A 63,878-nucleotide genomic window follows, 5' to 3' on the forward strand; every position below is an offset into this window, starting at 1 on the left:
AATGCTTTTCAAGTTCACATAAATTTACTAATCTTTGGTAAATAAGCTGGTTTTAAAAAAATTATTGGTAAAACAAAAATAAAAATGTCCATTACACCTGAAATATGCTGGAATAAAACAAATTAAAAAAAAAAAAAAAGAAAGAAGAAAATGTCTTCAAAATTGTCAGGATATATTTTTGTCTGGTCATTTTCATATCTGAATGTGTCACGGTTTGACACAAAGTTGTAAAACTATAAACCCAGCCAAAACAAAATTATCTATAGTTGTGTGATTTTTGGTAGCTAAGACTACTTTAATATTGTTAGTATGATAAAAACAGTTAGATCTCCGGAGTTAATGGCAAAAATACCCATGTGTTTAAAATCAGAGGAGGCCGTGTCCCCAAACCCATAACTGACACCACTCACGAGCTGCCCAGTGAATAGCTTCCTGCATTGCACCCACCACACCCTGTGTTACTTTGGTAAACTTCCCTCAGACACCTGGTAGACACTATGAATGCCCTTAGTGACTGACTATATCTCATGACATCCCTGAGAAGTTTAGGGCTGGAAAAGATAATGTTTTCTACACCATTGGAAAACAAAGGCAGGAGTCACCATGGGTCTCTAGAGAAGACTGGCCCCAGAGAAAAGGACGACCTAGCACAGGGCAGTCTCCTAACACTGCTCTCCCTCTAGAGCTGGTATTTGATTCTTATTGAGCAGAGGAGCAGGGCCCACTCCCTGAAGGATCTGCTTATAATCCCTCCATCCTCCTGTGAACACTGAGATCTTCACCCTATTTCTGCTCCTTTGTTCCTTGATGGTTAATGTAGACAAGACCACCTCTCCTCTCCAAGAAAACCAGACACTGGCAGAGAAACTTCAAGTTTGGATTCCCACCTTTTCCATGAAAGGAGATGATATAATGAACAATGTTTCCAAAATTGGTAAAGTATGAGTTATATTTCAAACCCTAGTATTCTTACCCCAAATCCATTGCTTTTCTACAATGCCATAGCTGCCTAACACTTCTCCTAAAAGGGAAAATTGTTCTCCTTTTCAAGGGCTTTGAAGAAATTGAATGGGTGTGACAGTCTCTGGTCCACACCAAATGAAGACAGATGTGCTATTGTGATCAGGCCAATAATGCTTCTACATCATTGTGCCCTTTTGGACTATCCTTGGGAAAAAAATAAATTATCAGAGAAATGCCTTTCTCTCATATATCATACCACAGGATCTGGCTAAACTAAACTAGGTGTATCCCAACCTTTCTGCAATATGATGAGGATGAAGCCGTTGTTTTCTTGTTTGGAAAGTTAGCTAACTGCTTCCAAGCATCCTGTATACATAAGCACAGCTTTGACACCACTATCCCCATATTCACTCTCACTTCTGCAGCCAGCTCAGGGGCATCTGCCTGGCACGTTGGACAGCTCCAGCTTAGCCTTGTGCCAGGTAAACACCACTGCTGCTCTCTGTGCAGAGGAGCTGAGGAAGAAAAGGTGAGTAACAACATGCTCTTCTTACAAATATCATTTCTTCTTCATGTACTGTTAATCTAGTTAGATCAAGCATCAAATGGTGATAATACACAGGGAATCATTTTCATAACCATCTTGTTTTAAAGGGAAGCTTTGTTGGAAAATTGCTAGAGCAAGAGCTGGCCTGAATCTTTTGACTTCACGTATAAGTGAGAAACTGTTCAACTAATGTTTTCCTCTTAGAGATAAACATAACTAAAACATCACTTCTAGACCCATAAAGTCTTGATATCATGTAGACTTGTGCAATACTTAAAATAGAAGCAAGCATTTTATAATGAAAAGAGATTAAAAATCATATAATCCAACTCCCATTTCATGTAAAGAAAATGAAGCTTACACAGGTTAAGAGACCCCATAGAGCCACTAAGCGACTTTGTCACAACACTGAAGCTAGAATTTCCATCCAGCTCTCCCTCTCTTACTTCTACACCCAAAAATGCAAGACCACATTTATCTTTAACAGTCAGAGAGGAAATTACATGGGGTGGGACATATTCTATCACCCAGAACATTCAATTTCCCATTGCATTCTTTGAATGGAATTCCTCTCAAGTCCAGGCCAACACTTCTAGTACCCTCAGGTCCTTCGGACCTTTTCTTGTATATTTCATTTCCTCAAATTTCATCTCACAAGTTTTTTGAAGTTCAAGTGAAGCAATTGATAAATCTCTATTATCGATGTATATTCTCTGTTTTTAACAGTGCACATAATCACTTCTTTAACAGATATTTGTGAAATAGCTACTATCTTTGTCAGACTGTCCAGGGTACAAGTGATAAAGAGTGAACATGAAAGACAGGAGCACGGACTCTGAGTCCTGAAAGTACTTGGCTCCTTCAAGAAACCAAAATGCTAATGTTATATTGCTGAAGTGCTGTGTGAAGGAGTGAGGTTTGTGGGTGCCTGTGCACATACACACGTGTGCGTGTTTGTGCGCCATTGTTCCACAGTCAAATGGATGCTCTTACTCTCCTTCCCCTAAAAACATGCAGGGCAGGGGTAGCAAACTACGGCCAGTGAGCCAAATCGGCCTATTTTTCCATGGCCAGAGAGCTAAGAACTATTTTTACATTTTCAATGTAAGTTTAAAAATCAATAAAAGAAAAGATTTGTGACACATGAAAATTATATGAAATTCACATTTAAGTGGACATGATGAAGTTTTATTGGAACACAGTCACATGTATTTATTTAGGTATTGTCTGTGGCTGCATTTGCAGTAAGACGGCAGAGCTGAGTAGTTTCAACAGAGACTATATGGCCCACAAGCTTAAACTGTTTAAGGAAATGTTTACTGACCCCTGGTGAAGACCATTACAGAGGTGGATCCCTTTCGACTGAAATGTTGGCTAATGTGTGTTTATTCCAAATATGTCCACTCCTCAGTGGGACCAGGAGAGCTCGTGGGATGATGTACACTCTGTTACCCCTCTGCCTGCCAAGTGTTTTCTCCAATGAACCCTATTTTATATTTGAGTGTTTCCATTAGTGGAGTGTGGTGTGCCCCCCCCCTTTGTGCAACAATGTGTGTGTTTGCAACTGTGTGTGTGCAAGAGAGATAGACTTTGATTAATAGAATCATGAGATGAAGTTGGACATATTAAAGGGGTCAAATCAAAGACCACAGTTTAGAGGGTTTATTTTATTCTAAGTGCATTGAGAAGCTGATTGAAATCTCTGTGCAAGAAAAGGGACAGATCTAATTTCCTTTTCTAAAGACTCACTCTGGCTGTGGCAAGTAAACAAGTTGTAGAGGAGCAAGAGAGGAAACAGGAGGCTTGTTAGGCCAGCATCACATGGTCCACGGGAGAAACGATGGTGGCTTGAACTGGGATGTTGGCAGTGCAGATGAGGAGAAGTAGGCAGATGTAAAAATTGTTTTGGAGACAAAACTAACAGAAATTGTTGATGAACTAGATGTGAAGGTAGAGGAAAAGGAGGAGATACTACACTGAAATAAGTTCCTCCCAAAAAAAAAAAAAAAAAAGAGGTCACTAAGCATTTAATCCAAGGGGTCAAGTTAATTGATTGTTAAACATATGTTTACTCCTAAAATGAAATTTTAGGAACACCAGCAAGAAGAAAACCCTATCCAAAAATACCTAAGCGTTACGAGTAACAGTTGGTTTTAATTGATCATAGTAAAGTTATATTCCTCCGAATTAGTACTTGTCATATAGACTTAATCTTTTTAAAATCCATCCAGGACCTTCACACATCTGAGCAGAATTCTTCTTTTGTGTTTATATTCATCAGTAAGTCATTAAGTTTATTCACTGGACTCTTGTGATGCCAACATAACTTTTAAAACACCCTACAAAGACTAAGGACTGCTGCAGAAATGACTCACGGCCTAATGTCCTTGGTCATGAGTGAAGCTGGTACAGAGCGACTTTAAAAAGAAAAAAGTTAGACTCTTCTGCTGTCAGCTTGCAACTCCCCTTCATGAAAGATAAACATGTGCTCTCAGAAACTTACTGGGCTCCTAGACTAATACCTTTAAAAGCAGAGAAGAAAATAAAAAGACACAGAACATGGAAGTTTATGGTGCAGGTACCAGAATTATCCCACCCTATTCCCACAAAGAGCCAAGTCTACTAAAACCCTGTTTCAGTTATATGCATTAAAATAGAGTCTGGCAGAACCTGTGGAAATTATATTCACCCCAAGCATCTTTCATGCCATGAGAATTAGGTAACCCTGAATTTAAAATTACCCAGAAAGTGTTTGTTTTAATAACATATTGTGTTATAATTACTCCTTCTGTCCATCCCACACCAAGCAAAACTGCATTCCTCTTCCAACAGGAAACTCTAAGCACTCACATCCATGCTTGAGAAGGATGTCAGCTTAACTGCTGTCACCTTTTGCTCTTGGTTCTATAGGTTTTACAGAACTTATATATTCCTACCAAGAAATTAGTAGACTCTAGAGGGGAGGAAGAAATCTTTTTCCCTCAATTCTTCTAGGTTCTTCCGCTGTGGCCCTATTAATTAGACTGACAAAATACAGATTACCAAGAGAAAAACAGAAGTTTCTTAGCATGTGCATCACTAAAACACATGGAAGCACTCCGAGATAAGTAATTCAAAGGGCTGGTTACAAGGTTACAAGTTGGTCTTCCAGAGTATCCTAAGTAAAGAACAATAAATTTTTAGACAAGTCAGAAAGCAAAGAAAAAGGACTTCCTGTCTTTAGGGCAAATTATGCGAAGGTAAATAGTATGCGAGAACTAATGGAAGATAAGGATTAGTTAGTACGATTGTTACATAGACTCCTCCAGTGACATCTCTAGGCTGATAAGGGTTTAGAGTTGTCTCTGGGAATTAACTTCTGTCCTTCCTGGTAGAGGGCGGGGTAGGCTTTATAAATTTATGTCCCGCTTTTAGGCAAATAATAGAGGGATAAAAGAGAGCTTTTCTTGTGTCTTCTTTTTCTCAATTGCCTTCGGTCAAAATAATCTTCTGCCAAAGTGGTATATTTTGAGGTGGCAGGTTCTGCCACTCTTCAACTCCCTGGGTCCCTGTGCCAAACTTTAAAAAGCAAAATAAGGATTTTACATAGAAGGGGGGGCACAGACTTACTTTAGGTCGCTGATTTATGCACTTATTTAGAGAAGGCTCTAACCCATTCCAAGGCCTGGGTACATGATTGTTTAACAAAGGTATTCTAACTCACTTAGAACAAAAGAAAGGCAGTATGCAGATATTTAGCTTTTAAAAGCCACTCTAATTGCTTCTTGCCTGTGGTAAGATCAATTGTAGTAAAAGCCACTCTGCCTTGACATATTCCCAAGCACTTAGTAGGAAATGGACAAAGTTTTAGTTTAACATCCGGTACAAAACCACTGCTATTTAGAATTCCATGTCATCAGTAATATCCATAGTTTGTATTATTGGAATAGAATTATGTCTATAACTGTGGTCTAAGCAGATTCGCATCTCTTTTCCAGGCAAGCACAGACATGTTTCAGCATGACCAGTTAATAATTCTTCCAGCCTGTTCCGCTGTGGATGGCTAGGACTGCCATAATGACACAAGAGAAACTAACCACAGCTAACTTTCTCCACATGATTTGACTGTTTTATTCATGAAATCAGTGGACAATATTATTAAACTGGTAAGTTAACCATTTAATTTGGAATAAGGCCAGTGTCAAAAGTTACATAAAAGAAGTAATTCAGAAAGTTCTATGGGTTCATGTTGCATGGCTACACAGTCTGAGGCAGCCTCTGACACAAACAGCTGCAATGGCGTTGCCTCTTCTGAACATGGAAGAAATCCCACTTTTGTAAAGATATATATTCTGTATATGTGAGTGCATACATATATACATATATGTATACGCTCTTGAAGGAGAGTGCAATAAAGATGCTTGATGATTTTAATAGACATTACACTGAATAGAATACATATAAGAGCTTATCGATTTTAACCAAAAGTTTTCTTAAACTTATGGTGAAAAACTGAATGATCACAGAGAATCAACCCAGGTCATCATTTCAGTTTTGAAGAAAAAAAGTGGCTACTGATATATACATATATACACACACACATATACACACACACACACACACACACACATATATGCATTTTCTTTCCCAAGATGACTTTTTTTTTTTTTTTTTTTTGAGACAGAGTCTTGCTTTGTTGCCAGGGCTAGAGTGAGTGCCGTGGCATCAGTCTAGCTGACAGCAACCTCAAAGTCCTGGGCTTAAGCGATCCTACTGCCTCAGCCTCCCGAGTAGCTGGGACTACAGGCATGCGCCACCATGTCCGGCTAATTTTTTTCTATATATATTTTAGATGGCCAGATAATTTCTTTCTCTTTTTTAGTAGAGACAGGGTCTCACTCTTGCTCAGGCTGGTCTCGAACTTCTGACCTCGAGCGATCCACCCGCCTCGGCCTCCCAGAGTGCTAGGATTACAGGCATGAGCCACAACGCCCAGCCCCGATGACTTTAAATGTAACTCTGAGTCCCCACTGCCTTTGCACTGTCACCCAGTAATTGCTGGTGCTTTTACAGCTCACAGACACATGAAGATCTTCAACACCCCCAGCAACTCCAGCACCATCTCTGGCTTCCTCCTCCTGGGCTTCCCTTGTCCCAGGGAGGGGCAGATCCTCCTCTTTGTGCTCTTCTCTGCTGTCTACCTCCTCACCCTCATGGGCAATGGTTCCATCATCTGTGCTGTGCACTGGGATCACAGACTCCACACACCCATGTACATACTGCTCGCCAACTTCTCCTTCCTAGAGATCTGGTATGTCACCTCCACAGTCCCCAACATGCTGGCCAACTTCCTCTCTGATACCAAGGTCATCTCCTTCTCTGGGTGCTTTCTCCAGTTCTACTTCTTCTTCTCCTTGGGTTCTACCGAATGCTTTTTCCTGGGGGTTATGGCATTTGATCGATACCTTGCCATCTGCCGGCCTCTACACTATCCGACCATTATGACTAGACGTCTCTGCACCAATCTTATGATCAACTGCTGGGTACTTGGTTTCCTCTGGTTCTTAATCCCCATCATCATCATCTCACAAATGACCTTCTGTGGATCCAGGATTATTGACCACTTCCTGTGTGATCCAGGTCCTCTTCTAGCACTCACTTGCAAAAAATCTCCTGTGGCAGAGCTTGCCTTCTCCACCTTAAGTCCTTTGCCTGTCATTATTCTCTTTCTCTTTATTATGGGGACCTATGCTCTGATCCTGAGAGCTGTGTTGAGGCTCCCTTCAGCTGCTGGAAGGAAAAAGGCTTTCTCCACCTGTGGGTCTCATCTAGCTGTGGTGTCTCTGTTCTATGGCTCAATAGTCATCATGTATGGGAGCCCAGCGTCTGAGCATAAAGCCGGAATGCAGAAGATTGTGACTCTCTTTTATTCTGTTGTGACCCCACTCATAAACCCTGTGATATATAGTCTTAGGAACAAAGATATGATAAAAGCAATGCAGAAATTTCTGGGAATATAAAGTATTAACAAAAAGGCCCTTGGACAAGTAAACTTGTACTTAACTTCTTTTCAGGTTGAAAACACCTGGTTTTATTCAGATAATTGTTCGCCTTAGTATTGACAAAAAGCTGAAACACCTATGAGCATGTTTCTGTTATTTCTTCTTTTCGATCTTGATCATATCCCGCTGCTTAGCATGATTCAATTATTTTTAATTGACTCCTGGACATCGTATTTTAAAAATTGTAAAGACAATGGATATAGTAACTCAAAAATGGTTAAGTTTTCTTCTGTCAAGTAGACAGACCAAAGGCAGATCCCTTTGATTCCACTTAAGGATTATTTTTAGGTGTTTTTAAAATGGTCTATGCTAGTTTGAGTCTTACTCCTAGGCTGTGGCTCTTACTCCAGGAACATGGTCTTTCTGAGATCTCAGTTGCACACCTGGACTGTTTGGAGGCCCCTCCACTTTAGTAGGTCCTGACCTCCTATTTGTGTACTACTCGAACCCCTCTGAGACAGCATAGGGACAGAACTTGGACCTCACTTCTGACCAAGGGGGGCAACATGGGGCAGAATGACTCAGCCTATTTAACTATAGAAGCGAAAAAAGCAAATGACCTCCTAGGCACTGGAATTCAGACCATACCTATGTAAGGAGGGGGCCAAATTGTCTGTCTCTTGAGTAATGTCTTCCAGGACCACTGAAGCAAGATGCTGACATCAGCTCATGAGGAACCTGGCTGCAAAGAAATCCAACCACCTCAAGCCAGAAAAAAAAACCCATACTGACTTTACTCTGACTTTTCCCTCATTATAATCTCATTTTAATGCTAAAAAACACATCCTGGGCTGGAGATGTAAAATGCTAATGACACCTGTGACACATGAAGAGCATGACTGTCAAGTACACAGCTGCCAACATAACACTGCCTCTACATGTGATGACTTCAAAGCTGACACCTACTTCCCTCTCTACCACCTTGTGAAAGGTCCGCACCCCTTTGTTTGGAGAACCAGTGTGCTTGCCCCCTTAACCAGCACTGCCTCCCTTGTTGTTTGAACAAAAAGCCCAAGTAATAGTCTTGCCTGTGTAAATCTTCCTGGTCTCATGCCAATTTCTATTCACTTGGGTACCAAGAACCTGAAGTCCAGTAGCACCTTTACTCCTGAAACTTCTGCTTAGCTTTTTTTTTTTTTTTTAATTTCAGCTTATAATGGGGGTATAAACGTTCAGGTTATATATATTCCACACCCCCCATCCCCCCGAGTCTGAGCTTCAAGCGTGTCCATTCACCAGACAGTGCACATCGCACTCATCATGTAGGTATACACCCATCCCCTCCCCCACCCCCCACCTCTGTCTTATACTCAATTGGTGTTATTCCCAAAAGTGCACTTAGGTGATGATCACGGAAACCAATTTGCTGGTGAGCACATGTGGTGTTTATTTTTCCATTCTTGGGATACTTCACTTAATAGAATGGGTTCCAACTCTCTCCAGGAGAACAAAAGAGATTCTACATCACCGTTATTTCTTATAGCTCAGTAATACTCCATGGTATACATATGCCACATTGGTGTGGATGTGGAGACACAGGAACACTCATACACTGCTGGTGGGACTGCAAACTAGTGCAACCGCTGTGGAAAGCAATATGGAGATACCTTAAACAGATTCAAGTAGACCTATCATTCAATCCAGCAATCCCATTATTGGGCATCTACCCAAAAGAACAAAAGTTATTCTATAAGAAAGACACCTGCACCCAAATGTTAATAGCAGCACAATTCACAATTGCAAAGATGTGGAAACAACCCAAATGCCCATCAATTCATGAGTGGATTAGTAAATTGTGGTATATGGATACCATGGAGAATTACCCAACTATAAGAAATGATGATAATATGGAATCCCTTTTATTCTGGATAGAGTTGCTTAGCTCTTTAGACTCCTAGCTTCTGCTAGTTATTTTGAAATCTCATCTTTCACATGAACAGTTTAGAAATTCAAAATGCCTTAAAGGGAGATTGCGTCAGGGTTTGAACCTCACTTCTGTGTTCCTCCTCTATTTGTTTCTCAAACAACAGCTGCTTTGGCAGCTACAAACTCCAAAGCCTTTATCGCCTCAGTTCAGTGCTTTCTGCTGTGAGGGAGAAGGTAAAACTTCCCCTCTGCACCTGGAAGCTTCATTGAAAGATCAACTCCCAATAAGGCAGATTAATAAGAAACAGGGATTACAAATTTATTTACCATGCACACGGGGAGAATCACAGAGTGATTACCCAATATCCAAATGGGGTCCAGAAGTTTATATACTCTCATTTTAGAGGCGGGAGGAGGAGATGAGGAATATAGGTAATTCTGTTGAGGGGCAGTAAGTGATCACTGGGGAGGATGAATAGATACTTAGGAGAATGAATGGATGGGGGAAACAGATTGACTTGTCAATTATTCGTTTTGGAAACTAAATTAACCTGAGAGACAGGAATTATTTTTTAAATGGACTGGACCAGGTCTGGTTGTATTCTTGATCTTCCTTCCTGCAAAAGATAGACGAAGGAAAGACAATTGTTTTCCTTGGTAGGTCTGGATCTCAGGCAGATATAGAGACTTCAAAGATTTTGGGAGAGCAGGTGATGGGGGTAGAGGAGGTCACACAGATCTGGAGGCTCTTTCAGTCAATCCCGTATGTCAAAATGACATATTTTGGAGTAAAACTATTACTAATTTCCTTCACTGCTCAGCCTCTGTTCCCCCCTTCCCCAATTCTTTCCCACATGCCTCCACATCCTCACACTTCCCCTGCCCAGTGAGTTCTCACATGTCCTCAGGGAGAAACACGTGATGAGTGTGGAACTCACCTCCTTGTTCTTCCCTTCATCTTGGCATTGTAACCCCTGAAGTCTTTCTATGTCAGTTGCTCCCCAGAACCGTCGAATAGTTGCCTTACGTGTTTTGTCCAGATTTTATAGTTACTTTTGATGGAAGTTACTTTGGGTTTAATACAAGCTGCTCAGTCATGACCATAACCAGAGAGTCTTTTCTATTATATCTAAATTCCATACATTCTCACCTCTCCCCTCACTTTCAGAAGATGATCTTGTAACAGAAGTGTGCAAAAATGCACAAATCAGAGAGACAGGTGGAGATAGAGGCTGCTGTAAACACAAGTCTGGGATGTAAACCTGCTTTGCTTTTCATTGCAACCAGCAAAGAATCCCTGAGGACACTTAACCCTGCAAGCCGAGAGGGAAGGTCACTTACAGTAAAACAAGGGGTAAAACCCAAACCACAGATTTATACCTTTTTTGTTATAGAAGGTAACCAGCAATTGTAGATCAGTAAAAATATCTACTCAGAACTTGTATTAGAAACCTGGGGTAGTTCTCCTTGAACTGTCTCCTAGGCCTTGACTGAAAAGGGCTATGATTAAAGTGTCTTCACTCATCCAAATACCTACTTTTCAGGTGAAGAAAATCAGGACTGGAAATCAGTGAGCAATTTCCTGAGGATAATAAGTGTAAGGATAAAAAAAAAATGTTCCATCCACCACCCTTTTGACTAACCCAAGTTGTTTTTTCTTTACTAACTAACCCTGTATTTCTATCCTTAGGACTTGTCACTTATTTGCCAATCATGTCACAATAAGTTTGTTCCCTTAACGTACATAAAGCTCTATAACACGGTAGAAGAACAACATCCCAGTAGGAAAATAAGCAAAAGGATATAAACAAATAACATCCAGAAAAGACCCTTGAACATGTACAAAGAGCACTAACTCATTCATAAAAAGATAAAGGTAGAATAAGCCTATAATAGTATCTCATTTTTAACCTATTAGATTGAGAAAGATCAAGAAGTTTGGTAATACGTTATATAGTTCAGGATGGTGAAATGGGCTCGCTCACACTTAGCTGGTAGGAGTACACGTTCACAAACTATCTGGGGTGACCAGGCAACCGCTGTCAAAGTCCCGAAGACACACACTCTTTAACCCATCAGTTCAACTTCTAAGGTGTTTAGCCTACAAATATCCTCACTCATGTAGCAAATAATGAAAGTACAGACTATTCACTGCAGAATTGCCGTAATAGCAAAATATTGAGACTAACCTCAGTTCCCATGAATACAAGGCTACATAAATAAGATTTGGTCAGTCATACAATGGAATACTATGTCTTCAACTTATAAAATATGAAGCAATTCCATATGTAATGATATGTAATATCTCCAAGACATAATAAGTGAAAATAGAAAAGTGATTTGTAGTGTACTGTAGCTACCTTCCATGTAAATGTGTGTGATATCTTCTGAAAGAGCTCCAAGAAACTGATAACAGGGGCAATAAACATGGGCAAACTACAGATACATATAACAACAGGAATTTCAAAACCTTACTGTTGAACCAAAGAAATCATTCAAAAGGACAACACTACGATTTCATTTGTGCAAAGCACGAAAACAGGCAAAACTAGATATTGTTTTATTCTTTAGGGGTGCATATTTAGTTGTTAAATTATAAAGAAATTCAAGAGGTGATGATAATAAGGAAAACAGAATATTATGATTGGAGACACAGAGAGGCAGACATAGTGATGAGGATGGAGCATATGGAAAGATTCTAGGAGTCAAATGATATTCCATTTCTTGACCTCAGTGGTATTTCCTTCATACTCATTTATTAAACTGTATATGTACATATTATGCCTGTTTCCATACATTTCCCAATAAGGAAACTTCTGTGTCTACCCACTGATACAGACTTCTCGTGAATTTTATAGACCAATGACTATTGTCCAATAGCACAATATTTCAGGATTACACAAAAATAGTTACTATTGATGTGTGTGTTTATTCCATTCCCCAGGATGGCTTAAATGTAACTCTGAGTCCCCACTGTCTTTGCACTGTCACCCAGTAGTTGCTGGTGCTTTTACAGCTCACAGACACATGAAGATCTTCACACCCCCAGCAACGCCAGCACCATCTCTGGCTTCCTCCTCCTGGGCTTCCCTTCTCCCAGGGAGGGGCAGATCCTCCTCTTTGTGCTCTTCTCTGCTGTCTACCTCTTCACCCTCATGGGCAATGGTTCCATCATCTGTGCTGTGCATTGGAATCAGAGACTCCACACACCCATGTATATCCTGCTCGCCAACTTCTTCCTGATGATCTGGTATGTCACCTCCATGGTCCCCAACATGCTACCCAACTTCCTCTCTGACACCAAGGTCATCTCCTTCTCTGGGTGCTTTCTCCAGTTCTACTTCTTCTTCTCCTTGAGATCTACTGAATGCTTTTTCCTGGGGGTTATGGCGTTTGATGAATACCTTGCTATCTGCCGGCCTCTACACTATCCGACCATTATGACCAGACGTCTCTGCACCAATCTTGTGATCAGCTGCTGGGTACTTGGTTTCCTCTGGTTCTTAATCTCCATCATCATTATCTCCAAAATGACCTTCTGTGGATCTAGGATTATTCACCACTTCCTATGTGACCCAGATCCTCTGCTAGCGCTTACCTGTCCCAGAGCCCCTGTAACAGAGTTCACTATCTCCACCTTAAGTTCTCTACTTTTATTTATTCCCTTTCTCTTCATTGTGGGGTCCTATGCTCTGGTCCTGATAGCTGTGTTGAGGGTCCCTTCAGCAGATGGCAGAAGAAAGGCTTTCTCCACCTGTGGGTCCCAACTGGCTATAGTTTCTCTTTTCTATGGCTCAGTGATGGTCATGTACATGAGCCCAACATCCAAGCATAAGGCTGGAATGCAGAAAATTGTGACTTTGTTTTATTCTGTGATGACTCAACTCATTAACCCTGTAATACACAGTCTGAGTAGCAAAGATATGAAACATGAAATGAAGAAATTACTGGGCACATAAAATTAAGAGTCTTAGTTTAAAAGATTTTGAGAGACAGAATGTATTTTTAATTTCCTTATTTAAAAAAAAAAAAACTAATTGGCCTGGCGTGGTGGCTCACACATGTAATCATAGCCCTGTGGGAGGCCAAGGCAGGAGAATCCCTTGAGCTCAGTAGTTTGAGACCAGCCTGAGCTACAGGGAGTCCCTATCTCCACTAAAAATAGAAAAATTAGCCAGGCGTGGTGTCATGGGCCTGTTGTCCCAGGTACTCGGGAGGCTGATGCAGTAGGATTGCTTGAGCCCAGGAGTTTGAGGTTGCTGTGAGCTAGGCTGACACCATGGCACTCTAGCCCAGGTGACAGAGCGAGACTCTGTCTCAAAAAAAAAAAGAAGAAAAAAACTAACATATTACTCAGTTACTCATATTATTTTTGAACTTTATATACTATAGTAGATTTTTTCCCCAGAATTTTTAGGGCTTAAGAGATCTCTTCATCTTCCTAATATTACAAATGATAAAGCTATAGATTGAAAAAAATTGAGTTAAGTTTGCTGGGGAAATATAATTAAAAACAAATCTGCCAACCCAGAAAACTTTTCCATAAAGGTAAAAGAGAAAAAATAAATGTTACTGCATAAACATTAAACCAGAATGTCATGTGCATCACAGACAATCTGCTAAGACATTGCAAAGATAGAAGGACATCTGGTCTGCAGCCATACCACCCTGAACTCAACTGATCTCATCTGATCTCAGAAGCTAAGCAGGGTTGGGCCTGGTTAGTACTTGCATGGGAGAAGGACAGCTGACCCTTTCTGTAGCAAAGCAAATACAACCCATGACCTACATATTCTCAAGAAAAACAATAACTAGTCCTCAAAAGGACTTGACAGCATGATTTGTCACACATAGTTCACTCAGTAGTTGGGTGGCCATCTATATTTTCTAGTTGTCTTTATACAAAGGAAAAATAAATTCATATCTTTATGACAGGAAATAATTTTGCAACTTGGAAGTGAGGCCACCAATGTTAGGCACTTACCCTTTCACAGAAACTGAGAGGTGGGAACACTGTGTTCTCTGTTCCCAAATCCTTGAGAAAGATATTCCTCGGTCAGAAAGCTGGCAAGAGGCTTATTTAGTTTTTAAAAGATTTATATACAGCTTTTGAAGAAACAGAAAGAACTTAATTACAAGTTTTCTAAAGCAAATACTCTAAGCAAAGGGAGAGGAGAAAATCTCTTCCCTAATTTTGAACAGGGATAATTAGGCCTCTTATTTTTTACTTGTATTTGCCCTAACAAGTTACACAAGGTCACAATCCTAGAGCAAAACCTGAAGTTTTCCATTACCCTTTCAACAATAACAAATTGTCTTTACTCCTTTAGTTAAGCTTATATTTCTGTCTTCCAGAACATTCTTCATGCTAAGATCAATTATAAACAACAGAATATCTCTGATACAAATATATATATATAATCTTCAGATCAATAAGAAAAATATCATTGATACAATAATAAAAGTGCAAAATATATGAAAAAGTCAATAATAATGGCTACTAACATGTGAAAACATATTCTATTTTATTGATAAAAAGAGAAATATAGGTAAAACTATGATAAATATACCTTTTTCCCCCAATAACCTCAGCCTACTCTACTTTTTGGTTTTTTTTGTTTTTTGTTTTTTTTGCCTACTTTAAATTTGCTGCTGATAGTATTATCAGCAAAGTCCAAGGTCTGGGGGGTTGAAATCACTTCCAACGATACTTTCTCTTGTGGCAGGTTTTAAGGTATGAAAGGTTAAAAGATACCTCTGTCCCAAGGTCTGGGAGATTGAAAGACATCTCCATCCATGGAGTCAACCTGGCCAAGATTGGGGGATGCCTGCTGTTGGAAAGGGAAACAGAAGAACGGAAACATAATGATTCATATTTATGAGGAACTTCAGAGGATTTTATGAGTGGAGTTCTGAGATAAAAGCTATTGAAACTTTGTGTATATGAGTATGTATTTAGATGTGTTTTGGGTGTGTAAATGTATTATGTGTTAAGTCTACATGGTACCAAATTGGTTTATGAATACAAGGAGCTCTCATAAATTAAATAAACACAAATGCTTTTCAAGTTCACATGAATTTATTAATCTTTTGTAAATAAGCTCATTTTTAAAAAATTATTGGTAAAACAAAATAAAAATGTCCATGACATCCGAAATATGTTGGAATAAAAAAAACTTAAAAAAAAAAAGAAAAATGTCTTCAAAATTGTAAGGATATATTTTTGTCCGATCATTTTCATATCTGAATGTGTCAGGATTTCACACAAAGTTGTAACACTATAAACCCAGCCAAAACAAAATTATCAGTCGTTGTGTAGTTTTTGGTAGCTAAGACTACTTTAATATTGTTAGTATGATGAAAACAGTTAAATCTCCGGAGTTAATGGCAAAAATACTCATGTGTTTAAAATCAGAGGAGGCCGTGTCCCCAAACCCATAACTGACACCACTCACGAGCTGCCCAGTGAACAGCTTCCTGCACTGCAGACACCACACCCTGTGTTACTTTGGTAAACTTCCCTCGGACACCTGGTAGACACTATGAATGGGCTTAGAGACTGCCTATATCTCATGACATCCCTGAGAAGTTTAGGGCTGGAAAAGGTAATGTTTTCTACTCCACTGGAAAACAAAGGCAGGACTCACCATGGGTCTCTAGAGAAGACAGGCCCCAGAGGAAAGGACAACCTAGCACAGGGCAGTCTCCTAACACTGTTCTCCCTCTAGAGCTTGTATTTGATTCTTATTGAGCAGAGGAGCAGGGCCCACTCCCTGAAGGCTCTGCTTATAATCCCTCCATCCTCCTGTACACACTGAGATCTTCACCCTATTTCTGCTCCTTTGTTCCCTGGTGGTTACTCTAGACAAGACCACCTCTCCTCTCCAAGAAAACCAGACACTGGCAGAGAAACTTCAAGTTTGGATTCCCCCCTTGTCCATGAATGAGATGATGTAATGAACAATGTTTCCAAAATTGGTAAAGTATGAGCTATAATTCAAACCCTAGTATTCTTACCCCAAATCCATTGCTTTTCTACAATGCCATAGCTGCCTAACACTTCTCATAAAAGGGAAAATTGTTCTTCTTTTCAAGGGCTTTGAAGAAATTAAATGGGTGTGACAGTCTCTGGTTCTAAACAAATGAGACGAATGTGCTATTGTGATCAGGCCAATAATGCTTCTACACCATTGCGCCTTTTTGGACTAACCTTGGGAAAAAAATAAATTATCAGAGAAATGCCTTTCTCTCATATAACATAGCACAGGATCTGGCTAACCTAAAATAGGTCTACCCCAACCTTTCTGGAATATAAGAAGGTGAAGGTGTTATTTTCTTGTTTGGAATCTTAGTTAACTCCGTCCAAGCATCCTGTATACATAAGCACAGCTTTGGCACCACTGTACCCATATTCACGCTCACTTCTGCAGCCAGCTCAGGGGCATCTGCCTGGCACGTTGGACAGCTCCAGCTTAGCCTTGTGCCAGGTAAACACCACTGCTGCTCTCTGGACAGAGGAGCTGAGGAAGAAAAGGTGAGTAACAACATGCTCTTCTTAGAAATATCATTTTTTTCTCATGTTCTGTTAATCTAATTAGATCAAGCATAAAATGGTGATAATACAAAGAGAATCATTCTCACAACCTTCTTATTTTCAAGGGAAGCTTTGTTGGAAAATTGCGAGAGCAGGAGCTAGGCTGAATCTTTTGGCTTCATGCATAAGTGACAAACAGTTCAACTAATGTTTTCATCTTAGACATAAATATAACTAAAACATCACTTTTAGATCTATAAAGTCTTGATATCATGTAGACTTGTGCAATACTTAAAATAGAAGTAAGCATTTTATAATGAAAAGAGATTAAAAATCGTATACTCCAATTCCCATTTCAGGTAAAGAAAATGAAGCTTACACAGGTTAAGAGACTCCACTAGAGCCACTGAGCAACTTTGTGACAACGCTGAAGCTAGAATTTCCATCCAGCTCTCCCTCTCTTACTTCTACACCCAAAAATGCAAGACCACATTTATCTTTAACAGTCAGAGAGGAAATTACATGGGGTGGGACGTGTTCTATCACCCAGAACATTCAATTTCCCATTGCATTCTTTGAATGGAATTCCTCTCAAGTCCGGGCCAACACTTCTAGTACCCTCAGGTCTTTTGGACCTTTTCTTGTATATTTCATTTCCTCAAATTTCATCTCACAAGTTTTTTGAAGTTCAAGTGAAGCAGTTGATAAATATCTATCATCAATGTATATTCTCTGTTTTTAACAGTGCAGATAATCACTTCTTTAACAGATATTGGTGAAATAGCTACTGTCTTTGTCAGACTGTCCAGGGCACAAGTGATAAAGAGTGAACATGAAAGACAGGAGCAAAGACTCTGAGTCCTGAAAGTACTTGGCTCTCTCTAGAAACCAAAATGCTAATATTATATTGCTGAAGTGCTGTGTGAAGGAGTGAGGTTCGTGGGTGCCTGTGCACATACACACATGTGCGTGTTTGTGCGCCATTGTTCCACAGTCAAATGGATGCTCTTACTCTCCTTCCCCTAAAAACATGTAGAGCAGAGGTAGCAAACTACGGCCAGTGAGCCAAATCGTCCTATTTTTCTATGGCTGTAGATAGAGCTAAGAATTATTTTTACATTTTCAATGTAAGTTTAAAAATCAATAAAAGAATAAGATTTTGTGACACATGAAAATTATATGAAATTCACATTTCAGTGGACATGATAAAGTTTAATTGGAACACAGTCACATGCATTTATTTAAGTATTGTCTGTGGCTGCATTTGTAGTAAGACGGCAGAGCTGAGTAGTTTCAACAGAGATTATATGGCCCACAAGCCTAAACAGTTTACGAAACTCTTTACTGACTCCTGCTGAAGAGCATTACAGAGGTGAATGCCTTTCTACTGAAATGTTGGCTAACGTGTGTGTATTCCAAATACGCCCATTCCTCAGCGGGATCAGGAGAGCTCGTGGGATGATGTACACTCTGTTACCCCTCTGCATGCCAAGTATTTTCTCCAATGAACCTTATTTTATATTTGAGTGTTTGCATTAGTGGAGTGTGTATGTGCCCCCTTTGTGCAACAATGTGTGTGTTTGCAACTGTGTGTGCAAGAAAGAAAGGGAGTTTGATGAGTAGAATCATGAGATGAAGTTGGAGATATTAAAGGGGTCAAATCAAAGACCAAGTTTAGAGGGTTTATTATATTCTAAGTGCATTGAGAAGCTGATTGAAATCTCTGTGTAAGTGTTAGAACTGGTTCCCCTCGGCCCCAGGAACAGAGAGGCAGAGTCACCAAGGCTGCAAAAAGGCGAAGGAGTTTATTGACTAGCTTGAGGTAGGGTCCGAGTCCCAGAGCACCAACGCAGTGGCCTCTCCACGAACTAGGACCCCGCCCTGGGGTAAAGGTTAAGCTTTTTACTTTTCTGTATGCTAGTTTTCACACGACACGTTAGTCTGCACACGACATACTAGTCTGCGCACGACACACTGGTCTGCACACGACACCCTGGTCTGCGCACGACATACTGGTCTGCACTCCATCCCCCTTTAGTTTATTTGTTCTTTTAGAAGTGGCTGATCGCGTTGGTTCCTGATTGGTTGACTCTAAGCTTCTGGCTTTTCGCGCCAGCACCAGTTGTAGTTAATGTCATTTAGGGGAAGAGGAGAGTCTCTGACGGGGGGGAGGGGGAGGGCTGTTGCTGCATACCTTCTAGTTTTTGGTTACAAGCGATCCTGGGAACACACGCCCTGCACAAGCCGTTCATGCGCTGATCATGTCTTGCCCTTCTTATCTACTTAGTTGGTTGGAGGGCCCCTGGACTCTCCAGCCCTTTATCAGGAAGTAACTTGCGGTTACCTCCCCGGGGTCTTGTTTTCTTTAACTTTAGGGAAGCCTGCCATGGCTCCACTTAAGCTAAGCACCAAGCCAGCAAGCCATATATACAGAAGCAGAACTAGGCTGTTAGCTTCTCACATCCAGGAAGCCTAGCCTATCATGGAGTTACCCTTGCTCTTATAACCTGTTTTTCATTCTGATTAACTATATTTATCAAACAACTAAAAGCAAGCACAGTCAGAGAAGCAAATAGCATCAGTTAGAATCAAAGAGAGCATACATTTTCCTACTATCAATTCCTGTTCTTCACAAGGAAAGGGACAGATCTAATTTCCTTTTCTAAAGACTCACTCTGGCTGTGGCAAGTAAACAAGTTGTAGAGGAGCAAGAGAGGAAACAGGAGGCTGGTTAGGACAGCATCACATGGTCCATGGGAGAAAAGATGGTGGCTTGAACTAGGATGTTGGCAGTGCAGATGGGGAGAAGTAGGCAGGCGTGAGAATTGTTTTGGAGACAAAAGTAACAGAAATTCTTGATGAATTAGAAGTGAAGTTAGAAGAAAAGAAAGAGATACTACACTGAAATAAGTTCCAACCGAAAAAAAAAAAAGAGGTGACTGAGCATTTAATCCAAGGGTGAAATTAATTGATTGTTAAGCAGATGTTTACTTCTAAAATAAAATTTTAGGACCACCAGCAAAAAAAAAAAAAAAAAGCCTATCCAAAATACCTAAGCATTATGCATAACAGTTGGCTTTAATTGATCATAGCAAAGTTATATTCCTCCAAATTGGTACTTTCATATAGACTTAATCTTTTTTAAAATCCATAAAGGACCTTCACACATCCGAGCAGAATTCTTCTTTTGTGTTTATATTCATCAGTAATTCATCAGTAAGTCATTAGGTTTATGCACTGGACTCATGTGATGCCAAAATAACTTTTTTTGGAGAGGGCGGGGAACAGAGTCTCACTCTGTTGCCCGGGCTGGAGTGCCATGGCATCAGCCTAGCTCACAGCAACCTCAACCTCCTGGGCTCAAGCAATCCTCCTGCTTCAGCCTCCAGAGTAGCTGGGACTACAGGCATGCGCCACCATGCCCGGCTAATTTTTCTATATATATTTTTAGCTGTCCATCTAATTTCTTTCTATTTTTAGTGGAGACGGGGTCTCACTCTTGCTCAGGCAGGTCTTGAACTCCTGAGCTCAAACAATCTGCCTGCCTCGGCCTCCCAGAGTACTAGGATTACATGCGTGAGCCACCACCCCCAGCCCCAACATAACTTTTAAAACATCCTACAAAGCCTAAGCTCTGCTGCAGAAATTACTAACTGCTTAATGTCCTTGGTCATGAGTGAAGCTGGTACGGAGTGACTTTAAAAAGAAAAAAGTTAGACTCTTCTGCTGTCAGCTTGCAGCTCCCCTTAATGAAAGATAAACATGTGCTCTCAGAAACTTACTGGGCTCCTAGACTAACAACTTTAAAAGCAGAGAAGAAAATAAAAAGACATAGAACATGGAAGTTTACGGTGCAGGTACCAGAACTATCCCACCCTATTCCCACCAAAAGCCAAGTCTATTAAAACCATGTTTCAGTTATATGCATTACAATAGAGTCTGGCAGAACCTGTGGAAATTATATTTATCACAAGCATCTTTCATGCCATGAGAATCAGGTAACCCTGAGTTTAAAACTACCCAGAGAGTGTTTTTTACAATTACATATTGTGTTATAATTACTCCTTCTGTCAATCCCACACCAAGCAAAATTGCATTCCTCTTCCAACAGGAAACTCTAAGCACTCACATCCTTGCTTGAGAAGCATGTTAGCATAACTACTGCCACCTTTTGCTCTTGTTTCTATAGGTTTTACAGAACTTATATATTCCTACCAAGAAATTAGTAGACTCTAGAGGGGAGGAAAAAATCTTTTTCTCTCAACCCTTCTAGGTTCTTCCCTGGGGCCTTGTGAATTAGACTGACAAAATATAGATTAGCAAGAGAAAACCGGAAGTTTATTAGCATGTGCATCACAAAAACACATGGGAGCACTTGGAGATAAGTAATTCAAAGGGCTGGACAGAAGTTGGGCTTACATAGTATCCTAAGTAAAGAACAATAAATTTTTAGAGAAGTGATAAAGCAAAGAAAAAGGACTTCCTGTCTCCTGGGCAAATTATGGGAAGGTAAATAGTATGGGAGAACTAATGGAAGATAAGGATCAGTTACTAGGATTGTTACATAGAGTTCTCCAGTGACATCTGCAGGCTGATAAGGGTTTAAAGTTCTCTCTGGGAATTAACTTCTGTCCTTCCTGGTAGAGGGGGGAGGAGGGCTTTATAAATTTATGTCTTGCTTTTAGGCAAATAATAGAGGGATAAAAGAGAGCTTTTCTTGTGTCTTCTTTTTCTGAATTGCCTTCAGCTCAGAATAACCTTATGCCAAAGTGGTATATTTCGAAGTGGCAGCCTCTGCCACCCTTCAACTTCCTGGGTCCCTGAGTCAAACTTTAAAAAGCCAAATAAGGATTTTACATGGAAGAGGGGGGCACACACTTACTTTAGGTTGCTGATTTATGCACTCATTTAGAGAGGGCTCTAACCCATTCCAAGGCCTGGGTACCTGATTCTTTAACAAAGATATTCTAAATCATTTAGAGCAAAAGGAAGGCATTATGCAGATATTCAGCCTTTAAAAGCCACTGTAGTTGTTTCTTGTCTTTGGCTAAGATCAACTGTAGTAAAAGCCACTCTGTCTTGACATGTTCCCAAGCAGTTACTAAGAGATGGACCAATGTTTCAGTTTAACATCCTGTACCAAAACCACTGCTATTTAGAATTCCATGTCATCAGTAATATCTATAGTGTGTACTATGGGAACAGAATTATATCTATAATTGTGGTCTAGGCAGATTCGCATCTCTTTTCCAGGCAAGCACAGACATGTTTCAGCATGGCCGGTTAATAATTCTTTCAGTCTGGTCCGCCGTGGATGGCTAGGACTGCTGTTCTGACACAAGAGAAACTAACCACAGCTAACTTCCTCCACTTGATTAGACTGTTTTATTCATGAAATTGGTGGATAATATTCATTAAATTAATAAGTTAACCATTTAATTTGGAATAAGGCCAGTATCAAAATTTACATAAAAGAAGTAATTCAAAAAGTTCTATGGGTTGACGTTGCATGGCTACACAGTCTGAGGCAGCCTCTGACACAAACAGCTGCAATGGTGTTGCCTCTTCGGAACATGGAAGAAATCCCACTTTGGTAAAGAGATATATATCCTATCGTGTGTATCTATGGACATATGTATAGGCTATTGATTCACATGTTTGCTGATTATATTAGACTCTATACTTTATAGAATATATATAAGAGCATATTGATTTTAACCAAAAGTTTTCTTGAGGTCATGTTGAAAAAATGAATAACAGAGAATCAACCCAGGTCATCATTTCAGTTTTGAAGACAAAAAGTGGCTATTGATACACACACACACACACACATATATATGCATTTTCTTTCCCAAGATGACTTTAAATGTAACTCAGAGTCCCCACTGGCTTTGCACTGTCACCCAGTAATTGCTCGTGCTTTTACAGCTCACAGACACATGAAGATCTTCAACACCCCCAGCAACTCCAGCACCATCTCTGGCTTCCTCCTCCTGGGCTTCCCTTGTCCCAGGGAGGGGCAGATCCTCCTCTTTGTGCTCTTCTCTGCTGTCTACCTCCTCACCCTCATGGGCAATGGTTCCATCATCTGTGCTGTGCACTGGGATCAGAGACTCCACACACCCATGTACATCCTGCTCGCCAACTTCTCCTTCCTGGAGATCTGCTATGTCACCTCCACGGTCCCCAACATGCTGGCCAACTTCCTCTCTGACACCAAGGTCATCTCCTTCTCTGGGTGCTTTCTCCAGTTCTACTTCTTCTTCTCCTTGGGTTCTACCGAATGCTTTTTCCTGGGGGTTATGGCATTTGATCGATACCTTGCCATCTGCCGGCCTCTACACTATCCGACCATTATGACCAGACGTCTCTGCACCAATCTTGTGATCAACTGCTGGGTACTTGGTTTCCTCTGGTTCTTAATCCCCATCATCATCATCTCACAAATGACCTTCTGTGGATCCAGGGTTATTGACCACTTCCTGTGTGACCCAGGTCCTGTCCTAGCACTCACTTGCAAAAAATCTCCTGTGATAGAGCTTGTCTTCTCCACCTTAAGTCCTGTGCCTCTCATTATTCCCTTTCTTTTTATTATGGGGTCCTATGCACTGGTCCTGAGAGCTGTGTTGAGGGTCCTTTCAGCCACTGGGAGAAGTAAGGCTTTCTCCACCTGTGGGTCTCATCTAGCTGTGGTATCTCTGTTCTATGGCTCAGTGCTGGTCATGTATGGGAGCCCAATGTCTGAGCATAAAGCTGGAATGCAGAAGATTGTGACTCTGTTTTATTCTGTTGTGACCCCACTCTTAAACCCTCTGATATATAGTCTTAGGAACAAAGATATGATAAAAGCAATGCAGAAATTTCTGGGAATATAAAATATCCCCAGAATATAAAATATTAATCAAAAAGGCCCTTAGGCAATTAAACTTGTACTTAACATCTTTTCAGGTTGAAAACACCTGGTTTTATTCAGGTAATTGTTCACCTTAGTATTGACAAAAAGCTGAAACACCTATAAGCATGTTTCTGTTATTTCTTCTTTTCGATCTTGATCATGTCCTGCTGCTTAGCATGACTCAATTATTTTTAATTGACTCCTGGACATCGTATTTTAAAAATTGTAAAGACAATGGATATAGCAACTAAAAAATGCTTGAGTTTTCTTCTAGCAAGTAAACAGAGCAGAGGCAGATCCCTTTGATTCCATTTAAGGATTATTTTTATGTGTTTTTAAAATGGTCTATGCTAGTTTAAGTCTTACTCCTAGGCTGTGGCTCTTACTCCAGGAACATGGTCTTTCTGAGATCTCAGTTGCACACCTGGACTGTTTGGAGGCCCCTCCACTTTAGTAGGTCCTGATCTCCTATTTATGGACTACTTGAACCCCTTTGAGACAGCACAGGGACAGAACTCAGAACTCACTTGTGACCAAGGGAGGCAACATGGGGCAGAATGACCCACCCTAATTAACAATAGAAGAGAAAAAAGCAAATGACTTCCTAGCCACTGGAATTCAGCCAATACCTATAGAAGGAGGGGGCCAAATTGTCTGTCTCTTGAGTAATGTCTTCCAGGACCACTGAGGCAAGATGCTGACATCAGTTCATAAGGAACCTGGCTGCAAAGAAACCAGACTTATCCACATCTAACCACCTCAAGCCAGAAAAGATCCCCATACTGACCTTACTCTGACTTTTCCGTCATTATAATCTCCTTTTAATGGTAAAAAAACACATCCTGGGCTGGAGATTTACAATGCTAATGACACATGTGACACATGAAGAGCCTGACTGTCAAGTACACAGCTGCCAACATAACACTGCCTCTACATGTGATGACTTCAAAGCTGACACCTACCTCCCTCTTTACCACCTTGTGAAAGGTCCCCAGCCCTTTGTTTGGAGAACCAGTCTGCTTGCCCCTTAACCAGCACTGCCTCCCTTGTTGTTTGAACAAAAAGCCCAAGTAAAAGTCTTCCCTGCCTAAATCTTCCTGGTCTCGTGCCAATTTTATCCACTTGGGTAAGTGCTATTTGAAGATACAGCCCTCTCAGTGTGGGGAATTTCAAGGGAATTCCTGTGTGTTTGGGGTTTGGTAAGTGCCCAACCAGTTGTGAGAGTGCAAACTGACCTAATTCTTTTGCTTTGGCACTCCGAGAGTTTATTAGTTGGATGGCAGTTCATTTGTTTGAAACCTCTTAAATTTGTCTTTATAATGAGTGTTTTTCTGTATTGGTGTGTGGCATGTAAATGTGGAGTCTGTTAAGCCCTTTGTCTCTATTTTCTTTTTGCCTACTTTAAATTTGCTGCTGACGGTATTACCAGCAAAGTCCAAGGTCTGGGAGGTTGAAAGACACTTCCAATGGCACTGTCTCTTTTGGCAGGTTTTAAGCTCTGAAACGTTAAGAGACAGCTCTGGCCTACGGTCTGGGAGATGAAAAGACATCTCCATCCATGGAGGCAACCTGGCCAAAATTGCGGGATGCCTGCTGTTGGAAAGGGAAAGAGAGGAACAGAAATATAACGGTGCATATTTATGTGGAACTTCGGAGGATTTCATGACTGGAGTTCTGAGATAAAAGCTATTGCAACATTGTGCATTTGGTTATGAGTTTACATGTGTTTTGTGTGTGTATCTATTATATGTTATGTCTGCATGGTACCAAATGGCTTATAAATAAAAGGAGTGCTCATCAATTAAATAAGTCCAAATACTTTTCAAGTTCCTGTGAATTTAGTAATCTTGGGTACATACGCTCATTTTGAAAAAATTATTGGTAAAACAAAAATAAAAATGCCTTCAAAACTGTCAGGATATACTTTTGGCTGGTCATTTTCATATTGGACTGTGTCAGGCTTTGACACAAAAGTTATAAAACTATAAACCCAGCCAAAACAAAATTATCTACAGTTGTGTGATTTTTGGTAGCTAAGACTACTTTAATATTGTTAGTATGATGAAAACAGTTAAATCTCCTGAGTTAATGGCAAAAATACCCATGTGTTTAAAATCAGAGGAGGCCGTGTCCCCAAACCCATAACTGACACCACTCACGAGCTGCCCAGTGAACAGCTTCCTGCACTGCAGACACCACACCCTGTGTTACTTTGGTAAACTTCCCTCAGACACCTGGTAACACTATGAATGGCCTTAGAGACTGCCTATATCTCATGACATCCCTGAGAAGTTTAGGGCTGGAAAAGGTAATGTTTTCTACTCCACTGGAAAACAAAGGCAGGACTCACCATGGGTCTCTAGAGAAGACTGGCCCCAGAGGAAAGGACAACCTAGCACAGGGCAGTCTCCTTACACTGTTCTCCCTCTAGAGCTGGTATTTGATTCTTATTGAGCAGAGGAGCAGGGCCCACTCCCTGAAGGCTCTGCTTATAATCCCTCCATCCTCCTGTACACACTGAGATCTTCACCCTATTTCTGCTCCTTTGTTCCCTGGTGGTTACTCTAGACAAGACCACCTCTCCTCTCCAAGAAAACCAGACACTGGCAGAGAAACTTCAAGTTTGGATTCCCCCCTTGTCCATGAATGAGATGATGTAATGAACAATGTTTCCAAAATTGGTAAAGTATGAGCTATAATTCAAACCCTAGTATTCTTACCCCAAATCCATTGCTTTTCTACAATGCCATAGCTGCCTAACACTTCTCATAAAAGGGAAAATTGTTCTTCTTTTCAAGGGCTTTGAAGAAATTAAATGGGTGTGACAGTCTCTGGTTCTAAACAAATGAGACGAATGTGCTATTGTGATCAGGCCAATAATGCTTCTACACCATTGCGCCTTTTTGGACTAACCTTGGGAAAAAAATAAATTATCAGAGAAATGCCTTTCTCTCATATAACATAGCACAGGATCTGGCTAACCTAAAATAGGTCTACCCCAACCTTTCTCCAATATGATGAGGGTGAAGCCGTTGTTTTCTTGTTTGGAAACTTAGTTAACTCCGTCCAAGCATCCTGTATACATAAGCACAGCTTTGGCACCACTGTACCCATATTCACGCTCACTTCTGCAGCCAGCTCAGGGGCATCTGCCTGGCACGTTGGACAGCTCCAGCTTAGCCTTGTGCCAGGTAAACACCACTGCTGCTCTCTGTGCAGAGGAGCTGAGGAAGAAAAGGTGAGTAACAATATGCTCTTCTTACAAATATCATTTCTTCTTCATGTACTGTTAATCTCGTTAGATCAAGCATAAAATGGTGATAATACAAAGAGAATCATTCTCACAACCTTCTTGTTTTCAAGGGAAGCTTTGTTGGAAAACTTCCAGAGCAGGAGCTAGGCTGAATCTTTTGGCTTCATACATAAGTGACAAACTGTTCAACTAATGTTTTCATTTTACAGATAAATATAACTAAAACACCACTTCTAAATCCATAAAGTCTTGATGTCATGTAGACTTGTGAAATACTTAAAATAGAAGTAGGCATTTTATAATGAAAAGAGATTAAAAATCATACAATCCAACTTCAATTTCATGTAAAGAAAATGAAGCTTACACAGGTTAAGAGACTTCACTAGAGCCACTAAGCAACTTTGTCACAACGCTGAAGCTAGAATTTCCATCCAGCTCTCCCTCTCTTACTTCTACACCCAAAAATGCAAGACCACATTTATCTTTAACAGTCAGAGACGAATTTACATGGGGTGGGACGTGTTCTATCACCCAGAACATTCAATTTCCCATTGCATTCTTTGAATGGAATTCCTCTCAAGTCCGGGCCAACACTTCTAGTACCCTCAGGTCTTTTGGACCTTTTCTTGTATATTTCATTTCCTCAAATTTCATCTTACAAGTTTTTTGAAGTTCAAGTGAAGCAATTGATAAATATCTATCATTGATGTATATTCTCTGTTTTTAACAGTGCAGATAATCACTTCTTTAACAGATATTGGTGAAATAGTTACTGTCTTTGTCAGACTGTGCTGGGCACAAGGGATAAAGAGTGAACTTGAAAGACAGGAGCACAATCTCTGAGTCCTGAAAGCACTTGGCTCTTTCTAGAAACCAAAATGCTAATGTTATATTGCTGAAGTGCTGTGTGAAGGAGTGAGGTTTGTGGGTGCCTGTGCACATACACACCTGTGCGTGTTTGTGCGCCATTGTTCCACAGTCAAATGGATGCTCTTACTCTCCTTCCCCTAAAAACATGTAGGGCAGGGGTAGCAAACTACGGCCAGTGAGCCAAATCGGCCTATTTTTCTATGGCCAGAGAGCTAAGAATTATTTTTACATTTTCAATGTAAGTTTAAAAATCAATAAAAGAATAAGATTTTGTAACGCATGAAAATTATATGAAATTCACATTTCAGTGGACATGAAAAAGTTTTCTTGGAACACAGTCACATGCATTTATTTAGGTATTGTCTGTGGCTGCATTTGCAGTATGATGGCAGAGCTGAGTAGTTTCAACAGAGACTATATGGCCCACAAGCCTAAATTGTTTAAGGAAATGTTTACTGACCCCTGGTGAAAACCATTACAGAGGTGAATGCCTTTCTACTGAAATGTTGGCTAACGTGTGTGTATGCAAATATGCCCACTCCTCAGTGGGACCAGGAGAGCTCGTGGGATGATGTACACTCTGTTACTCCTCTGCCTGCCAAGTGTTTTCTCCAATGAATCCTATTTTATATTTGAATGTTTGCATTAGTGGAGCATGTGTGTGTGCCCCCTTTGTGCAACAGTGTGTGTGTTTGCAACTCTGTGTGTGCAAGAGAGAAAGGGAGTTTGATGAGTAGAATCATGAGATGAAGTTGGAGATATTAAAGGGGTCAAATCAAAGACCACAGCTTAGACGGTTTATTTTATTCTAAATGCATTGAGAAGTTAATTGAAATTCATGTGCAAGGAAAGGGACAGATCTAATTTCCTTTTTCTAAAGAGTCACTCTGGCTGTGGCAAGTAAACAAGTTGTAGAGGAGCAAGAGGGGAAACAGGAGGCTGGTCACATGGTCCACAGGAGAAAAGATGGTGGCTTGAACTAGGATGTTGGCAGTGCAGATGGGGAGAAGTAGGCAGACATGAGAATTATTTTGGAGACAAAACTAACAGAAATTGTTGATGAATCAGATGTGAAGGTAGAGGAAAAGGAGGAGATACTACACTGAAATAAGTTCCACCCGAAAAAAAAAAAAACAGTTGATTAAGCATTTAATCCAAGGGGTCAAATTAATTGATTGTTAACCAGATGCCTACTCCTAAAATGAAATTTTAGGAGCACCAGCAAAAAAAAAAAAAAAAAAAAAAAAAAAACCCTATCCAAAAATGCCTAAGAATTATGAATAACAGTTGGTTTTAATTAATCATAGCAAAGTTATATTCCTCTGAATTGGTACTTGTCATATAGACTTAAACTTTTGAAAACCCATCTAGGACCTTCACACATCTGAGCAGAATTCCTTTGTGTGTGTATATTCATCAGTAAGTCATTAGGTTTATTCACTGGACTCATGTGATGCCAACATAACTTTTAAAACACCCTACAAAGCCTAAGCTCTGTTGCAGAAATTACTAACTGCTTAATGTCTTTGGTCGTGAGTGAAGCTGGTACAGAGTGACTTTAAAAAGAAAAAAGTTAGACTCTTCTGCTGTCAGCTTGCAACTCCCCTTCATGAAAGATAAACATGTGGTCCCACATTGTATAAGAAATAATGTATACATTATGAGGACATACTGTATCTAACAAGATTTACTGTTAGACTCTTTGATTCTGTAAAATTAAATTGAAAAAAAAATAAAATAAATTATAATCTTTCTGCTAAAAAAAAAAAAAAAAAATGTGGTCCCAGAAACTTACTGGGCTCCTACACTAATAACTTTAAAAGCAGAGAAGAAAATAAAAAGACACAGAACATGGAAGTTTACGGTGCAGGTACCAGAACTATCCCACCCTATTCCCACCAAGAGCCAAGTCTATTAAAACCATATTTCAGCTATATGCATTAAAATAGAGTCTGACAGAACCTGTGGAAATTATATTCACCCCAAGCATCTTTCATGCCATGAGAATCAGGTAACCCTGAGTTTAAAATTACCCAGAAAGTGTTTTTTAAAATAACAAAGTGTGTTATAATTACATATTGCATTCCTCCTCCAACATGAAACTCTAAGCACTCACACCCATGCTTGAGAAGGATGTCAGCTTAACTGCTGCCACCTTTTGCTCTTGGTCCTATAGGTTTTACAGAACTTATATATTCCTACTAAGAAATTAGTAGACTCTAGAGGGGAGGAAAAAATCTTTTTCCCTCAACCCTTCTAGTTTCTTCTGCTGGAGCCCTTTTAATTAGACTGACAAAATACAGATTAGCAAGAGAAAAATGATGTTTCTTAGCATGTGCATCACACATACACAAGGGAGCACTCAGAGATAAGTAATACAAAGGGCTGGTTACAAGTTGGGCTTACAGAGTATCCTAAGTAGAGAACAATAAATTTTTAGACAAGTCATAAAGCAAAGAAAAAGGACTTCCTGTCTTTAGGGCAAATTATGGGAAGGTAAATAGTATGGGAGAACTAATGGAAGATAAGGATTAGTTAGTAAGATTGTTACATAGACTCCTCCAGTGACATCTCTAGACTGATAAGGGTTTAGACTTGTCTCTGGTAATTAACTTCTGTCCTTCCTGGTAGGGCGGTGGGGGAAGGCTTTACAAATTTATGTCCTGCTTTTAGGCAAATTAATAGAGGGAATAAAGGGAGCTTTTCTTGTATCTTCTTTTTGTCAATTGCCTTCAGCTCAAAATAATCTTATTCCAAAGTGGTATATTTTGAGGTGGCATGTTCTACCACCCTTCAACTCACTGGGTCCCTGTGCCAAACTTTAAAAAGCAAAATAAGGATTTTGCCTGGAAGCAGGGGCACAGACTTACTTTAGGTTGCTGATTTATGCATTAATTTAGAGAAGGCTCTAACCAATTCCAAGGCCTGGGTACATGATTGTTTAACAAAGGTATTCTAACTCACTTAGAACAAAAGAAAGGCAGTGTGCATATATTCAACCTTTAAAAGCCACTCTAATTGCTTCTTGCCTTTGGCTAAGATCAATTGTAGTAAAAGCCACTCTGCCTTGACATATTCCCAAGCAGTTAGTAGGAAATGGACAAAGTTTTAGTTTAACATCCTGTACAAAACCACTGCTAGTTAGAATTCCATGTTATCAGTAATATCCATACTATGTATTATTGAAATAGAATTATATTGGCCAGGCGCGGTGGCTCACGACTGTAATCCTAGCACTCTGGGAGGCCGAGGTGGGCAGATCGTTTGAGCTCAGGAGTTCGAGACCAGCCTGAGCAAGAGCCAGACCCCATCTCTACTAAAAAATAGTAAGAAATTATATGGACAGCTAAAAATATATATAGAAAAAATTAGCCGGGCATGGTGGCGCATGCCTGTTGTCCCAACTACTCGGGAGGCTGAGGCGGTAGGATCGCTTGAGCCCAGAGGTTTGAGGTTGCTGTGAGCTAGGCTGACGCCACGGCACTCACTCTAGCCCGGGCAACAGAGTGAGATTCTGTCTCAAAAAAAAAAAAAAAAAGAAGAAAGAAATAGAATTATATCTATAACTGTGGTCTAGGCAGATTCATATCTTTCCTCCAGGCAAGCACAGACACATTTCAGCATGGCCAGTTAATAATTCTTTCAGCCTGGTCCACCCTGGATGGCTAGGACTGCTGTTCTGACACAAGAGAAACTAACCACAGCTAACTTCCTCCACTTGATTTGACTGTTTTATTCATGAAATTGATGGATAATATTATTAAATTGATAACTTAACCATTTAATTTGGAATAAGGCCAGTGTCAAAAGTTACATAAAAGAAGTAATTCAGAAAGTTCTGTGGGTTCACGTTGCATGGCTACACAGTCTGACTCAGCCTCTGACATGAACAGCTACAATGGCGTTGCCTCTTCTGAACATGGAAGAAATCCCACTTTTATAAAGAGATATATATCCTATTGTGTGTGTATCTGTACACATATGCATGGGCTCCTGAAGGAGAGTGCTATTAACATGCTTGAAGATTATTTTAGACTCTACACTGAATAGAAGATACATAAGAGCTTATCCATTTTAACCAAAAGTTTTCTTGAGCCCATGGCGAAAAAGTGAATAACAGAGAATCAACCCAGGTCATCATTTCAGTTTTGAAGACAAAAAGTGGCTATTGATATATATATATTTGCATATATATGTGTGTATTTTCTCTCCAAAATGACTTTAAATGTAACTCTGAGTCCCCACTGCCTTTGCACTGTCACCCAGTAATTGCTGGTGCTTTTACAGCTCACAGACACATGAAGATCTTCAACACTCCCAGCAACTCCAGCACCATCTCTGGCTTCCTCCTCCTGGGCTTCCCTTGTCCCAGGGAGGGGCAGATCCTCCTCTTTGTGCTCTTCTCTGCTGTCTACCTCCTCACCCTCATGGGCAATGGTTCCATCATCTGTGCTGTGCGCTGGGATCAGAGACTCCACACCCCCATGTACATACTGCTCGCCAACTTCTCCTTCCTGGAGATCTGCTACGTCACCTCCACGGTCCCCAACATGCTGGCCAACTTCCTCTCTGACACCAAGGTCATCTCCTTCTCTGGGTGCTTTCTCCAGTTCTACTTCTTCTTCTCCTTGGGTTCTACCGAATGTGTTTTCCTAGGGGTTATGGCGTTTGATCGATACCTTGCCATCTGCCGGCCTCTACACTATCCGACCATTATGACCAGACGTCTCTGCACCAATCTTGTGATCAATTGCTGGGTACTTGGTTTCCTCTGGTTCCTAATCCCCATCATCATCATCTCACAAATGACCTTCTGTGGATCCAGGGTTATTGACCACTTCCTGTGTGACCCAGGTCCTGTCCTAGCACTCACTTGCAAGAAATCCCCTGTGACAGAGCTTGTCTTCTCCACCTTAAGTCCTGTGCCTGTCTTTATTCTGTTTGTCTTTATCATGGGGTCCTATGCTCTGGTCCTGAGAGCTGTGTTGAGGGTCCCTTCAGCCGCTGGGAGAAGAAAGGCTTTCTCCACCTGTGGGTCTCATCTAGCTGTGGTGTCTCTGTTCTATGGCTCAGTACTGGTCATGTATGGGAGCCCAGCGTCTGAGCATAAAGCTGGAATGCAGAAGATTGTGACTCTCTTTTATTCTGTTGTGACCCCTCTCCTAAACCCTGTGATATATAGTCTTAGGAACAAAGATATGAAAAAAGCCATGCAGAAATTTCTGGGAATGTAAAGTATTAATCATAAGGGCCCTTGGGCAATTAAACTTGTGTTTACCTTCTTTTCAGGTTGAAAACACCTGCTTTTATTCAGATAACTGTTCACTTTTGTATTGACTAAAACCTGAGACACCTATGAGCATGTGTCTGTTACTACTTCTTTTGGATCTTGATTATGTCCTGCTGCTTAGCATGACTGAATTGGTTTTTTTTAATTTTATATTATAAAATGCTTTATTTTATGAGTGGCAGCCTCTACCTTCCCACCCAACACATACGTAAATCTTGTCTTTGTCTTTGTCACATTTCCAAAAGGGAGAACATGTCAAGATGTCATCCATCCCCAGACATCTGACTCACATAGAAAAGAGACAAGAGGGGCCTATCCCAGACAGCAAGCTATTAAAACACTCCTTTTACTATTTCTGCTCAGTCTAGAAAACTCGGCCTGGAATTATTTTAAGATTTTCTGTTATTTGCAATGTTACAAAAAAGTAAATTACTGGCATTCACAAGGTGATGAGCTGCAAAGAACAAGTTTGTTTTGTTTTCCTTTTTTAATTTAGAATTTTGTTTACAATACATTAGCATCCTTAATTAAAAAAAAATTTACACAGTAACTCAAAAACCAGCCACTTAAGAAAATAATGTAGTAATCAACCACTTTCAGAGAAAACAGGTCCTCTCGTTTGAGTCTACTGGCAAGCCCAGGTGTATCCTGAACTTTGAGAGCATCTCTGTCCTGAATGGACAATGAAGCATTCAAGTAAAAGGTAAGGAGTTACAAGTATGAGTTTCCAACAGATACTGCCCCAAAGGAGGTTCAGGAGTAGCCACAGTCTTCCATTTTACTCCAGCATTGGGATGTTCCTGGGATGACCAGCATAGCTTGCTTTTGAAGAGTTTGGACAATTCATCAGTCTCAAGATTCAGGTCTTATAAAACATTCTTCCACATTAAAAAAAGACTTTGTCCCACAGAAACAAGTTTTTCATCATTTCTCCACCTTCTTATACTTGGTTTCCAGGTTTGTTTTTGTTTTTTTTTTAATATGCATCCAACTTGTAAGCTGCCTGCTCAAGAGCTACTGCCTGCTCTTCAATGACATTGATCTGATCCAGGTAAGGCTGCAGTCCAGCATACTTCGGGTTTAAGGCTTTTAAGTTTCTACTAATATTTATAGCAGTATCTTTCATTTCAAGATACTTCAAGCTGGTTAGTTTAATCATATTTTCCAGGAGCTTATAGTCTTCACTGGTGGCCGTCAGTTCCCCAGTCAGGTAGGTGGCCAGTTTGGAGAACATGTCCCGGCAAAGTACAGTGATTCAGCTTCAGCAGGCTCCTTTGCTTCCCCAGCAGTCTCCACTGCGGCATCTGCTCGAGCAGGCTCCTCCCTGACTCAATTGTTTTTAATTGACTGCTGGACATTGTATTTTAAAAATTGTAAAGATAATGGATATAGTAACTCAAAAATGGTTAAGTTTTCTTCTGGCAAGTAAACACAGCAGAGGCAGATCCCTTTGATTCCATTTAGGGATTATTTTTACATGTTTTTAAAATGGTCTATGCTAGTTTGAGTCTTACTCCTAGGCTGTGGCTCTTACTCCAGGAACATGGTCTTTCTGAGATCTCAGTTGCACACCTGGACTGTTCGGGAGGCCCCTCCACTTTAGTAGGTCCTGACCTCCTATTTATGGACTACTTGAACCCCTCTGAGACAGCATAGGGACAGAACTTGGACCTCACTTCTGACCAAGGGAGGCAACGTGGGGCAGAATGACCCAGCCTAATTAACTATAGAAGAGAAAAAAGCAAATGACTTCCTAGCCACTGAAATTCAGCCCATACCTATGTAAGGAAGGGGCCAAATTGTCTGTCTCTTGAATAATGTCTTCCAGGACCACTGAAGCAAGATGCTGACATCAGCTCATAAGGAACCTCGCTGCAAAGAAACCAGACTTATCCACATCTAACCACCTCAACCCAGAAAAGATCCCCATACTGACCTTACTCTGACTTTTCCCTCATTATAATCTCATTTTAATGCTAAAAAAAAAACATCCTGGGCTGGAGATTTACAATGCTAATGACACGTGCCATGCATGAAGAGCATGACCATCAAGTACACAGCTGCCAAAATAACACTGCCTCTACATGTGATGACTTCAAAGCTGACACCTACCTCCCTCTTTACCACCTTGTGAAAGCTCCCCAGCCCTTTGTTTGGAGAACTAGTCTGCTTGCCCCCTTAACCAGCACTGCCTCCCTCTTTGTTTGAACAAAAAGCCCAAGTAAAAGTCTTCCCTGCCTAAATCTTCCTGGTCTCGTGCCAATTTCTATTCACTTGGGTACCAAGAACCTGAAGTCCAGTATCACTTTTACTCCTGAAACTTCTGCTTAGCTCTTTAGACTCCTAGCTTCTGCTAGTTATTTTGAAGTCTCATCTTGCACATGAACAGTTAAACAAAGAACAATTTTCTGGGGAAACTTTCTGATAATTAGATAGAGAAAATCATTTCTCCCACAATTCTAGGGTTCCTTAGGAGGCTGTTTATTGATATGAAAGATGAAGCCGAGTCCTCAGAGTGTTGTTGAAACCACAAAGGGGTTTCTGCCTAGGTCCTGCTGCTCATCACATAAAAATCCAATTATTGAGACAATGAAGACTGCCAAGGAGCAAAGGAATTCTTTAAAACAGAACACGTCTTTCTCGGCTTCTCATGAGGGAGAATGGGAGAAGCTGCCTCAAATAACCATCTCCCTGACTAAGGGAGATCATGGGCTTTTTAAACAGGGGCAGGTTGTAGGGGGTGGTGAGTCTTGGCAGCAGGAAGTCTGCCCAGGGGCCTTCACAATCTCAGCTCCTTTGTATTGCAGAAAATCCACCAATTCTGGGAAACAACTCAAAAGGTTAAGTAGTTGAGCAAGAGGATTATAAAAAGCATACAGGCATCATTGAAATTTGTTCATAATGCTGGTTACAAGAGCCCCGTAGCATCATTTCACTCAGACTGCTTGGTACTTTAGAGAAAGCATGAGAATTGTCCTCTTTGCCTTAAGGCTTGTACAAATACACTATTATAAAAGTGTAACTATTTTTGGTTTTGTTCTTTTTAGAAAATACAGATGGGGCAGGGGCAGGTCTCACTCTTGCTCAGGCTGGTCTCAAACTCCTGAGCTCAAGCAATCCACCCACCTTGACCTCCCAGAGTGCTAGGATTACAGGTGTGAGCCACCGCGCCCTGCCCTGTAACCAGTTTTATGACATTTATATGTAGACATTATCTCCCTTATTTTTCAATTATTTATTTTTACTGCTGGTGTTGAGCACCTACAATACACCAGACATTGAGCCAGGAAATAAATTTGAGACAAAGGTGCTTAAGACACATTTTCATCCCTCATAGGGCTCACAGTATCACGGTAAAGACAGACAATAAAATTGCAAGGGTTTTCTTTTCATTAAATAGCATAGGTGCCATGAGAGGAGCAGGACTGATTACTGTGGAAGCTCTTGGGAAACAGCACGTATGTAAGCATGGATCTTGCCACGTGAACAGGTTATAAGCATGGCTAATTATAGGCACTGTCTTTTTGCAAATGCACCTCAGGCTACACAACAGAAGTACTTCTAGAAATTCTAAGAGAACAATCAGCCCCTCCTAGAGATTGTTAATAAATTTCCAGATGGGATTGGTGCCCTTTAAAACAAATAAGTTCCCAGAGACAAAACAAGTATGACTATAAAATATCAAATAAAGTCCAAAGAGATATATTATTTTAAAAATGTCACTAAATACAGGTTTTAATAATGAAAAGTTGGATTAGTTCAATCTACCATACCACTGAGAACAAAGAAAAATAATGAACTTTTTAAAAAGCAATAAAACTTAAAAGCATTGACAAGCTGAAGAGAGAATAGAAAACATCTAAGTCAATTATTTTATGAAAGCCTGAGTAGTAAGAAAAATAGTGAGCACTAAAGCCATTCATGCTCAGAGAGCACTTGCCTATAGTTCAAATCCTTATGCTTCATGACAATGCTTGGTTAGCAAGATGGAAATAGGAACCCGGGGCTCACAGGAAGCTGGCGCCCTAGTGGTCTTCATTCTCAGGGAAGGATGAACCACAACTAGACCTGAGATCACTCGGAAGGCAAACAAATAAGCCACCCCTGGAAGCTTATGACCACGGTTCAGCTGTGGCTTGGATTTATATATACCATATTCTCCAATTTTCCCAATATACCGCCTGCAACATGCTCTCTTTTTGTTTCAAAGATGTCAGGATTTCTACTAATCACTCTGCCATCCCCTTCCCTTTGTCTTTTTTTATGAATGGACACACACACGCCCCTCACAATTTCAAAGTATTTTAATTTTCCAGGCTAGACCATATGTTAGGTCGCAAAACAGTCTTAATAATTTTGAAAGACTGAAGTCCTATCTATCTTTTCAAATCACAATGGAATAAAAGTGGAAATCAATAGCAGAAAGCAAACTGGAAATTCACAAATATGTGGAAATTCAACAACACACTCTAACCAAGCCATGGGTCAGAGAAGAAATCACAAAGGAAATTCTAAAATATCTTGAGACAAATGAAAATGAAAACTCAGCATACCAAAACTTACAAGATGCCAAGAAAGCAGTGCTAACAGAGAAATTATAACTTTAAAGCTTTACATTTAAAAAAACAAAAATCTCAAATTAAAAACCTAACTTTACACCATAAGGAATTGGTCAGGCATGGTAGCTCACACCTGTAATCCCAGCAATTTCGGAGGCTGAGGCAGGAGGATCCCTTGAGGACAGGAGTTCAAGACTAGCCTGGCCACTATAGCAAGATCCCTGTCTCTCCAAAACATAAAAAAAATTAGCCAGGCATGGTGGTGCACCCCTGTAGTCCCAGCTACTTCGGAGGCTGAGGTGGGAGGATTGCTTGAGCCTAAGAGTTTGAGGGTGCTGTGAGCTGTGATCACGCCATTACACTCTAGTTCAGGCAACATAGCAAGACCCTTTCTCAAAAAAAAGAACCAAGTAAATCCAAAACTAGCAAATGGAAGGAAATAAATATTAGAGCATGGATAAATAAAATAGAAAATAGGAAAACAGAGAAATGAACAAAATCAAGAGGCAGTTCTTTGAAAAGATGAACTAAATTGACAAGACTTTAGCTAGATTGACTAAGAAAAAAAGAGAGAAGACTCAAATAAAAATTAGAAATGAAAATGAGGACATTATGACTGATTTTTTAGAAATTTGTTTTTTAGATACTTTCTTGAGAAGAAAAAGAAGTTCTCTGGAAATCCAACAGACATCTCACCATTGCCTTTTAAGACATTCTTCCTGCCTTCGCTCTGGGGTCCAATTTACCCTAAACTGTATGAAAACTATGGATGGAAGAAAAGATTATACAAAGGACTCTTGGGGGAATCATAAACCAGCCCATGGGGAGACTGAAGATATTACAATAATCTCTAAGTTTAAAAATTTAATTGCACCCCTTGAGGGTCTCAGTGACACTTGCTTCTCTTCCATTCACCTGCACCCCCGTTCTGAAATCTCCCAGTGAGGTTCATACCCCACTGCTTCCAGCTATTCTGAAGCAAAAGTAGCTAATATATAAAACTCACCTGTTGCCCTTTCACTGCTGGACCAAACAGGGGCAAGTTCTGCGGGCGTGGGGGCGATTAAGGTTTCTTGTGCAGCCCTTGCAAATACCAACCTGCCAATTGAAGGCCACACCTCAAGGGCTGATGATAGGACTGTGTTTTTTTCCACTGGCTCTTACCATCGCCCTGTTACTGTTTCTTTTGAGCACTTCAGGAAGGGAGGAAAGGGAGTTTCAACAGTTACCTTTGTATCTCCTAGGATTCTAAGGGTCAGGCCTGGGTTTTAATTCCACCCAAGGGAGGGAGAGGCATTGATGAAAAGATACAGACTCCGTGTTTGTTCTCAGGTCTGTCCACACGTAGCCCTACCATGAAGGGTAAGTAACTTTTCTCCCTGCCTAGGCTTCACTAGATTTTTGTCTAAGATATCTACATGTGAATGCTAGCTCCACTGGAATGCCTTCATAATAGTCACATATTTTTGCAAATGTTTGTGGGTTTCTGGATATGTGATTTCATCCACGGCACCTCTAGTATTATAATAACAAATTACATTACAATGAACTGTTGACTCCAGTGCCCAGCTACCCAAATCTCCCTCAGCTTAATACTTCCTTAAACTTTTTTGCCTAATAATTCACAAAGGAATACCTCATGAAATTAGATAAATGATATAATTTGGTATTAGAAGACTGTTTGGTATTATGTTTAATTACTCACTTTCTAAAATGCGCCCAATTAAATATGGCTTACTCCCATTACTCCTATGCATATTTCAGGTAATATAGTGCCCCTCTTTAGTAATTTATTTTCTGCATCTTAAATTATTAATACTACTGTGTTGTTTTTTTTATAAGGAAGAAATTTTTGAATTGTCAACTCCTTCTAGGTTCCAATCTTTTTTTTTTCTGCATATTATGGGGGTACAAATGTTTAGGTTGTGTATGTTGCCCTTGCTCCCCCCTCCCCCCTGAGTCAGAGCTTCAAGCGTGTCCATCCCCCAGACGGTGTTCATTGCGCTCATTATGTATGTATATACCCATCCCCTCCTCCCCCCTCCCATCTGCCTGACGCCGGATAAATGTTATTCCTATATGTGCACTTAGGTATTGATCAGTGAAACCAATTTGATGGTAAGTACATGTGGTGCTTATTTTTCCATTCTTGGCATACTTCACTTAGTAGAATGGGTTCCAGCTCTATCCAGGAAAATACAAGAGCTGCTGTATCAACATTGTTTCTTATAGCTAAGTAATACTGTGTTTTTATATTTTTCTTTATATCAGACCAAGATGTATGTTTCTAAGTGCCAGAATACATAAGAAGGTCAGTAAAATAAATCTGAGCAACCAGAGACAGCCACCCATAACTTTGCTAGGTTATACACTGGAACTCAGTGATTTTTTTAATCTAGTCTTTAAGGTTCACTGAAATTCACTGTTTTCCATTTAGGTTTTTAAATATTTATGCTGAAAATTTTGTCCTAATTACTTTGTAATTATATTTATTGGTAGGATTCTTCTGAGCAGAACAGCTAGAAGTTTTTTTCAGGTCCTAATATATTCCAGGAACTGTACTAGGCACTAGAATATGCACTAGGCAACTGTACTTCAACACTACTTGCACAAGAGCTCTGCAAAACCGGTGTTAAACTTGCCCAGGGGCACACAATGTGTAGTAATACAGTATTTGAACCCAAACCAATATGACTTTACCATTTATTTGCTTTTAAGTATGTGATATAACAGGACTACTTGATTAAGTATTACTAGATTGAATTAATCCGTTGTGAATCTAATTCAGCTAGCTGTAGTATGTCACAACACACATTGCTAGAGTGGGTGTTCTCTTCCTTCCTCACCAAACCACATGCTTTCCTCCTAAAATCATTAATACATTCTCAATTCTTCCTAAGGAGCAGCCCATTTTTCTTCCTAGTTTATAAAGGTAGCTGTTCCACTTCACTACTGGACTGTCCGCCTTGGTGTTATAACATCCAGCCTTTACAATGATCTCCTGTGTGCTCGGGACATTTTGGAGAAAATTTTGAGAAGGTTGCCCATCATGAACTGGGTTTTACAAAAGAAAAAAATGTGTTTAAAACAAAAGAGTCTTTTGAGAAGTGAAATCAACAGGATTTGATGACTGATTCCATATGAGAGGTGACATAATTATAATTGAAAGTACCTCGAATGATTCTTAAGTTTCTGGCTTTAGCAAATGCTAAATGGATTGGTAAAGGGAGAGTGGAGCTATTCACCAAGAAACAAGTACAAAGGAGGAGCCCTTACAAAGGAAAAGATGGAGTGAAGAGAAATGCTGAGCAAAGCAGTGATTATAGGTTTGAAAATATAAATAACTAGAGAGGCTTCTATTTAGAATGGATGCTCAAAATTGACAGGGTTATGAGGCAAGGTGGGATTGATTAGTGGATCACAAGATTTAAATGTGACCTTCCAAAATGTGACCAAACTTGTAAATTTGGTCAGCTACACGAGACTCTGCACGATAATGTCAGACTGGGGACTCAGTGGTGGTGATGTTTATAAACTCAGTAGGTTATCTTTTTGGTGACAGAATTGGCAAGTCTTAAATACATTCAACCATTAACTCATTCCAATGCCTACTGTGCACCAGAAACAGAGTCATCTGAGAAGAGAAAGATAAACATCATCTGTGAATTATAGAAGTTTTCAGTCGAAAGGGCAACACAGACATGTGATTTGGTCATTATAGCCCACGCTCCAGTAAAAAAGTGTATAACATGCTAGGAAAATATTAAGCAGGGAATTTATCTTATATGTAATAGTTTTGTCTTGCTGATGTCAGTATATGATAAGTATCAAAAGGATATCTAAAAATCTTCATCATCAAAAAACTATGACACTCTACACTGACCGGTATAAATATTAATTTTTTAATCATTATGAGCTCATTTTATGGCTCAAATGTATTCAGATATATGTTTAAGAATGTTAATTACAGTGGTGATTACATTAATAATATAAAATACTAATAATAATCCAAAATATCACTAGTGATTTGATTAAATCTATAGAATAGAAGACAATACAACCATTGAGTTGATGATGTAAAGCTACATTTTTGACATGGAAAAAGACTAAAATATAGTAAGCTAAAAGAAACTGGTTATGAAACAGTATATTTAGAAATATTCCATTTTAAGTTTTAAAGTAAAGAAGAATGTAATCTTCAAAAGTGTTAAAATTTGTTTTTTTTTCTGGGAGGTGAGTTTATTTTTATTTTTTTCTTTGTCTTTGCCTATATTTTTCATGCTCTTAATTACAAAAAATTATAAAAAATTATTTAAAAAATTCTATTTTGGTAAAGTAAATTTTAAACACGGTAGCATTAATAAACTTAAATAACAAAACGTAAGCATTTTAGATCATTTGAAATGATGTACTGAACAGCTTAATGTTAATAAATATCCTTGCATTTGGAGAAGGCTTATTGAATATTTTTTATGTAATATGTTTTATGTATCTCCAAAATGAAAGAAAAGAAAATAGCATTTGTGTCCACCAAGAATTGACCTTTAGCAACATTTAGAGCTATGTTATGTTTGCTTGATTATTTCTCTGTTTGACTTTATCTTTTTGTTTTTAGTTTTTATGGATACATAATAGAGTATCTGAGAAGTACATCAAGTACTTTCTACGTGGGAAGAAATCCTTAAAAAAGTAGTTATTTTACTCCTAACTTTTGGTTAAAAAATTAACTCAGACTCATAGCTGTTCTATTAGAAATAACTGACTATGGGTGGAAAAAAGAAATTCAAACTGATAAACACTTTGCTGCCCTTCAGAGAAGGTAATGCTTCTGAGCTTTCAAATTTTCAAAGGGAAGAGAGAATTTTTTTTAAATCTAACCCACTGATAAAGAATATCCAAATAATGTAAATATTCTATTGCAATGGACATAATTTTAATAAAATTTGGAATCACTAGGATTGTTGATTGGTAGCTTTTAACTAAAAGCTAGTAGTCAATGACGGGTTACTGCAAACTAATTGCCAAATAGCCAACACATGTACCTTGCATAGGTTTCCTACAAGTTCTTCAGGAAACAAAACAACTTGTGAAAATGTTGTTTTCTGCCTTCCCAGCAGCCCTAGGACTCATGAACCATTCAGAGGCAAGCACTGTGACTGAGTTTGTCCTCCTTGGCTTTCCTGGTTGTCAGGAGCTGCAAAGCTTCCTCTTCTCACTGTTCTTTGGGGTCTATGTATTTACCACGGTGGGAAATGGGACCATTGTCTGTGCTGTGAGGTTGGACAAACAGCTCCATACCCCAATGTATATTCTCCTAGGGAACTTTGCTTTCCTTGAAATCTGGTACATTAGCTCCACTGTGCCCAGCATGCTAGTCAATTTTCTCTCAGAGACAAAAACCATCTCTTTCACTGGCTGTTTCCTTCAGTTCTATTTTTTCACTTCTCTTGGTACAACTGAAGCATATTTCCTCTGCATCATGGCGTATGACCGGTACCTCGCTATCTGCCGCCCATTGCACTACCCGACCATCATGACCCCACAACTCTGCCATATCTTGATGTCTCTTTGCTGGCTCTTTGGCTTTCTGAGTTACTCTGTCTCTACTGTGCAACTCTCTCAATTGCCTTTCTGTGGGCCCAACATCATCAATCACTTCCTGTGTGACATGGACCCACTGATGGCTCTGTCTTGTGCCCCAGCTCCTACCACTGAGATCGTCTTCTACATCCTGAGCTCCCTCATTATCATCCTCACTCTTCTGTACATCTTTGGCTCCTATATTCTTTTGCTGAGAGCTGTGGTAAAAGTCCCTTCAGCAGCTGGCCGGCAGAAGGCCTTTTCCACCTGTGGATCTCATCTGACAGTGGTGTGTTTATTTTTTGGGGCCCTCTTGGCAATGTATGTGAGCCCCACAGCTGATAACCCAGCTGCATTTCAGAAGATTATGACTTTGTTCTATTCTGTGGTGACTCCCTTCTTGAACCCCCTGATTTATACCTTACGAAACAAAGAGATGAAGGCTGCATTGAAGAACATCCTGAGGATAGATTGAGCACAAGGTAATCTACATGAGACCAAGCAAACCACTGTCCAGACATAAGACTAATCAAGAAAGATTCTGCTGCTACTTCTCCAATACACACTTTAAAGAAGATATGTTTTCTCAGGGGGGTCCCTCATTGTTTTGTTCCTCAACTAATCTGGCAGAGCTAAACCAGGGTTGATTCATATTACTTTCCATGTGTAACAACCACATTTTCAACATGGGTGACTCCAGTAGGGGAGCTGTGAGGGCATTTTGTCTGTGCTATTTCATACTGTATAGTTGTGATTATTGGGGGATGGGGTGGAAGGTAGAAGAGCAGTTATCATAGGTGAGTCACCATTGGTATACTTAAGGCAGTTCTTAACACAGTTTAATAAGTTTAAAAGTGAATAAAGGATGAAATTTAAATGCCTGACACATTTTCTTGCGCTCTTGGCTCTTAATGGTTGAAAGTCTTCCAGACTAGGGACAACTAAAAGTTTCATGCTTATATTAATATAAGTGGTATATGTTGTAACATCATATAAAATAGTAGTAATTCTTTTATTCAACAAATATTAACTGAGTACCTACTATGTTCTAAGCACTCCATTAGGCACTAGAGATATGCTATGACCAAAATGGTCAAAACCATTATCCATGTGGAGTTTAATTTCTAGCACGGGAGGGACAATTAAAAAATAAGTAAAATATATAGCATGTCAGAGAGTGGTAAGTGCTATGCAGAAAAGGCAAAGAGGGCAGGAAATGTAGACGAAAGAGCGGAAGTGTTAAATAAGGTGACCAGGGAACGCTACACTGAGAAGGTAACATTGAAGTAAAATCTTCAAGAAGATGAGGAAATGAGCCATGTAGACAGCTGAGCAGAGGGACATGTAGACACCCAAGCAGAAGGAAGCAAGCAAGATCCTGAGGCAGGGTTGAGTCCAAGTTACAGCAAGGAGGATGGTTTGGCTGTAGTAGAGAGAGTAAGAGAAAGAGTATTAGGGATGAAGTCAGAGAGTGAATAGGGTTCCAAATTGTGTGGGAGCTTGTAAATCATAGTAAAAACCTTTTTTAATTATAATTTAACAGATTATAATCACATATATTTATAGGGTACAAAGTAGAGGGTACGATTTATGAATACAATGTGGAATAATTAAATCAAGGTAATTAATATATCCATCACCTCAAATATTTATTTTCTATAATGATAATCTTTAAAATTTATCCTCTTAGCAATTTTGAAATGCACAATAACATTATTATTTACTATATTCACTACATTGTACAATATATCTCCAAGGGAAAAAAAAACACTTATTCCTCCTGTCTTAGGCTTTATACTTTTGACAGTCATCTCCACATCTTCCTCCACCCCCCACCTTTGGTAACCACCATTCTACTCTCCTGCTTCTTCGAGTTTGATATTTTTAGATTCCATATGTAAGTGAAAACATGCAATATTTGTCTTTCTGTGTCTGGCTTATTTCACTTAACATGACGTTCTCCAATTCCATCCATGTCATTGCAAATGACAAAATTTCCCTCTTTTTTGAGGCTGGCAAGTGTTCTATTTTATATATATACCACATTTTTTTTTATCTATTTATCTGTTGATGAACACTTAGGTTGATTCCATAACTTGGTTAATATGAATACTGCTGCCATGAACATGGAGTCCAGACATCTCTTCGACATACTGATTTCTGGATCATATGGTAATTCTATTTTTAGTTTTCTAAGGAACCTCCATACAGTTTTCCATAATGACTGTACTAATTCTCATTCTCACCAACAGTGTACAAGGGTTGCCTTTTCTTCACATCCTCACCAACATTTGTTATCTTTTTCTTTTTGCTAATAGCCATTCTGACAAGTGCAAAGTTATATCTCATAGGGGTGAGAGATGAAAAACTACCCATTGGGTGCAATGTCTGCTATTTGGGTCATGGGTACACTAAAAACCCAGACATCACCACTATACAATTCACCCATGTAACCAAAAAACATTTGTACCCCTAAACCTATCAAAATATTTTTTAAATTATTGATAAAATAAAACAAAAACGTCTTCAAATTTTAAAAACATATATTTTGTGAACATCTTTCCATGTATTCTTTCATACACAAACACTTGAGTGGGATGTTGCACATGCTGGTTTTTGGTAGACTCCTTTGCTTTTTCCCTACTACTCCCCATCACCACCAGCACTTCTTCATCAATCTACTTTTCACTCCACCACCTTCCACCCCTGCTAGACAAGCAACATTAACAACCCAGTATACTCCTTCATACCATACTCCATGCTTTTAATTCTATATATTTGTTATCAAATGTCAGGATTTTTTTATTGTTCATCTTACAAAAATTAAATCATATTGCTGATTCTAATGTTTATGTGGAAAGGCAAAAAACCCAGAATAGCCAACACAATATTGAAGGAGAAGAACAAAGTTGAAGGACTAACACTATCTGACTTCAAGACTTTTTATAAACCTACAGTAAAAGTCAATATGGTATTGGGGAAAGAGTAGACAAATGGATCAATGGAACAGAATACAAAGCCCAGAAATAGAACCACGTAAATATAGTCACCTGATCTTTGACAAAGGATCAAAGACAATACAAAGGAGCAAAGACAGTTTTTCAGCAAATGGTGCTGGAACAACTAAACTTCCACACGTAAGAAAATGAATCTAGGCATAGATCTTGTACCTTTCACAAAAATTAACTCAAAATGGATCATAAACCTAAATGCAATTTCCTATAAGAAACAGAGGAGAAAATTTGAATGACCTTGGGTATGGCAATGACTTTCTGTAATAGATACAACATCTAAGGCATGATCTACAAAAGAAATAGTTGATAAACTGGACTTCATTAAAATTGAAAACTTCTGCTTTGCAAAAGACAATTTCAAGAGTAGAATCTCTGAGCCCAGCACACAGCACATGTGATAGAACAATTGCCTTGTGAGGGTCAGGAGGTGGACAACAGAGAAGATCACAAAGAGGAGGATCTGCTCCTCCCCAGGGCAAGGGAAGCCCAGGAGGAGGAAGCCAGAGATGGTGCTGGGGTTGCTGGGGATGCTGAAGATCCGTATGGGTCTGTGAGCTGTAAAAGCACCCGCAATTGCTGGATATCTTTGGAATAGAAGAGGGATTTTATTTTCTTTGACCAAACAAGAAATTGAGATTTGTTTATTTGTTCATTATTTATTTAACCTTTATGGAGTGTTTACTGTTTGCTGAGTATTTTTTGGAAGCACTGTACAGCAGTGAACAAAACTAATTAAAATCCCTACTTCAGGTAGTTTACCCCAGCTACTTCTCTTTTTTACTCCTCTTGAACTAACTATTCTGGGGTAGCTCTTTTCTTGACAAACACATTTTTTTTTTTTTTTTTTTGAGACAAGAGTCTCACTCTGTCACCCACCTAGAGTGCTGTGGCATCTTCATAGCTCACTGCAACCTCAAACTTCTGGGCTCACATGATCCTCCTGCCTCAGCCTCCCAAGTAGCTGAGACTACAGGAGTGCACCATGACCCTTGACTAATTTTTCTATTTTTAGTAGTGATGGGAGTCTCACTTTTTTACAGGCTGGTCTCAAACTTCTGACCTCAAGCGATCCTCCTACCCCAGCCTCCCAGAGTGCTAGGATTACAAGGGTGAGCCACTGCACTGGCCAAAAAACACATTTTTTACAGTAGGCTGACGTTATTGTTATGCCAAGGAGCACTGTTGTGGAGATGATTAGAGATACACATAATCTTTGCATTTAGAAGGGTTTCTGTAATTTTTAATAAGTGAATATTTAAGCACATTTCCTTAGAACTCCATATGCCGTCACCTAATGCAGCTGCTTGTAGGTAAGTACCTTGATGACTCAGAAGCAGAAAAATGTGGGACTTTCATTGTCACTTAAAAAATTATTGGACAATGTCTATATTTCAAACTAACCTCTTGATACCTTAACTCTAATACCATTACCTAACAATTTCATGAATAAATCCATCAAATTTGCTAGAGAAAAAATACCTTTAAAAAATAGCACATAAGGCCATCTGGATAGGTGTTCTGAAAGTTAAACTTAATATCAATAATCTGGCCCAATTGAAATAGGCTTATCATCTGGGATAAAAATGCAGTGGTGTGCTAGAATCCTTTCTTTGTGTCAAGTTTTTTGAGAACACTACTTGATTCCCATGACAAGGGACACTCATGCATCCAGGAAGAATTCCCAAGATTCTCATCATCTCTATTTTAATTTATGTTACTGAAGGGCTTTTCTGCCATTAGGTGGAGTGAGCGGAGATGGGGACAAGATGTTTGCACTACGAGCTCCGTCTTCTGTGTGCTTTTGCTCGGCTTTAAATGCATCTGTCTAGGGGCTCTGATTAAGTTTCACATGACTACATATTCATTTCTCAGGAAGGGGAACTGAATGCAGATTCCACCAAAAAAACCCTCACATTTTAAAAATGACTCCGTACTATACTATACTCATTAAGGATCAAAATCTTCTGGACTTTTGCCTTTTTTGAAGAAGTTCTCGCCACCACCAACCACCCTCTAATTTCCCTTGTCTCTTTACAGAAAGTTTTAAAACTAACATGGGGATCATTTGGCACACTGGTTACTCGTAAGCGGCAGAAAGGACACAAAGCAGGATTTGATATAACTGATGAACTCAGGTTGTCTGGTCTCAAAAGTTAAGACAAAATAAAACAAATATATTATGAAGGCTCTTGGCCGGGCGCAGTGGCTCACGACTGTAATCTTAGCACTCTGGGAGGCCAAGGGAGGAGGATCACTCGAGGTCAGGAGTTCGAGACCAGCCTGAGCAAGACGGAGACCCACGTCTCTACTAAAAATAGAAAGAAATTATGTGGACAACTAAAAATTTTATGAAGGCTCTGAGTTTATAACATTAATTCAGAGAGATGACATCTGATTTTTATTAATTTAAGGAATCTGGTTTTTAGTCAATAACAGGAGTTGTGTATTTTTGGCCTGGATTATTTTGCTGGTTTTCCTCAAATCCCAATTTATAGGCAGTCATCTATTTGACCATCTTATTACTAGAAGCATGGACAGTTGATTAAATATTTGAGGACTTTCTTTTCTTCCTTCTGTTTTAATGTCACATCCCCTCCCTTTCTCTTATCCTTCATACAAAAGTCAGCTGCAACTTCTATTGGCTCTATTTCCAAAATATGCTTTGATGCATCTGCTTCCCACTCTCTCTCTCTGCCATCCTCAGGGTTCAAGCTACCATTATTAATTGTCTGGATTACTGCAAAGTCTTCCTGGGTTATCTCTCTGCTTCCTGCCTTTGCATCTCTACAACCCATTCTCTATACAGCAGCCACACCAATCTTTTAATAATGTAAATCAGATCACATCATTTCTTTGCATAAAAACACTCAATGGCTTCTCCAACCTAGAATAAAATTCAAACCCCATTATTTAGCATATGGGCCCCTGAATTATCTGGCCCCTGCCTACTTTTTTTTATTTCAAAATATTACGGGGGTACTACTGTTGAGGTTATGTATATTGCCTTTGCACCGCCCAAGTAAGAGCTACAAGCGTGCCCATCCCCACACAGTGCTACCACATTAATTAGGTGTGAATTTACCCATCCCGTCCTCCTCTCTCCCTCCTGCCCGACACCCGATGAATGTTACTACCATATGTGCACATAAGTGTTAATCAATTAGTACCATATTCATAGTTAGTACATGTGGTGCTTTTTTTCCCATTCTTGTGATACATCACTTAGAAGAATGGGCTCCACCACTATCCAGGATAATACCAAATGTGTTACTTCAAAATTCTACAGTACTCCATGCTATACATATACCACATTATATTAATCCACTCATGTATTTATGGGCATTTGGGTGGTTTCCACATCTTTGCAATTGTGAATTGTGCTGCTATAAACATTTAAGTACATTTGTCTTTATTATAGAATGACTTTTTTTCTTTTGGGTAGACACCCAGTAGTGGGATTACTGGATCCAATGAGAGTTGTACTTTTACTTCTTTGAAATGTCTCCATATTACTTTTCATAGAGTTTGTACTAGTTTGCAGTCCCACCAGCAGTGTGAGAGTGTTCCTATCTCACCACATCCATACCAACATTTATGGTTTTGGAATTTTCCGATAAAAGCCATTCTCACTGGAGTTAAGTGATATCTCTATTGTGGTTTTGATTTGCATTTCCCTGATGATTAGACATGTTGAGTGTTCTTTCATATGTTTCTTGGCCATTAGTCTATCTTTTTTTGAAAGTTTCTGTTCATGTCCTTTGCCCACTATTTAATGTGGTTGTTTGATTTTTTTTCTTACTGATTTTCCTGAGTTCTATATAGGTTCCAATTATTAGCCCTTTATCGGATGTATAGCATGCAAATATTTTCTCCCATTCTGTAGGTTGTTTATTCACTCTAGGGATGGTTTCTTTAGCCGTGCAGAAGCTTTTTGATTTGATCAGGTCCCATTTATTTATTTTTATTGTTGCTGTGATTGTTTTTGGTGGCTCCTGCCTACTTCTGCCAGCTTGTTTCCTCCCCCTTCCTCTTTCTTGGTCTGCTTTTCCTTCTTGCTACTTCTTTAGTTACATGAGCCTCCTTTCAATCCTATAATAACCTTGGTCTTTCTCTGACCAGTCTTTTTGCACTAGATGTTCTCTTTGTTTGGAAATCTTACCTGGAGCTCATTGATCAGCTCCAGCCAAAGTATTCTCTTCTCAGGGAGACCTTCCTTGAACACCCTTTGTTAGTTCCCCTGCCATTCTTCCTATTTATTTTCTCCCTGTTACTATAACTGGCTCCCTGAACAAATTTCGATGATCTCTACATGTTTTTTTTATAATCGTCTCCCTTAACTATTAAATAACTACTTGATCTTTTGAGTTGTTTCCCAGAAATGGTACACCTTCTGCAAGACAAAGGAGTTGAGATTCAGTCCCAAGGGCAGACTTCCTGATGCCAGACTCACCATCCCCCTTGAGCTGCCCCAAGGAACATGGTCCCTCCCTAAAAAGTCCATGATCTCCATTCTTTCTTCCTTGGCAATCCTCATTGTTCCAGGAATTGGATCTTTGTGTGGGGACCAACTGTTCCTAGGCCAAAATCCCCTTCCAGTTTCAATAACAATTTTGGTTCCCTGACCAGGAAAATGCTGCTCACGGTTCAGTGGCTGTGGAGTGAGAGAGGCCAAAAGCCTTCCTTAGCAGCTGCCTGGCCATATTTACCAGAGGGACTTTCCTGTCACCTGGGCTTCCCATGCATTCATGATTGCCTCAGAAGAAAGTACCTCTGGATTTTGACACTTGTATCTGGGTGGGTAAGTGCTATTTAAAGATACAGCCCTCTCAGTATGGGGAATTTGAAGGGAATTCCTGTGTGTTTGGGGTTTGGTAAGTGCCCAACCAGTTGTGAGAGTGCAAACTGACCTAATTCTTTTGCTTTGGCACTCCGAGAGTTTATTAGTTGGATGGCAGTTCATTTGTTTGAAACCTCTTAAATTTGTCTTTATAATGAGTGTTTTTCTGTATTGGTGTGTGGCATGTAAATGTGGAGTCTGTTAAGCCCTTTGTCTCTATTTTCTTTTTGCCTACTTTAAATTTGCTGCTGACAGTATTATCAGCAAAGTCCAAGGTCTGGGAGGTTGAAAGACACTTCCAATGGCACTGTCTCTTTTGGCAGGTTTTAAGCTCTGAAACGTTAAGAGACAGCTCTGGCCTACGGTCTGGGAGATGAAAAGACATCTCCATCCATGGAGGCAACCTGGCCAAGATTGGGGGATGCCTGCTGTTGGAAAGGGAAAGAAAGCAACAGAAATATAACGGTGCATATTTATGTGGAACTTCGGAGGATTTCATGACTGGAGTTCTAAGATAAAAGCTATTGAAACTTTGTGCATGTGGTTATGAGTTTACATGTGTTTTGTATGTGTATCTATTATATGTTATGTCTGCATGGTACCAAATGGCTTATAAATAAAAGGAGTGCTCATAAATTAAATAAGTCCAAATGCTTTTCAAGTTCCTGTGAATTTAGTAATCTTTGGTACATATGCTCATTTTGAAAAAATTATTGGTAAAACAAAAATAAAAATGCCTTCAAAACTGTCAGGATATACTTTTGGCTGGTCATTTTCATATTGGACTGTGTCAGGCTTTGACACAAAAGTTGTAAAACTATAAACCCAGCCAAAACAAAATTATCAGTGGTGGTGTGATTTCTGGTAGCTAAGACTACTTTAATATTGTTAGTATGATGAAAACAGTTAAATCTCCTGAGTTAATGGCAAAAATACCCATGTGTTTAAAATCAGAGGAGGCCGTGTCCCCAAACCCATAACTGACACCACTCACGAGCTGCCCAGTGAACAGCTTCCTGCACTGCAGACACCACACCCTGTGTTACTTTGGTAAACTTCCCTCAGACACCTGGTAACACTATGAATGGCCTTAGAGACTGCCTATATCTCATGACATCCCTGAGAAGTTTAGGGCTGGAAAAGATAATGTTTTCTACCGCACTGGAAAACAAAGGCAGGACTCACCATGGGTCTCTAGAGAAGACAGGCCCCAGAGGAAAGGACGAACTAGCACAGGGCAGTCTCCTAACACTGTTCTCCCTCTAGAGCTGGTATTTGATTCTTATTGAGCAGAGGAGCAGGGCCCACTCCCTGAAGGCTCTGCTTATAATCCCTCCATCCTCCTGTACACACTGAGATCTTCACCCTATTTCTGCTCCTTTGCTCCTTGGTGGTTACTGTAGACAAGACCACCTCTCCTCTCCAAGGAAACCAGACACTGTCAGAGAAACTTCAAGTTTGGATTCCCCCCCTTGACCATGAAAGGAAATGATTTACTGAGCAATGTTTCCAAAATTGGTAAAGTATGAGCTATAATTCAAACCCTAGTATTCTTACCCCAAATCCATTGCTTTTCTACAATGCCATAGCTGCCTAACACTTCTCATAAAAGGGAAAATTGTTCTTCTTTTCAAGGGCTTTGAAGAAATTAAATCGGTGTGACAGTCTCTGGTCCAGACCAAATGAAGACGGATGTGCTATTGTGATAAGGAAAATAATGCTTCTACACCACTGTGCCTTTTTGGACTATCTTGGAAAAAAAATAAATTATCAGAGAAATGCCTTTCTCTCATATAACATAGCACAGGATCTGGCAAACCTAAAATAGGTCTGTCCCAACCTTTCTGCAATATGATGAGGGTGAAGCCGTTGTTTTCTTGTTTGGAAAGTTAGTTAACTCCGTCCAAGCATCCTGTATACATAAGCACAGCTTTGGCACCACTGTCCCCATATTCACTCTGACTTCTGCAGCCAGCTCAGGGGCATCTGCCTGGCACGTTGGACAGCTCCAGCTTAGCCTTGTGCCAGGTAAACACCACTGCTGCTCTCTGTGCAGAGGAGCTGAGGAAGAAAAGGTGAGTAACAACATGCTCTTCTTACAAATATCATTTCTTCTTCATGTACTGTTAATCTCATTAGATCAAGCATAAAATGGTGATAATACAAAGAGAATCATTCTCACAACCTTCTTGTTTTCAAGGGAAGCTTTGTTGGAAAACTTCCAGAGCAGGAGCTAGGCTGAATCTTTTGGCTTCATACATAAGTGACAAACTGTTCAACTAATGTTTTCATTTTACAGATAAATATAACTAAAACACCACTTCTAAATCCATAAAGTCTTAATGTCATGTAGACTTGTGAAATACTTAAAATAGAAGTAGGCATTTTATAATGAAAAGAGATTAAAAATCATACAATCCAACTTCAATTTCATGTAAAGAAAATGAAGCTTACACAGGTTAAGAGACTCCCCACTAGAGCCACTAAGCAACTTTGTGACAATGCTGAAGCTAGAATTTCCATCCAGCTCTCCCTCTCTTACTTCTACACCCAAAAATGCAAGACCATATTTATCTTTAACAGTCAGAGACAAATTTACATGGGGTGGGACATGTTCTATCACCCAGAACATTCAATTTCCCATTGCATTCTTTAAATGGAATTCCTCTCAAGTCTGAGCCAACACTTCTAGTACCCTCAGGTATTTTGGACCTTTTCTTGTATATTTCATTTCCTCAAATTTCATCTTACAAGTTTTTTGAAGTTCAAGTGAAGCAATTGATAAATATCTATCATTGATGTATATTCTCTGTTTTTAACAGTGCAGATAATCACTTCTTTAACAGATATTGGTGAAATAGTTACTGTCTTTGTCAGACTGTGCTGGGCACAAGGGATAAAGAGTGAACTTGAAAGACAGGAGCACAGACTCTGAGTCCTGAAAGTACTTGGCTCTTTCTAGAAACCAAAATGCTAATGTTATATTGCTGAAGTGCTGTGTGAAGGAGTGAGGTTTGTGGGTGCCTGTGCACGTACACACGTGTGCGTGTTTGTGCGCCATTGTTCCACAGTCAAATGGATGCTCTTACTCTCCTTCCCCTAAAAACATGTAGGGCAGGGGTAGCAAACTACGGCCAGTGAGCCAAATCGGCCTATTTTTCTATGGCCAGAGAACTAAGAATTATTTTTACATTTTCAATGTAAGTTTAAAAATCAATAAAAGAATAAGATTTTGTGACGCATGAAAATTATATGAAATTCACATTTCAGTGGACATGATAAAGTTTTCTTGGAACACAGTCACATGCATTTATTTAGGTATTGTCTGTGGCTGTATTTGCAGTATGATGGCAGAGCTGAGTAGTTTCAACAGAGACTATATGGCCCACAAGCCTAAACTGTTTAAGGAAATGTTTACTGACCCCTGGTGAAAACCATTACAGAGGTGAATGCCTTTCGACTGAAATGTTGGCTAACATGTGTGTATGCAAATACACCCACTCCTCAGTGGGACCAGGAGAGCTCGTGGGATGATGTACACTCTGTTACCCCTCTGCATGCCAAGTGTATTCTCCAATGAATCCTATTTTATATTTGAATGTTTGCATTAGTGGAGCGGGTGTGTGCCCCCTTTGTGCAACAGTGTATGTGTTTGCAACTCTGTGTGTGCAAGAGAGAAAGGGAGTTTGATGAGTAGAATCATGAGATGAAGTTGGAGATATTAAAGGGGTCAAAAGACCACAGCTTAGAGGGTTTATTTTATTCTAAGTGCATTGAGAAGTTAATTGAAATCCATGTGCAAGGAAAGGGACAGATCTAATTTCCTTTTTCTAAAGAGTCACTCTGGCTGTGGCAAGTAAACAAGTTGTAGAGGAGCAAGAGGGGAAACAGGAGGCTGGTCACATGGTCCACAGGAGAAAAGATGGTGGCTTGAACTAGGATGTTGGCAGTGCAGATGGGGAGAAGTAGGCAGACATGAGAATTATTTTGGAGACAAAACTAACAGAAATTGTTGATGAATCAGATGTGAAGGTAGAGGAAAAGGAGGAGATGCTACACTGAAATAAGTTCTACCCGAAAAAAAAAAAAGAGTTGATTAAGCATTTAATCCAAGGGGTCAAATTAATTGATTCTTAACCAGATGCCTACTCCTAAAATGAAATTTTAGGAGCACCAGCAAAAAAAAAAAAAACAAAAAAACCCTATCCAAAAATGCCTAAGAATTATGAATAACAGTTTTAATTAATCATAGCAAAGTTATATTCCTCTGAATTGGTACTTGTCATATAGACGTAATCTTTTGAAAATCCATCTAGGATCTTCACACATCAGAGGAGAATTCTTTTGTGTGTGTATATTCATCAGTAAGTCATTAGGTTTATTCACTGGACTCATGTGATGCCAACATAACTTTTAAAACACCCTACAAAGCCTAAGCTCTGTTGCAGAAATTACTAACTGCTTAATGTCTTTGGTCGTGAGTGAAGCTGGTACAGAGCGACTTTAAAAAGAAAAAAGTTAGACTCTTCTGCTGTCAGCTTGCAACTCCCTTTCATGAAAGATAAACATGTGCTCTCAGAAACTTACTGGGCTCCTACACTAATACCTTTAAAAGCAGAGAAGAAAATAAAAAGACACAGAACATGGAAGTTTACGGTGCAGGTACCAGAACTATCCCACCCTATTCCCACCAAGAGCCAAGTCTATTAAAACCACATTTCAGCTCTGTGCATTAAAATAGAGTCTGGCAGAACCTGTGGAAATTATATTCACCCCAAGCATCTTTCATGCCATGAGAATCAGGTAACCCTGAGTTTAAAATTACCCAGAAAGTGTTTTATAAAATAACAAAGTGTGTTATAATTACATATTGCATTCCTCCTCCAACATGAAACTCTAAGCACTCACACCCATGCTTGAGAAGGATGTCAGCTTAACTGCTGTCACCTTTTGCTCTTGGTCCTATAGGTTTTACAGAACTTATATATTCCTACTAAGAAATTAGTAGACTCGATAGGGGAGGAAAAAATCTTTTTCCCTCAACCCTTCTAGTTTCTTCTGCTGGAGCCCTTTTAATTAGACTGACAAAATACAGATTAGCAAGAGAAAAATGATGTTTCTTAGCATGTGCATCACACATACACAAGGGAGCACTCAGAGATAAGTAATACAAAGGGCTGGTTACAAGTTGGGCTTACAGAGTATCCTAAGTAGAGAACAATAAATTTTTAGACAAGTCATAAAGCAAAGAAAAAGGACTTCCTGTCTTTAGGGCAAATTATGGGAAGGTAAATAGTATGGGAGAACTAATGGAAGATAAGGATTACTTAGTAAGATTGTTACATAGACTCCTCCAGTGACATCTCTAGACTGATAAGGGTTTAGAGTTGTCTCTGGTAATTAACTTCTGTCCTTCCTGGTGGCGGGGAGGGGGGAGACTTTACAAATTTATGTCCTGCTTTTAGGCAAATAATAGAGGGAGAAAGGGGAGCTTTTCTTGTATCTGCTTTTTGTCAATTGCCTTCAGTTCAAAATAATCTTATTCCAAAGTGGTATATTTTGAGGTGGCAGGTTCTACCACCCTTCAACTCACTGAGTCCCTGTGCCAAACTTTAAAAAGCAAAATAGGGATTTTGCCTGGAAGCAGGGGCACAGACTTACTTTAGGTTGCTGATTTATGCATTTATTTAGAGAAGGCTCTAACCAATTCCAAGGCCTGAGTACATGATTGTTTAACAAAGGTATTCTAACTCACTTAGAACAAAAGAAAGGCAGTGTGCACATATTCAACCTTTAAAAGGCACTCTAATTGCTTCTTGCCTTTGGCTAAGATCAATTGTAGTAAAAGCCACTCTGCCTTGACATATTCCCAAGCAATTAGTAGGAAATGGACAAAGTTTTAGTTTAACATCCTGTACAAAACGACTGCTAGTTAGAATTCCATGTTATCAGTAATATCCATACTATGTATTATTGGAATACAATTATATCTATAACTGTGGTCTAGGCAGATTCATATCTTTCCTCCAGGCAAGCACAGACAGGTTTCAGCATGGCCAGTTAATAATTCTTTCAGGCTGGTCCGCCCTGGATGGCTAGGACTGCTGTTCTGACACAAGAGAAACTAACCACAGCTAACTTCCTCCACTTGATTTGACTGTTTTATTCATGAAATTGGTGGATATTATGATTAAATTGATAACTTAACCATTTAATTTGGAATAAGGCCAGTGTCAAAAGTTACATAAAAGAAGTAATTCAGAAAGTTCTATGGATTCACGTTGCATGGCTACACAGTCTGACTCAGCCTCTGACACGAACAGCTACAATGGCGTTGCCTCTTCTGAACATGGAAGAAATTCCACTTTTATAAAGAGATATATATCCTATTGTGTGTGTATCTATACACATATGCATAGGCTCCTGAAGGAGAGTGCTATTAACATGCTTGAAGATTATTTTAGACTCTACACTGAATAGAATATACATAAGAGCTTATCCATTTTAACCAAAAGTTTTCTTCAGCCCATGGTGAAAAAGTGAATAACAAAGAATCAACCCAGGTCATCATTTCAGTTTTGAAGACAAAAAGTGGCTATTGATATATATATTTGCATATATATATATATATATGTATTTTCTTTCCAAAATGACTTTAAATGTAACTCTGAGTCCCCACTGCCTTTGCAGTGTCACCCAGTAATTGCTGGTGCTTTTACAGCTCACAGACACATGAAGATCTTCAACACTCCCAGCAACTCCAGCACCATCTCTGGCTTCCTCCTCCTGGGCTTCCCTTGTCCCAGGGAGGGGCAGATCCTCCTCTTTGTGCTCTTCTCTGCTGTCTACCTCCTCACCCTCATGGGCAATGGTTCCATCATCTGTGCTGTGCGCTGGGATCACAGACTCCACACCCCCATGTACATCCTGCTCGCCAACTTCTCCTTCCTGGAGATCTGCTATGTCACCTCCACGGTCCCCAACATGCTGGCCAACTTCCTCTCTGACACCAAGGTCATCTCCTTCTCTGGGTGCTTTCTCCAGTTCTACTTCTTCTTCTCCTTGGGTTCTACAGAATGCTTCTTCCTGGCGGTTATGGCGTTTGATCGATACCTTGCCATCTGCCGGCCTCTACACTATCCGACCATTATGACCAGACGTCTCTGCACCAATCTTGTGATCAATTGCTGGGTACTTGGTTTCCTCTGGTTCTTAATCCCCATCATCATCATCTCACAAATGACCTTCTGTGGATCCAGGGTTATTGACCACTTCCTGTGTGACCCAGGTCCTGTCCTAGCACTCACTTGCAAGAAATCCCCTGTGACAGAGCTTGTCTTCTCCACCTTAAGTCCTGTGCCTGTCTTTATTCTGTTTGTCTTTATCATGGGGTCCTATGCTCTGGTCCTGAGAGGTGGGTTGAGGGTCCCTTCAGCCGCTGGGAGAAGAAAGGCTTTCTCCACCTGTGGGTCTCATCTAGCTGTGGTGTCTCTGTTCTATGGCTCAGTACTGGTCATGTATGGGAGCCCAGCGTCTGAGCATAAAGCTGGAATGCAGAAGATTGTGACTCTCTTTTATTCTGTTGTGACCCCTCTCCTAAACCCTGTGATATATAGTCTTAGGAACAAAGATATGAAAAAAGCCATGCAGAAATTTCTGGGAATGTAAAGTATTAATCAAAAGGGACCTTGGGCAATTAAACTTGTGTTTACCTTCTTTTCAGGTTGAAAATACCTGCTTTTATTCAGATAACTATTCACTTTTGTATTGACCAAAACCTGAGACACCTATGAGCATGTGTCTGTTACTACTTCTTTTGGATCTTGATCATGTCCTGCTGCTTAGCATGACTGAATTGGTTTTTTTTTTAATATTCTATTATAAAATGCTTTATTTTATGAGTGGCAGCCTCTACCTCCCCACCCAACACATACGTAAATCTTGTCTTTGTCTTTGTCACATTTCCACAAGGGAGAACATGTCAAGATGTCATCCATCCCCAGACATCTGACTCATATAGAAAAGAGACAAGAGGGGCCTATCCCAGACAGCAAGCTATTAAAACACTCCTTTTACTATTTCTGCTCAGTCTAGAAAACTCGGCCTGGAATTATTTTAAGATTTTCTGTTATTTGCGATGTTACAAAAAAGTAAAATACTGGCATTCACAAGGTGATGAGCTGCAAAGAACAAGTTTGTTTTGTTTTCCTTTTTTAATTTAGAATCTTGTTTACAATACATTAGCATCGTTAATTAAAAAAAAATTTACACAGTAACTCAAAAACCAGCCACTTAAGAAAATAATGCAGTAATCAACCACTTTCAGAGAAAACAGGCCCTCTCGTTTGAGTCTACTGGCAAGCCCAGGTGTATCCTGAACTTTGAGAGCATCTCTGTCCTGAATGGACAATGAAGCATTCAAGTAAAAGGTAAGGAGTTACAAGTATGAGTTTCCAACGGATACTGCCCCAAAGGAGGTTCAGGAGTAGCCACAGTCTTCCATTTTACTCCAGCATTGGGATGTTCCTGGGATGACCAGCATAGTTTGCTTTTGAGGAGTTTGGACAATTCATCAGTCTCAGGATTCAGGTCTTATAAAACATTCTTCCACATTAAAAAAGACTTTGTCCCACAGAAACAAGTTTTTCATCATTTCTCCACCTTCTTATACTTGGCTTCCAGTTTTGTTTTGTTTTTTTTATATGCATCCAACTTGTAAGCTGCCTGCTCAAGAGCTACTACCTGCTCTTCAATGACATTGATCTGATCCAGGTAAGGCTGCAGTCCAGCATACTTTGGGTTTAAGGCTTTTAAGTTTCTACTAATATTTATAGCAGTATCTTTCATTTCAAGATACTTCAAGCTGGTTAGTTTATTCATATTTTCCAGGAGCTTATAGTCTTCACTGGTGGCCGTCAGTTCCCCAGTCAGGTAGGTGGCCAGTTTGGAGAACATGTCCCGGCAAAGTACAGTGATTCAGCTTCAGCAGGCTCCTTTGCTTCCCCAGCAGTCTCCACTGCGGCATCTGCTCGAGCAGGCTCCTCCCTGACTCAATTGTTTTTAATTGACTGCTGGACATTGTATTTTAAAAATTGTAAAGATAATGGATATAGTAACTCAAAAATGGTTAAGTTTTCTTCTGGCAAGTAAACACAGCAGAGGCAGATCCCTTTGATTCCATTTAGGGATTATTTTTACATGTTTTTAAAATGGTCTATGCTAGTTTGAGTCTTACTCCTAGGCTGTGGCTCTTACTCCATGAACATGGCCTTTCTGAGATCTCAGTTGCACACCTGGACTGTTTGGAGGCCCCTCCACTTCAGTAGGTCCTGACCTCCTATTTATGGACTACTTGAACCCCTTTGAGACAGCATAGGGACAGAACTTGGACCTCACTTCTGACCAAGGGAGGCAATGTGGGGCAGAATGACCCACCCTAATTAACTATAGAAGAGAAAAAAGCAAATGACTTCCTAGCCACTGGAATTCAGCCCATACCTATAGAAGGAGGGGGCCAAATTGTCTGTCTCTTGAGTAATGTCTTCGAGGACTACTGAGGCAAGATGCTGACATCAGCTCATAAGGAACTCACTGCAAAGAAACCAGACTTATCAAAATCTAAACACCTCAAGCCAGAAAAGACCCCCATACTGACCTTACTCTGACTTTTCCCTCATTATAATCTCATTTTAATGCTAAAAAAAAAAACATTCTGGGCTGGAGATTTAAAATGCTAATGACACTTGTGACAAATGAAGAGCATGACCATCAAGTACACAGCTGCCAACATAACACTGCCTCTACATGTGATGACTTCAAAGCTGATACCTACTTCCCTCTTTACCACCTTGTGAAAGCTTCCTAGCCCTCTGTTTGGAGAAACAGTCTGCTTGCCCCCTTAACCAGCACTGCTTCCCTCTTTGTTTGAACAAAAAGCCCAAGTAAAAGTCTTCGCTGCCTAAATCTTCCTGGTCTCGTGCCAATTTCTATTCACTTGGGTACCAAGAACCTGAAGTCCAGTATCACTTTTACTCCTGAAACTTCTGCTTAGCTCTTTAGACTCCTAGCTTCTGCTAGTTATTTTGAACTCTCATCTTGCACATGAACAGTTAAACAAAGAACAATTTTCTGGGGAAACTTTCTGATAATTAGATAGAGAAAATCATTTCTCCCACAATTCTAGGGTTCCTTAGGAGGCTGTTTATTGATATGAAAGATGAAGCCGAGTCCTCAGAGTGTTGTCGAAACCACAAAGGGGTTTCTGCCTAGGTCCTGTTGCTTATCACACAAAGATCCAATTATTGAGACAATGAAGACTGCCAAGGAGCAAAGGAATTCTTTAAAACAGAACACGTCTTTCTCGGCTTCTCATGAGGGAGAATGGGAGAAGCTGCCTCAAATAACCATCTCCCTGACTAAGGGAGATCATGGGCTTTTTAAACAGGGGCAGGTTGTAGGGGGTGGTGAGTCTTGGCAGCAGGAAGTCTGCCCAGGGGCCTTCACAATCTCAGCTCCTTTGTATTGCAGAAAATCCACCAATTCTGGGAAACAACTCAAAAGGTTAAGTAGTTGAGCAAGAGGCTTATAAAAAGCATACAGGCATCATTGAAATTTGTTCATAATGCTGGTTACAAGAGCCCCGTAGCATCATTTCACTCAGACTGCTTGGTACTTTAGAGAAAGAATGATAAATGTCCTCATTGCCTTAAGGCTTGTACAAATACACTATTATAAAAGTGTAACTATTTTTGGTTTTGTTCTTTTTAGAAAATACAGATGGGGCAGGGGCAGGTCTCACTCTTGCTCAGGCTGATCTCAAACTCCTGAGCTCAAGCAATCCACCCACCTTGACCTCCCAGAGTGCTAGGATTACAGGTGTGAGCCACCGCGCCCTGCCCTGTAACCAGTTTTATGACATTTATATGTAGACATTATCTCCCTTATTTTTCAATTATTTATTTTTACTGCTGGTGTTGAGCCCCTACAATACACCAGACGTTGAGCCAGGAAATAAATTTGAGACAAACGTGCTTAAGACACATTTTCATCCCTCATAGGGCTCACAGTATCACGGTAAAGACAGACAATAAAATTGCAAGGGTTTTCTTTTCATTAAATAGCATAAGTGCCATGAGAGGAGCAGGACTGATTACTGTGGAAGCTCTTGGGAAACAGCACGTATGTAAGCATGGATCTTGCCACGTGAACAGGTTATAAGCATGGCTAATTATAGGCACTGTCTTTTTGCAAATGCACCTCAGGCTACACAACAGAAGTACTTCTAGAAATTCTAAGAGAACAATCAGCCCCTCCTAGAGATTATTAATAAATTCCCAGATGGGATTGGTGCCCTTTAAAACAAATATGTTCCCAGAGACAAAACAAGTATGACTATAAAATATCAAATAAAGTCCAAAGAGATATATTATTTTAAAAATGTCACTAAATACAGGTTTTAATAATGAAAAGTTGGATTAGTTCAATGTACCATACCACTGAGAACAAAGAAAAATAATGAACTTTTTAAAAAGCAATAAAACTTAAAAGCATTGACAAGCTGAAGAGAGAATAGAAAACATCTAAGTCAATTATTTTATGAAAGCCTGAGTAGTAAGAAAAATAGTGAGCACTAAAGCCATTCATGCTCAAAGAGCACTTGCCTATAGTTCAAATCCTTATGCTTCATGACAATGCTTGGTTAGCAAGATGGAAATAGGAACCCGGGGCTCACAGGAAGCTGGCGCCCTAGTGGTCTTCATTCTCAGGGGAGGATGAACCACAACTAGACCTGAGGCCACTCGGAAGGCAAACAAATAAGCCATCCCTGGAAGCTTATGACCACGGTTCAGCTGTGGCTTGGATTTATACATACCATATTCTCCAATTTTCCCAATATATCGCCTGCAATATGCTCTCTTTTTGTTTCAAAGATGTCAGGATTTCTACTAATCACTCTGCCATCCCCTTCCCTTTGTCTTTTTTTATGAATGGACACACACACGCCCCTCACAATTTCAAAGTATTTTAATTTTCCAGGCTAGACCATATGTTAGGTCGCAAAACAGTCTTAATAATTTTGAAAGACTGAAGTCCTATCTATCTTTTCAAATCACAATGGAATAAAAGTGGAAATCAATAGCAGAAAGCAAACTGGAAATTCACAAATATGTGGAAATTCAACAACACACTCTAACCGAGCCATGGATCAGAGAAGAAATCACAAAGGAAATTCTAAAATATCTCAAGACAAATGAAAATGAAAACGCAGCATACCAAAACTTACAAGATGCCAAGAAAGCAGTGCTAACAGAGAAATTATAACTTTAAAGCTTTACACTTAAAAAAAAAAAGATCTCAAATCAAAAACCTAACTTTACACCATAAGGAACTGGTCAGGCATGGTAGCTCACACCTGTAATCCCAGCAATTTCGGAGGCTGAGGCAGGAGGATCCCTTGAGGTCAGGAGTTAAAGACTAGCCTGGCCAATATAGCAAGACCCCTGTCTCTCCAAAACATAAAAAAATTAGCCAGGTATGGTGGTGCACCCCTGTAGTCCCAGCTACTTTGGAGGCTGAGGTGGGAGGATTGCTTGAGCCTAAGAGTTTGAGGTTGCTGTGAGCTGTGATTA

At 39.8% G+C, this 63,878-nt stretch overlaps 6 protein-coding genes and 2 pseudogenes across 6 annotated transcripts; 6 read left to right on the plus strand and 2 right to left on the minus strand.

The window, feature by feature from the left end:
* Positions 1-6,531: 6,531 nt before the first annotated feature.
* On the plus strand, positions 6,532-7,509 carry LOC138377582 (olfactory receptor 11G2-like). Its single transcript, XM_069462655.1, has one exon. The coding sequence runs from the start codon at positions 6,574-6,576 to the stop codon at positions 7,507-7,509; it is 936 nt and encodes a 311-aa protein (XP_069318756.1). The 5' UTR covers positions 6,532-6,573.
* Positions 7,510-8,057: 548 nt separating this feature from the next.
* On the plus strand, positions 8,058-13,376 carry LOC138398235 (olfactory receptor 11G2-like; annotated as a pseudogene).
* Positions 13,377-22,788: 9,412 nt separating this feature from the next.
* LOC138377589 (olfactory receptor 11G2-like) lies at positions 22,789-23,826 on the plus strand. The gene has a single exon (XM_069462668.1). The coding sequence runs from the start codon at positions 22,789-22,791 to the stop codon at positions 23,824-23,826; it is 1,038 nt and encodes a 345-aa protein (XP_069318769.1).
* An 8,346-nt stretch (positions 23,827-32,172) lies between these two features.
* LOC138377595 (olfactory receptor 11G2) lies at positions 32,173-33,203 on the plus strand. Its single transcript, XM_069462681.1, has one exon. The coding sequence runs from the start codon at positions 32,268-32,270 to the stop codon at positions 33,201-33,203; it is 936 nt and encodes a 311-aa protein (XP_069318782.1). The 5' UTR covers positions 32,173-32,267.
* Positions 33,204-34,235: 1,032 nt separating this feature from the next.
* Positions 34,236-34,493, minus strand: LOC138377601 (biogenesis of lysosome-related organelles complex 1 subunit 2-like). Its single transcript, XM_069462695.1, has one exon. It carries the CDS (start codon positions 34,491-34,493, stop codon positions 34,236-34,238), a length of 258 nt encoding a protein of 85 aa, XP_069318796.1.
* An 8,453-nt stretch (positions 34,494-42,946) lies between these two features.
* LOC138398239 (olfactory receptor 11H4-like) lies at positions 42,947-43,873 on the plus strand. The gene has a single exon (XM_069492552.1). It carries the CDS (start codon positions 42,947-42,949, stop codon positions 43,871-43,873), a length of 927 nt encoding a protein of 308 aa, XP_069348653.1.
* A 14,007-nt stretch (positions 43,874-57,880) lies between these two features.
* LOC138377606 (olfactory receptor 11G2-like) lies at positions 57,881-58,917 on the plus strand (annotated as a pseudogene).
* Positions 58,918-59,898: 981 nt separating this feature from the next.
* LOC138377610 (biogenesis of lysosome-related organelles complex 1 subunit 2-like) lies at positions 59,899-60,205 on the minus strand. The gene has a single exon (XM_069462722.1). The coding sequence runs from the start codon at positions 60,202-60,204 to the stop codon at positions 59,899-59,901; it is 306 nt and encodes a 101-aa protein (XP_069318823.1). The 5' UTR covers position 60,205.
* Between the last annotated feature and the right edge of the window lie 3,673 nt (positions 60,206-63,878).

This window comes from Eulemur rufifrons, chromosome 2, assembly GCF_041146395.1.
Source record: "Eulemur rufifrons isolate Redbay chromosome 2, OSU_ERuf_1, whole genome shotgun sequence".
Classification (NCBI taxonomy): Eukaryota; Metazoa; Chordata; class Mammalia; order Primates; family Lemuridae; genus Eulemur; species Eulemur rufifrons.

Bases quoted from the DNA above. Each gene is read 5' to 3' on its own strand.
- LOC138398239 (XM_069492552.1), top strand. From the start codon at position 42,947: ATGAACCATTCAGAGGCAAGCACTGTGACTGAGTTTGTCCTCCTTGGC.
- LOC138377595 (XM_069462681.1), top strand. From the start codon at position 32,268: ATGAAGATCTTCAACACTCCCAGCAACTCCAGCACCATCTCTGGCTTC.
- LOC138377610 (XM_069462722.1), bottom strand. From the start codon at position 60,204: ATGTTCTCCAAACTGGCCACCTACCTGACTGGGGAACTGACGGCCACC.
- LOC138377582 (XM_069462655.1), top strand. From the start codon at position 6,574: ATGAAGATCTTCAACACCCCCAGCAACTCCAGCACCATCTCTGGCTTC.
- LOC138377601 (XM_069462695.1), bottom strand. From the start codon at position 34,493: ATGTTCTCCAAACTGGCCACCTACCTGACTGGGGAACTGACGGCCACC.
- LOC138377589 (XM_069462668.1), top strand. From the start codon at position 22,789: ATGCATTTTCTTTCCCAAGATGACTTTAAATGTAACTCAGAGTCCCCA.